Genomic DNA, 72,089 nt, shown 5'->3' with positions numbered 1-72,089 from the left:
GAACTTTATTTAATTCATAAAGTTGCCAACCGTCCCGGAATCGTCTCGTATTCAGAGAAAATATTATGCGTTTCGTATTGAGGTGAAAAGGAACACAGTTTGTCCGGTACTTCAGCTACAATGAAAAATACACAAAGCTGGATTTATTCTGTGTCTTTATGCTGCACAGCTGTTTCTTCTTCTCTCATTCTCTCCCCCCGGTTGTTATTTCAATCATGAAACTGATCAATGATCAGCTGATCGCTTTTCTCTCGTTTGTTTATCGCCAATCCAATCCATCCAATGCACCAAGGATTGGGTACAAGATTTGGCTATTTTTAAGCCTCCACGTCGTGAATTCGCCGTCATTCAAACAAAGGTAAGTCAGCTTGAGTACTGCCAGTAAAATGCGTTTGATTTCTCTCCGAACATTCAGATTAGTGCAAGCATAAATTCATTCATGTGGGGAAATTACAGTGAGAACATGTGGAGGCTCCGTTAGATGGATAACATAGTGAGTTCAGTGCATTGATGTGACATTGTCCTGAAGCATTTAGTTACTCTCTATGGTTAAAGAAATTGCACTAATGAATTCATATTTATTCTAAATAATCCTAATTATACATATTGCTTCCATGTTTATGTCCTGTGTCACTAAAAATACATTCTATTTTGGTTTTATACATTGATTAATGACCTGCAGAATCTCCTTATCATATTAAGTGATTCATAATTGTCACTTAAAGTCAAACTTTATGCTTTCTCCCTCTTGAAAGTGATTACATCCTTGCATTACATACTTTAGGTTAATTTTTTGCTGGTAGATTTTAAAAACAAAATAATAATAATGGATTGGATTTATATAGCACTTTTCAAGGCACCCAAAGCGCTTTACAATGCCACTATTCATTCACTCTCGCATTCATACACTGGTGGAGGCAAGCTACGGTTGTAGCCACAGCTGCCCTGGGGCAGACTGACAGAAGCGAGGCTGCTATATCGCGCCATCGGCCCCTCTGGCCAACACCAGTAGGCGGTAGGGTAAAGTGTCTTGTCCAAGGATACAACGACCAGGACAGAGAGCCCGGGGATCGAACCGGTGACCTTCCGGTTACAGATACCAACCCAAAAAAACAGGCAGATTTAGAATATAACATGCAGCATTCTATAGATGGATACATAAAAAGATTTTTTTTTAAATTACATGTTTGTGCTAACTTTCTAAACACTTTGTTACATTTATGATAAATGGATTTGAAAGTAGATAAAACACATTTGTGTCAGCCTTCCCTCATTAAAATTTTTGTCTTTAAATTAACTGTGTGTGTTTCAGGTACTCAAAGACTGAACGAACCAGCATTGCAGCCATGGGTCATTGTGAGCATCACAAAGAAGGTTGAAGCCGCCCACTGCACCCTCCAAAAAGGCTCTCAATCAAAACATAAACAGACCATCTGTAGTAGTGACAGGTAAAAGAAGGCGTCCTCAGAAAAGAAAAATTCCAACTGCTACTGCAGAGGAGTTGTCCATCCATCCATCCATCTTCATCCGCTTTATCCGAGGCTGGGTCGCGGGGGCAGCAGCCTAAGCAAAGAGGCCCAGACCTCCCTCTCTCCAGCCACCTCCTCCAGCTTATCCGGGGGAACACCAAGGCGTTCCCAGGCCAGCTGAGAGATATAATCTCTCCAGCGTGTCCTGGGTCTGCCCCGGGGCCTCCTCCCGGTGGAGAGGAGTTGTCTGAACTAAAAAAGTTCTGAAAATATTTCTCCAAGCATAGTTCTTTTCTGAATAACCCATAATGTTGTATTTAGGGGGTCTACATTTATGCATGAAGGTGAATTTAATGAATGATACTGATACTGCATTTACTGAATGATAACACAGTTTAACAGGCTTAAAATTGTATTTTTGTACCAACAAGGTGATTTCCAAAGAGCTTTTGGTTGAAAACTTGGCATTTCTCAACATACTGAGCAGTATGGTGGATGATAAAAGTATCATGGATGATAAAAGTAGCATCCACTTTTGGACAAGTGGAGGACAAAAGAAGAAGTGGAAGGCCTAAAAAACTATCTACAGTAAAGAAAAGTCATGTCCTTAAGAAATAGAAAAAAAAAATCTATCAATGACCCGACACAGGACCTGAGGGATACATGTACTGTTCACTGAAGCATCTGGTTGGCAACAGCTTCATTTTTTTCACAGTGACATCATCCCAAACACACTGCCATTGGATTACTCCAATGGCAGTGTGTTTACCTGGATAGAAAGTCACACAATGGAACACTATCAGTCATGGAATGATCGTCCCAACCCCCCTGCACCTAGGGATGGGTATTGATAAGATTTTCACGATTCCGATTCCATTTTCGATTCTGTTTAACGATTCGATTCTTTATCGATTCTCTTATCGATTCTTTTTAAAAAAGGAGAACATTAAGTTCGATTAGCTTAGAACTTTGTTTTATATCTTCTCTTTGAACAAGATAGAAATTTAGGACTAACATGGCCTTACAAACCCAACAGTGACATCTTAAGAGATCCAGCCTATGGCTCTTCAATGTGGTGTCACAGGGTCCCCAGGAAAATAAATTGTAAATGTAAAATAATAAAATAAATATTCTTCTGTAGCAATAACAAAGTATAACATAAATTATTCTGTAGCAATTACACAAGAATATCCAGTAATGTCCCTGCCTACAATTAAACACATTCACTTACCGAAAATCGGGGGCATCTGCTGTGGCAAATGGGTTCAAGCCTTTTACCACAAACTTAGTCACTGCTCGGTGACATTCATCTATCCTGGCCTGAAAGGAGACCTACCGGTAGACTGCAGCGAGAACTGCCAGCATCTGAGCCAGCCAGACTCTGTCTGTCTGTCTCATCATGGTCACCTAAATGCACAGTAATGGCAGGTTTTGTAACAAGTCAGATCGCGCTAACATAATATGCACTGTTAGTTGATTATTTACCTGCCGCATTAACGGGAGAGGACGTACAAACATTACCGCTGCTGCTGGGTTGAGATTCACGAGTCCGGAGCGGAATTAAAAACACGACATTCATTTAAGGTTATCGCGTGTTTTGTGAGCAAATGCTTTTGCATATTCGTAGTGTTTCCTCCCTTAAATGAAGTATCTACTTTGCAAGTATTGCAAGTTGCCCTGTTGTCATCCGTTCTCGTAAAGTATAACCAAACTTTTGAGCATTTGAGCCGCTTAGTCGCCGTGTTTCCTGCCAGGTAAATGACGCTCCGCAACGTGGTGACGTCATTCGGGGCGACTGGAATCGATAAGGGAATCGTTTGCAAAAATGGCAAACAATTCCAAGGAATTGAAACAGTGGGAACCGGTTCTCAACAAGAACCGGTTTTCGATACCCATCCCTACCTGCACCTCAACATTATTGAAGCAGTGTGGGGTCATTTTGACATAGAATTGAACAAAAGGCAGCCAACTTCCAAAGAAGAGCTCTGAATGTCCTTCAAGAAACTTGGACAATGGACTACTTGCACAATCACTTCCGCGTTCTATGTAGTCCTGCCCCAGTGCTTCCGGTGTGGTTAAACCATGGCGACGTTCTACACTCCTGCCTACAAGAGCTCCCAAAATTGAACATCACTGATGATCATCGGATTTGCAGAGTGACGACTACCCCCACCAGCAAATTAGATAAAGGATTTAAGTTATATGCTGCATCATATATACACAACTACGAAGGTAAGAAAACGTAAATTAACCGACAAAGAAACGGTAGCTAACGTCAAATCCAAACACTACGTTACTCCGCTATGTCCTTCATTTGATGTCAATTCTCTATATTACATGTTTTCTTAAACGGTATTTTATGTTGTCCGAAAGTATAGTTGAGGTTTTCTTAACTAATGTCACTTTTGTTGTTGGACACTGTTATAATAGAGATAGGTAGTTGGCTAACTAAGGAGGTAGTTAACTACCTAATGCTACTCTTGCTAAGTGTAAAGTATATATGTTTAAGACGTGCTGACATGAGTAATACAGAAATAATGCTAATGGTACTTGTATCTTTATTCAGTGTCCAATAAAGACAGGTTGTCAGGGGAGGTCTGTGTGAGAGCCCTGTGCTACAGGTCAATGAGGAAGAGTGAGGCACCACACAGACTAAGTGTAGGCAGGAAGCTGTGTAAAGTTGTTAATCCCCGTTCAGTGGGGTTCAGTTCATTTAAGCATTAGTTAAGTTCATTCCTAAAGGCCCATCAACTTGAATGTTTTCCTTGTCTCCCTGCTTTATCACTCCTAATTTGACTAGTCAGATAGTCAAATCATGTGTTTGGGTGATCAGAAACATTTGACACCAAGTTAATACTTCAAATATACACAGTTATTACAGTTATCAAGGATGGTTAAGTTGTTTTAATAGGGAGAGAAGGAAACACTAAGCATTCAGGAGGGTAAGCCTGTAGGGGTCAGTAACCATAACACTGAACTATGTTCCTGTTCAGCTCTTCCATGAAGATGTTACATTTTTAAATTTTTGTTCTTTTCTTCTTAGATTAAGCTTCTGGATTCATCGCTGGTGATACTGACACATAGTCAGTGCTCCTGTGTGGCAGGTGCTGTTATGTGCAATCACACAGTGGCACTGCTCTTCCAAACAGCACACTACTCACAACTCAGAGTGCCGGTTGTCCCCCCTGTGCATAGCTGCACGGAATCTGAACAGCAATGGCACAAGCCACGGACAGTGGTAATTTAAATGAGGTTAAAGTTTTTAAATTAGTCCATGTTTACATATGAACAGCAACACCATCCATAGTAAATGTGTCTTCTGTTAGGGTGTGATGCCAGGACCCATCAACTCCATGATCTTCACTAAGCCGGTACCAAATAGGATGGCCCAGACTGGAGTACGGTAATTAGATTTGTAAAATTTGGTTTCATGTTGCTATTTGTTCATACATACATGTGTCAGAATAGGTATTAATTTACATACAACATTACACTTTCTGAAGACAGCTAACTCAGTCATGTACATATATATCCCAGTCTCTAACTTATGCACCACTGTTTTACACCTTTTAGTTTTTAGTTTAGTTGTTGTTCAACTGCTCATCAGTGGGATGTAGTGGTGTGACTTTGTTGTGTGGGCACAAGAGGACTACCTAGTGCAAAGAATATACATGGATACAGATGTGCACAATGCAACCAGAGGAAAGGCAGACTATTTCTTTTTTTACATATATATGCCAAGATACCTGTGTTTGGAAAAATGAACAGTGAAAACATAGCAAAAAGAAAAACAGATCCTTCAGGCTTGCTGGAACAAAATAACTGATGTTTTATTTGCAATGTATTTCATGAATTATTTTGTTGTTACATGTTACTTTTATGTGAAATCAATAAACTGTTATTTAAGCAATGGCATCAATTGCATTTTTTAAAAACACACAAAACATTGAATTTGTGTAGAACTTATTTACATGGTATTTAAAACTCCATGCCTAGCATACTGATATACATTTAGACAATAACACAACTGAATGAAGAAAGTGACAAATGGTATTTTTGATGTTACAAAAGCACAATGTCACTTATGATTTTAAAACGATTTAGTGATTTACTTTATAATTTTGATAAACAATTTTGTTGAATCTGAATAGTAATATACACTGTAAAACCTAATAAGTTCACAGAACTCAAAAATTGTTGTGTAACAGATTACACAACAATTTTTTAGTGATGTTTTTAAAAGTTTTAAGTTTAACTAAAATAAAAATTATAGTTGCAGTTGCCTTAAATTACCTCAATGTTAACTCATAAATGTTGATATTCCTCAACTTATAATTAGGGAGTAATAAACTCAAAATGTTCAATATTTTTCAACTTAATTAAGGTGGGAAATACACTCAAAATATTTTACATATTGCAACTCATACGATGTGGGAAATAAACTCAAACTTTTTCATATTTTCTAACTTATAATATGGGAAATAACACTTAAAATCTTCAATATTTTTAAAATACTGTGGGAAATACACTTACAAATAATTCTAAACTGTTTGCCCAGTAAATTATAATCAGCTAAAAGTGTTAGAAAACATGAAAGTAACAACACTAACAATTTAACAACTTTTTATTAAACACAATGTGCTTTTAAAAAGGCACAAACAACAGAGCTCACTCATAAAAAAGTGCTTCATAAATAAAACAAGAGAAAAAGACTCCAAGGGTCTCCATCTCAATTCTAAAATTCAATAACATTTTCAGTATTAACAGCAATTGCAGCTATTAGAACATTGAGGCATTTAACACTTACTGTACCTTGACAGCTGCAGCTCACTTTCTTTTTTAAAAATACATAAAAAAAAAACAGTACTGTTTCCACTGCTGTACTTATAGGGAACAAACATCAAGGCAGTGCATTTACGTATTAGGCAACAGAACATTAAACATGAATAGTGAACTGAACAGCCATTCATCTTAAATGTGAGGTAGGAGAGGCAAATGATTAGGAAAAAAACAAACAAAAAAAAGCTTCCTCAATACTCAGCTCAACAAGTAGTCCATTCTGAGTGATTCACTCATTGAACAAATCATTCTTCAGCATCAGTAGACGCCCTTTCAGTGGTTTGTTGTCCTCAAGGCACATCACAACCTTCTGGATAAATGTGAATGTAAGCTCAAGTTTCTTTGGGTATTGTAGGTCTAGTGCATAGATGTACCCAAAGAGCAGGAGAAATGACTCAGCCAGATTTGTGGGACCATTCACAAGTATTTCATCCTCAACGACAATGCAGATGCTTTCGGGACTGAAGAGGGCCGAATCAGTAGTGTCATCCGTGACAACTGTCAGCAGAGCCACAGGAGTGTCAGTAGGGTCTGGACCATCTGCTGACTGCAAAACAAAAATAATACAAGAATGAGTTCAGCCCCACAAGGACACAAATCATGCTACTGATTAGAGGTGTGAATCTTCATAAGTCACACGTTTCTTTTAGGATTATAATGTCAACGATTTAATTTGATATTGCGATACATCATGATGCATTACAATAATCTTAATTTGGGTTTGGTTTCAAAACATATGTTTAAATAAATGTTTTCAATAATAAATATATGCCAAGATATTTGTTTTTGTTATTTACCAAACATTTCTCTGACCACAACATGGCACCTCCAAAAAAATAGAACACTTGAATTTTAAAAGGGAGAGTTTTTATCTGTGGATTTGTTTTTGTTTAATAATCTTTCAACTATTTTCATGTTTTCTGGTTTATGCGTAACAATCTTCTTGCAATCTTATTCAACAATAGTTGATATATGGGAGAAAACAAGTCAGATGAGGACTGTGTTGAACCTCCTTCCTGATATACACCCTGGTTCTCCTTGAGTTCTGAGTGATGTCATATGTTTGACTGAACAGCTAGGCAAAGGGGTTGATGCTGAGGCCAGTACACTTACATCACAAGTCCTGAATAACGTGGAGGCATCTTCACGCAGGTACACAGGAAGTGCACGAAGGACGAGGGTCCGTCTTGTATTTACATCATGCTGTTCCTAGATGAACATACAATATCTATTAGAATAGTATTTACACAAATGCAGAGTAAAAACAAAGTGTTGGATAGCCATGTTCTGATTGTCATTGTTATAGATCAGGGGTGTCCAAACTTTTTGTGTAATGGGCTAAACCTGTCAATCTAGAAGGGTAACCCAAAAAAATCTAAAAATTTTGAATAATTCAGGGCAAAATTCTCTAGTTTCTTTGTATTTATTTTTTTATTTAAATTAGGACAAATTATAAAACTCACCCACTGACAACTGGTGAAATGTTGACTCTCTGTAGTACTCTTTGCAGTCTGATATCTGTAAACAATATGTGCACAAAGATGACTTATTAATATTCAAAAACATTTTTTGCACAGCACACACACACGTAGTCAGCTGATCTCATCTGATGCAGATCTGCTCCTTGATCAAGTGACATTTGTGTGACGTCGAATCAGCACCGCAGCTGGATGGCCCGATTTACATACCCAGCGCAGCTGATACTCACCACAATAATTTACTAAGATTATATGCACTCCTGTTATTAAGTCCAGTTCAGTCTGTTAATGTTAACCGTTTCAAACTAATGTTGATAGGTGTGTTGCTAAGCTTAATAACTTAAATAACAAACTTGAAATAATAATAATGATAACACACTCATGTTGTTTATTATTGTTCGCTTCATGCTAGCGCGCACACACACACACACACACACACACACACACACACACACACACACACACACAGCTCAACAGCGTAAACTACTGACTGTGTAACACGGACAATTATTGAAATAAGTATACTCACAATACGCACGTGCATTACCGGCGAATACGACAACCGGTAGAAACGGACAGTAGAAAGTTTTAGTAGAAAGTTCAAACGCATGGAGCTAGAACTGCCACCGTCAACCTCCCGGGCAAGAATACAATGCATTATGGGAAATGTTGTCCCCCACGGAAAACCGCCAAAACGTTACACCATTCTAATTTGAAATAACATTACGTATTTGTCACATTCGAAAACTTCTAAAATTACAATTACTTGGATTCAAATTCATTTATAATAAACATTCACTGTGCACAAAGTACGAATATATTTCCAGTAAAAAATAAAAAAAGAATGTTTATCGAAATTAAATTTAAACAAAACAAAAACACGTTAGACTTACCAAATTTAGGGCAGTTGATGAAAAAAAATAAGGTGGTGGTCGTGGAGGGTTGAAGTTGGGGACTCTTAATCCACAGCTCTGGCCAAATCTTCCCTGCATCAAGGTAAATTCAAGATGGCTGACTCAGCTTTCCTGAGGGAGCAACAAGACTCCACCCACCAGAACGTCACTAATATATGCTTCTTAAACTTTTTGAGCGTTCCAAAAAAATTAGCTAAAAAATATTGAGCCCTATTCAATTAAAGCTGCATAAAAGCCAACAGAGCTCAATACTTTATAGTTTGCTCAACTACAAAACGACATTTGAGTGTTATGAGCTTATTAGTTATGAGCTAGGACAACTGTTAGGGATTACAGTGTAGAAGTATAATTAAACAGTATTATTAACATTCAACATTTGCAATGAATTTGAATTATCAATAACTTAAACTCAACTATCAGCACTCAAGTACCAGTTCTGTAATCAAGTATTGTCAGCTGAGAAGGAAGAAATGCAACTGTAGTGGCCTCAGCTGCAGGTCATTTTCCATAAGTTACTGGCACTGGTGTCTTGGGAAAAATCCATCTTGTCTCACTTAACCCATTTTTTAACTAATGCTGTGTTCTGGTAATTTGACAGCATACATGCTACTGCAAACAGTTGGTTGATATTGTAAACATGTGACATGGTAATGATGCTATCAAAAAGTTTGTTCTGTTTGATCCTCCAAATGACTCGCTCCACATGCACCCTGAGTCTGGCTATGGCCTGCGTCTCCTTAACCTGGTATGTTGGCATCTGCTTCTGCTTAGATAGAAAAGGTGGGCAGTACACTTTGCAATTTACAAGAATCGGTGATTAGGAAGCCCTTATCTACCATCACTGCCATGTCTTCAGTCAACTTCTCAGCAATGCCTGATTGTTTGAATAGCTCCTTGTCACTAACCGAACCAGCATACAGATTAGAGATGAATGTCACTGGACCATGTGGAGCTATGCCAACCAGGGCTTTCATCGTACAGTGGGATTTGTACGAAGAGTACATTTCACTTTGGAGAAGTGGTGAGGATGGTGTCTGACACCTCAGCTCTGTACAGTCAAGGATCATCTGGGTGTCTGAGAAATCTTTGAATATCTCAGGGAGGTAAGCTTGCACTTCTTCACGTGTAAGCCAAATGCATTGAGACCCCAGTGCAGTGGCAAGAAAATTTGTCCATGTTGCAATAATGCGGCTCACTGTGGACTGGTGTATGTTAAATCGGTGTGCCAGGTCCCTCACCTTCAAACCAACTGACAGGAAAACCAGAAAAAGAAAAAACTCGTCAATTGGCTGTAGCAGCTGCCTCTGGAAGGTGAAAACAAAAGGGAAAATGTTACTCCTTAAGCTATGAACTAGTAAAATTATGCTTTTCTTGGCTAAATGTTTTGTAATGGTTATGCATACCATACTGTACCATGGGGTAAACAATGAGGTGCTGTAGTACACAGGTGTATGTATGTAGGATACTGAGTCTAGCATGCATACACCTGTGTATGTATGCTATTGTACATGTAATGTTATATTAAATGAAAAGTGTATTCATGCTCTTGAATGAAATGGCATTTTATTTGCTAACTATTAAGAATGCTGGATTACTTCATTGTTTTATGTGCTCTTTAATATTAATGATACACTGTTAGACATTTTATTGTATTTTTACATTAACTTACTGGCAATAGTGTTGCCAGTAAGTTACTGTAATTACTGATCTACAGTATCTTTACTGTTGTGATGTTTTACAGTTCAACCACTTTACTGTAAACATATATTACAGTATAATAGCTTTACTGTAAACGTGGTTTACAGTTAGAAAGACTTACCGTGATTAAGTTTTATAGTATCACTGTACTGCAAATGTGGTTTATGGTATAACACTGTAATTGTGTACAGTATAATTTGTTTAGACTGTAATTGTGTTTTACAGCATATAAAATAATATTAACATTCATATTCAATATAAGAACATTTACAAAAAACAATATAATTCAATAAAGTAGTCTCAGAATAGTGAATTAAACCAACATTTATTGTTGATATTTTTTTTAACAAGAAAAACATTTTTCAACTGAATAAAAACAATGCCAATAACCAAAATAAATAGAAGCGTACATGAAAACTACACAGTCCTTCACCTTTCTGTCTGATTTTTTTTAAGGAAAACTGTTTTTCATTCCACTAAAAACAGGACAAACCCACCAGCATGAACATTAAATAAACTATTACAATTGTAAAACAAAAATCATTTACAAAATGTAATAATTATCAGTGGGTCCCAGGAAATAGAATGTGACATGGGATTTAGATTTCCGTTACCAGGATGGTCGGGTTCAGCGTAGTCTTCATCACCACCTGTCAAAGACACATCATCAATATTCATGTTTGCTCAGGTTATTCACTTGTTCACATCTGTCTGAGCTCATTCATACTGTTGTATGGATGTGTGTACAGTATGTATATAATTATCAGCTATGTAAAAGATATTATCATCTCTGTTCTTACCTAGTTGGAAGTCCGCCATTCAAACTCAGAGAGCCGCTGGAGGAAGGTGGTGATCCGAGGGCTGATGCTTGTAACCTTCCTCTTTACGACACGACCTGTCTTGCGGCTTGTACCAAGTTTTGCAGGGCATTTTGTTCCCATGTCTGGATTGATCCTCACAAAGAACCTTTTAACGGAAAAAAGGCTGCTTTAATTTCAAAATTAAAACATACGTTACAGCAATCACCTATATGTTTCTGCAACTGTAGTCAAGCTATCACATATATTTCATTCTTAAATGGTGTAAAGTATTTACCTCTGTATTATCTCCAGTGTGATGGACGCTGACTCCTGATACTCAAGGTTGAAAACGTAGTATGACGCAAAGAAGACAGCAAGGGTGCTGGCAAAGTCATGCATCTGCTCAGGCTCATAAAATACCTTGCCCTCCAAACTGATCATCCAGCGGCTTGCAGACATGAAATTATTCCCTAAAAACAGACAAGAGTCCAATAAGACAATGTGCTCACCCTTACAAATAAGGTTTCCAAAAGAATGCTGGATAGCAGGCCTCACACTGTACAAAAATAGAATCCACACAGTTTGCTGCTATTTCTCTTATTATTTATTATCTAATGAAAATTATGATCAATTACAGGAAAAAACTGCCTTATGTCTTTGCATTTTGGCCTGTGCTGAAATGTTAGGTTGTTTTTTCCTGTTGGTCATTGTGTATAATAAATAATAAGAGAAACAGCAGCAAACTGTGTGTATTCTATTTTTATACAATATAAAACAGACAAACCCCTGTTAAGTAAGTTGTTGTGGGTACAAATACCACAATAATTACATAGATTTTTTACAAAAATATTACAAGAGGATTGAAACTATTTACTTACCAAGCGCTATTACCCTTGGTGTGATGGGTAAGGTCATCTCTCTCTCAACAGACATCTTGGTGGAAAAAGCCTTTAAAACACAAAACGAACTGATTTGAATGATGATACCCAAAATCATTGAAATATTTTTCCTTTGTTTATGTTGACAGTATTGATAGTGCATGTGTAAAATTTTAAATATAATTACGTCAGCCAAGATGAAGATTGAGTCCTCTTTTTCTTGGAAGTACTTCATCAGAAGGAGGATGGCTGCTGTGGCGATCTGGTTGTGGTTCAGCTTTGCACTGTCGCACTCACGTAGCAGATGTTCAATCTCCTTGTTCCACTGAAGTCTCTGGCTTTGAAAGAAGTTCAAAATTCTCCTTCCTTTCGTAAGAAGGGCTTCACTGAGACGTGTCTCTACCTCAATATCTGTGAGTGTGTGGAAGTGAGTGCAGAGGCCTCTTTTAGTAAAAAGAAATGGCCAATGCTCTTGAACCTCACATAAGGTGGGGGCAGGCCAAGAATTAAGCATGTGCCTCTGGTAAATATAAGTCAAAGACATATAAGTATTTACATCTGTTGTTTCAATTGCTTGAGGACCTGCTGATCTGAAGACAGTTGACATAGTCTGTCTTTTTGTCTCCAAAGTTTCAGTCGTTTCTCCTTCTGGTAGGGTTGTGGGTTGCCAGTTGATGCAACCATAGCTATCAAGTTCAGATCTCCCCCTTTTGATGGCAACATCACCCTCATTGTTTTCCCTGGTAGACCTTTTCCTTGGCTGCCGGATTCTGCTGCTGACATTGTCTCTATTTACATGTTCAACTCTTGTTTTAAAGTCAAAGTCAAAGTCAAAGTCAACTTTATTTGTCGATTCTGCCACATGTACAGGACATACAGAGAATAGAAATTGCGTTACTCTCAATCCCTAGATAAATAGCAAATGAACATTTAAATATATTTAAATATAAAAGTGATTAAAAATGCAAGTAAAATAATTAAAAAGTAAAAATTTAAATAAATACAATTTTACATATAACAAGAAAGCTATATAATATACAATATAATGGGTAAGTGACATTGAGTGTAAACCAGGCAGAGTAGTGCAAATAGGCAAATAGTGCAAATGGAGATTTAGTAGTGTACGGTAAGAGAAAGTGTAACAACAAAGTCTTATGAGGTAAGACTTAAGCTGTTTGAGTAGGGAATAATAACCACAGCCTAATTGCTCACCTTCTGCAGTCTTATCTGCAAAGGTAGCGGGATACTTAGATACAATAGCTCTAGCTACCTCCCCACAAGCAGCTCTGTTAGGGTTGGGGCAGTGTACTCGCATTCCTTCTACAACAGTCCTAATCATTATTCTCCTGTCTTCTGGGTGAGCCATTCCACCAGTTGCCAAGGCCTGTGAAAGTCTTGTTGGCATCTTCTCCCAGGGAACTGAAAAATTGCTGATCCAGGAGGTGTTGCTTACATTTGGTTGTGTGGAAGGGAGTTGACCTGATGCTTGTGCAGAACAGAGTGAATTACCCTGTAGTGGCATTTGCACAGTTGTTGAGCAGGTGGTTTCAGGTTCCTTTGGGTTGTTTGAAGAGCCAGACTCCACTTGGTCGTCGATATTCACACACACACACACACACACACACACACATAAACACAGCAGAACAATTCCACATTAACTATGTACAGATGGGTTTTTTGGAGTATTTATTGAGTAATACTCTTATATAAGACACAAAAGCAAGAGTGTTGGAGAAATAATACCAATGGCAATGAAAGCTAGTTTTAGTTTTGAACGCTATAACAATTTCAAAATAACTCTCAAAATAACTAATTTACAACTATTTTCAAGATAGGACTGCAACCATTTATGACATTAATGCATTCTCACCTTTTCTGAATACTTGAACAAGTCTTCGACTTTGAATTGGTGTCAAGAAAGGCTTGATATCATCAGGCTCAACAAACAGGAGATCTTCTCTGTTTCTAACACCAATAATGTCTGTCAGGTGCTCAATAACTGCCCTCTTTGTCTCTTCATGCAGGTCAGGTAATGCCAGGTTAATTTCATGATGTAGGCTGCCGCTGTCCATATCTGCAATGAATTAAGAGGATGATATTGAATGATGCAAAGATACAACGGTTAAACCTGAAGCGATATACACTGGCAGAGGGTAGTAATCAAACAAACTGTCTGCTTGAACACATATGAATCTTTTTTCAGAATTGTGTAGACAGTGAAGTCCAAGGTTGATCAGTATCACAGATTGAAGGATGTCCAAAACAAAGTGTACTTGTTTGTGACTGATGAGGATCACTGAGATTTTTCCAAAGATGTGGCCACATTCATCATGACCCATAGCAACAACAAGCCCTTTGCAATATTTTGTTCCTTTGTAAACTACTGCTGATACCTCTGACGTTGTTTCTTTCATCAAGCCAGCTGTCCTGACAGACTCCTGAATTAGACCATTGTACAACTGCTCATCATATTCACTAGTTTCACCAACTGCTTGAACTGCTGGAGCAAACAATGGTCCACTGCTGAGGTACGCCTGAAGCAGCTGGTGCCTTTCTGCCAGTGTTTTACAAAGGTGAACAAAGTTGTGCAGTTTCCGGGCGCATTCCTTGAAATACGAATGCTTACTCTCGAACCGGAGAGTCCACAAGCGAATAAGAGGCCCAAAGTGCAAAAAGAGGTCACTATAGTGCAGTAAATAGTGATGCTTGGGCTTGAGTGGGTGATTAGGGAAAATTGTGTGTCTTGAATGAACATACTCCTCTGTTATTATCTTAAGGTATGCAATCTGGTCATGATGGATCTTGGGAGCACATATGAGCTCAACCATTTCCTTGAGCTGTAGATAAAGTTGCCAGACCTGACTGTCCTCAGGATTTTTTATCCTGTCACCAACCAACAATGGCAACAGTCGCAACAGACACCAGTTCTGTGCTGCAGAACCAGAAAGTTTTTTGCCACACTCCTTAACCTCACATGGTTTACTGAGACTATCATTCCCTGAGTATTTAAACTGTGTGATCGACCTGTTTAGTTGTGCATAAGTGAAATGCTTTTCCTGTTTCACTAAATGACTGATGTACAATGCCAAGTCATTAGAGACTACACCTTCAAATAAATCATGACCCAAACATGGGGGAAGCCCAGTACAGACATGAAAATATTTCAGAGAATTGAAAGGTGAGTCAAACTTTACCCCCTGTACCATGTCTTGGTCAGTGGTGGATAGCTGTTGTACACTCTCCTTGTGACCAGTGATGGTTCTTTTTGGACCAAGCTTTAGTGGTGTCTTTTCAAAGTCTGTCCTTTCAATCAAGCAGTATCTACAAAAATGCGTACTACAACTGAAGTTTTCAGTGAAACCACCTAAACAGTGTGAACCAAGATTATCTCCACAAATGGAAATCAAGGCCGCTTTGAGGGTATTTCCATCATCTGTCTCAATCCCTGTATCTTCTAGATCTTTAAGGTCTGTGATAATACTTGAGAAAACTTTCTCCTGACCAAATGTCTTGAAGTCCCTTTCTCTGCACAGCATCACCAACTGCATGGGATCAACTGAAGAGCGATTGTGTGGCTGGACCTCACCTAGACTCATGTAAACCCCAAAAACTTTATGTTTTTTCTTCCCTGACCCAAGAGGATTCACAACCTCAAATCCATCCTGGTAAAGGATGATGGACAATGAAGAAGGATTGTCTTTTAACAGAGCATTTTCTTTTACATTTCTTCCATCTGCCACATCCTCTACAACCATGTTGGAAGAGGTATGATTTTTGGATTGGTGATATTGCTCTTTAACACTTGACTGTCTAAGGAGTGATTTTAATGTCTCTTTGATGGAAATGTACTGGCAAAAGCATTCCTTTCCAGCAGCATCACTTCCCAGATAAATCTGGGTGGGTTCAACATAGTCAAAATACTGCTTGTAAAATGTTCTCCTTGTTTTGTCAGATCTGAGTATTCCTTTGTTGTATATTGTGAAGACATCCTCTTTAGAGAGATTTTGAATAATCATTTCTATCTCAGTTTGTGGTATGTCTAGCTCAGAAAGCTTGCCCTTCAACTTGTCAAAAACATCTGCCATAGAAGTGCTATGGACATGCTGAAATCCATCAAGAATACACTGTATTGTGCTCGCTGGCAACAGCATCTTGGCTTGCATTTTCAGGTAGAAAAGAGCCAAATTATGTAAAAATGTCTCTTGTTGATTATCACACTCCTCTAGATGATCACATGGAGTTGGAGTCAGATTCTCCTCAGAAGGCTGAGTACAGTCTATATTTTCGGGGAGAGTTGACACCTGAGTTGTTATCACCGGCTTATGTTTCCTGGATAAATGTGTGGCAAAAGATGAGCGCACTCTGAAATGTTTGTGGCAGTCATCATAAGGGCAGACAACTTTCTTGCCATCTTTAATATGAAATCTCAAGTGAGTGCATAATGCTGAAAAATTCTCTGCCACATAGAAACATGCCTCAACTCCACAAGCAAGATTTCCTTTAAAATGGGTGTGTTTAGTCTGAGCCCCGCGATAGCGGTGGTTCCTGTGCATATGGGATCTGAATGCAGAAAATGTTCGATAGGAAGAAGGACATTGCTCTATTCCACATGTGAATCGATAATTAGCTGTGTGCTGATGTTTCTTCGTATGATAACAAAATTGTCTTAATTCTGAACAAAAAACACCACAAAATTTACACCTGTACATGGCTGCATGTGTCTGAATTTGAATTTCCAAAAAAATGTTGTCTACCTTTATTCTCACTAAATATGTCTTTTTACCTGCTGTTTTGTCTTGTCTGTCAAAGAACTGAGGCTACATAAGATAAGATAAGATAAGATAAGATAAGATAAGATAAGATAAGATAACTCTTTATTGTCATTGCACAGTCATACATAGTACAGTAGTACAATGAAATTGGAAAAACTGTCCTACATCCCACTGTCAGCGCGGCCAGCAAGGGCAGGAGGACAGCAATGCACCACACTGGGCGGGAAAAGACAGAGAGACAACTGTTAATTTAATGTTGCATTTATTTAACCCTTGAAAAATATATTTACATAAGCAAATAAAAGAAAAAAAAACACACAACCCATCTTTTCCAGAATAATTCAACTAATTCCCTTTTGACCAACCTAACACAGACGTTACATGGTTTTCATATGAAAAAGACCCTGGAAGACGTTGTATTAAAGGAAAAAAAAAACATGCTCCCCTTCCCACTTAAAAAAATAATAAATATTAAACTTAGGTTGGAGTTCCTCGCGCCACCAACCTAACGTTACATTAACTTTTTAATGTTGTGTACTGCAGCTCACACAAAATTAAATAAAGCAGGCTAACCTACATGAGCAAGCTCAAAACTGGATAAGATTGTTTTAGCAGTCTCTAAATTTCCAAAAAAAAAAGTTGTCTTACTTTATTCTTATTAAATGTGTATTTTTACCTGCTGCTTTAGCTGAAGCTAAATGTCCCACTGTTAGCGTGGCCAGCTTCTCAATAGTCATAGAACAGAAGCGCAGGAGGACAATGCACCACACTCGGCGGGAAAAAGACAAAGACTGTCGTTGCGCCTGTGTTCCTCGCCCCTCTCCGTGGAAAATATATGTCTAAATATTTATTTGAATAAGAAAAGAAAAAAACACACACAACCTATTTTTTCCAGAATAATTCAGCTAATGTGCTATTTCGACCAAGCTAACACCGAATTTAAGCCCCCCCTCCCCCCCACACACACAAAAAATATATATGCTCTTAAAAATTAATAAACGAGTATGTTAGGTAGGAGAGTCCTTTGCATTACCTTATGACGTCCCGTTTGCAGTTTCCACACAGAGGTCCAACAATAACGAGGTGCAAAATCTTTTGTCCTCTCGAGCATATCGTAACGAAGAGTTAACAAAGTTGGCCTGTCTTTCCTCTCCTGTCAATCACTGGATCACAGGTCATGTCAGTCAGGATATGGAGTGGTGGTTGGTGGTTGGTAGAGGTAGGTGGGTGGGCGGGGCCAGCATGCATTCAGTGTGTGTTTCACTAAGTTGGGTTGACTAGTTCCCAGAAGAGTTCTGTACATGTAAATGAGCAATTCAGTTACTGCTCGACTGAGAAGCCTCCGCCAAATTATTACAATATTCTCCACTGACTGAAGTTCGCCTTTGGCAACGCAGTGGCAAGCACACATTTGCAGCAGCTGTGCATGTGCATACAACTGCATGCAGCTGTGCACAGAATGATCAGAATTCTTGAACCTTACACACAGGCAAGTCCCCTAAAAAGTCAAAACCATAATACTTTCACTGGTATCATACTGACAAATGGCATAGGTTGGAGGAAAATCTGGAAATGGTTGGCAGTGAAAGAGTTAAAATGTAATGCACTATTGCAACCAACCACTGAAAGAGTAAAAATACACAAACAGTATGATGAACCATTCAAATCACATAATACAGTAGCACTACTGCTAATGTGTTAACAGTAGGTATAACTACTACCGCAATTTTAAAAAATACAGTAAGTAAATGTAAAAAACCTTAATATACCCATAATGCAAAGCAAATTACAGTAATTAACTGTAGAAATGTTTTCAGGTAAGTTACTGGGCATTTTGTGGTATTTTACTGTGAAAAATACAGCAAAGGTTAACAGTGTAATGAAAGATAATCTCAACTAAACATTTTTTAAAATTGTTTCCAATGAAGGAAATAGGAAGTATTCATAAACTTACTATAATGGCAGATGAAAGTGCAATTAAAACTTGTTTTTTTCCAGTAGTTTAGGTGGAGACTTGGCCACTATCTATAGACAGTCAGATATAGAAAATGAGGACTTAACTCAATTGCATGGATTGATCTGAGAATCCAGGATCAGAGGCCTTGGCACTGGTATTGGCCCAATGGACAAGAACTCCACTTCTGGGATCTCTGGGACTACAAAGAGCAAGACTACAGTGAAGGCTGTGCTTTCATATACCACAACAGCAAAAAGTAAAGTGTGACTGTAGACTATTTAAAGATATTGAACAGTTCATGTTAAACTAATTAAAATTAATATGACACTAAACTGCTTAACATTTTTGCTAAGCTTGCCTCAGGGTTTTGAGTTTAATATTACAAATTACTCAGAAGTCAAGTACTCTTTTGTACATCATAGATGAATTGAAATCAAATTTTTAGAACTGCAACATGAAGGACCTCAAAGTTGTTTTTTCTATTGTTTGTTTGTTTTTGTTGAACAGCCATAGTTAGAATGACACAGTGATTGATGAGTTTTCTTTTAATTTTTGCTTGTAATAGTCGAGTTGACTTTGTGACACTTGGTGGATTGTTTTCTGATATTCCAAGGCTAATGATGATAATTTCTAATGCAGATAATTTCAATTCAATCAATTTATTCTCAAACATCCCTGATGAAGAGCACACTACCTCAGTTTTTGTCACTAAGTCATTTAGATTTGACATTTTAACCCCTAGTGTATCATATTTGATGCATGAGTTTTTATGAGTCTTTAAGACTCAGTGTGTTTGATAAAAATCTACATTTTTATCAAATAAAATTTTTAAGCAATAAAAAGTGAAATATTTGATACAAATTAAAACAAATGAATATTTAATTAATTTTAAAAATTGACCGAAGATTCAGTAAACAGAATTAGTCTCGATGCATTCTCAATCATCCTGGTAAGTAAATCTCCAAAAGTTGATTCTGTTCATCTGGATGTAACGTTTTCAGTGGGAGAAATGTTTCGTCACTCATCCAAGTGACTTCTTCAGTTTCAGCTGACTGCAGGTTTCTCCAATCTTATAAACAGCACATTTGCATAATGACTGAAACCAGCCCACTGAAGGAACAATGGGCTGGGAGGTCAGTTCCTTAATCTTAATTAGAATAGAATAGAATAGAATAGAATAATCCTTTAATTGTCCCACAAGGGTTGTAACAGCAGCCAAAAAGACACATTAAAAAAACACACAGTACACAGAACAGAAACATACACAAATTTTTCTTACATATTTACATTAAGGACAATGGTTACTTCAATATCCCCGTGCTGTGCAAACAGGTTTTGCAGCTGTGTGAGCTAAGATTTTCAAGTTATTCACATAATGAAAACCTATACTTTGTTTCGGGCGAGTCCCCCATTCAAATGAATTGAAATCGCAAGAAACGCACTGTCTCGGAGAAATAAAGCGTTTTTGTACAACTTCATATAAATAGCTGTAACTTTTGATAGACGACTCAGACTCACATATTTATGGCTTTATCTTATAGAATTCAATATCCCCGTGCTGGGCAAACAGGTTTTGCAGCTGTTTGAGCTAAGATTTTCAAGTTATTCACATAATGAAAACCTATACTTTGTTTCGGGCGAGTTCCCCATTCAAATGAATTGAAATCGCCAGAAACGCACTGTCTCGGCGAAATAAAGTGTTTTTGTACAACTTCATATAAATAGCTGTAACTTTTGATAGACGACGCAGACTCACATATTTATGTCTTTATCTTATAAAATTCTATATCCCTGTGCTGGGCAAAAAGGTTTTGCAGCTGTTTGAGCTAAGATTTTCAAGTTATTCACATAATGAAAACCTATACTTTGTTTCGGGCGAGTTCCCCATTCAAATGCATGTAATAGTCAGAAACGCACTGTCTTGACGAAATAAAGCGTTTTTGTACAACTTCATATAAATAGCTGTAACTTTTGATAGACGCCTCAGACACACATATTTATGGCTTTATCTTATAGAATTCAATATCCCCGTGCTGGGCAAACAGGTTTTGCAGCTGTTTGAGCTAAGATTTTCAAGTTATTCACATAATGAAAACCTATACTTTGTTTCGGTCGAGTTCCCCATTCAAATGCATGTAACAGTGAGAAACGCACATGCATTTGAATGGGGAACTCGACCGAAACAAAGTATAAGTTTTCATTATGTGAATAACTTGAAAATCTTAGCTCAAACAGCTGCAAAACCTGCTTGCCCAGCACGGGGATATTGAATTCTTTTTTCTTTTTTTTTCTTTTCTTTTTTTTTGTGGGTGTGATCACCCGTGTGTACACCTGTGAGCATGGACGCGCTTGTTTTTTTAAAAGGTTCCTTCATGTAATGATCTGCTAGAGGGTGTGGGGGCCCCCAGCCCCGTCCTCCAGGGTATGAAGCAGGTATGGAGGAGATCAAAACTCCAGACATCCAGAGGCCCCCAGAACACAAGAGACCAAGGAAGACCAACAGAGGGGCAGCCGCGCCACTGTCCCAGAAAGAGCTGAGGAGAGTCCCAGATGAGGGTTCACTCAGCAGCCGCGGAGCAGAAGCCAGGGGGAGTTGCAGTGACTCGCCCGTGAGCTCTGCCGGCAGCCAGCTGTGCCTGAGTGACCGAGCCCCAGGCCGAGAGGCCGGGGGCACCCCACCTCCGAAGTGGCCCGAGCGAGCCCCAGGCTCCAGGCCCTGATAAGCGGCCGCCAAGGAGTGAGCCGGTGTGTACCTGGATGCCCATCCCCAGACACAAAGAACCACCAACGCACCGATGTCTGAGGGAGTCCGCCACTGGCAGGGGAAGTGGTGGTGGGGGGAGATAGGCCTCCAAACCTTGGAGGGCCTGAGATGTCCCCAGAGAGGTGGCGTCTGATACCCAACCTGACATATAGACACAGACATACAGGCACACACAGACACAAACATCCATTCCCACCCTCATGCTCTCATATGCACTTACTCCACACTCAACCAACGTGGAGACAGACATAAAGAGACGCTGTACACACGATCACACTCCCCAAGCGTACTCTACAAACCGGGTCTAGGTACCCTTGCCCCTGGAAGGGGGAACTGCACCCAGAACCAGGTGGTGTTTCCCTTTTCCCTGCGGTGGGGGGAGGCAGACCGCCCCGACTCCGCAGCAGCAGGGAGGCCCCACACTCCAGACCGCAGTCGGACGGCCAACTCCTCCTCCTAGCCCCCAGCAGATCGCAGAGAATGGGGGTGAGAGAAGACTCCAAACCTCCCTCCACCCACTCATTGTAGTGTTGATGCATGTGTGTTCTAAGGTGCATTTAAAACCCAGGAGGGCATGGAGCTACCTGCCAGAGAGCAGCAGGTAAGCGCATAGTCCTTCCTGCTAGCCCTCAATGTCTACGTGTATTTAAAATTGAGAGGCGGGCAACGACGCCAGGGGTGAGGTGTACACCCTGATGGTACTTTGGATTCCGTGTATCGTGCCCACCCCCAAGATCCTATATGTATGTGTAATGAGAGTGTGAGTAATGTGAATGTCTAAGTTGTAGGATAAAATTGAGGCAGAGGCAGCCAGAAGGGGACAGAGGGGGAGGGGGGGGTAGCCTCCTCTGCACCCTGGTGACATACCCCTACTCCAAGGTCCTGCATGTGTGGGTGGTTGTGGTGGAGCGGGAAGAGGGAGGCAGCTGGAGATGGGGAGGGAAGGAAGGGAGGGGCAAGTGACCCCTCCCTGGGGCCAGCTCCCCCGCTGACCCCAGTAGGCACCCCCATACTCCGCGACCCGCCAGGGAAAGGGGGCCCAGGCCCATCCAGACCGGGGCCCAGTGCAGCAGCGCCTCCCGGCCCCACAGAGCCCGGGACAGTCCACCTAACCCCACCACAGAGAAAACTGCACCCACCCCACCATCCACTCATCTTCCAGACTACATAAGACAATAGACGCCCAGGCTGAGATCTTCCTCCACCTCTCCTATATCTTATATTGAATTCTATAAGATAAAGCCATAAATATGTGAGTCTGAGTCGTCTATCAAAAGTTACAGCTATTTACGCACTGTGGCTAAGCCACCTGAGACACTGCATTGAATGATTGTTCCTGTCTTAATGATTTCAGCTGACTGGTTTCAGCTCAGATGTTCTGCTTTTTCCTTTCAGTAGATCAAAGCAGCTCTTTCTGCTTCCATTTTAATGGCAAGAAGAAGAAGAAGAATGCTTCAGCGAAGTGGCGTTCATGGTCTCAGTGAACAGTCATGGTCACACACTGCATGTGGTTTTAAAAGCAACATGTCTGTTCAGTACAACGATCGAGATGTGTAATGTTAGTGCAGCTACGGTTTGTTCTTGAACATCAGTTCTGTTTTCTACTTTGATCACTTAGACCAAAAAAGTGTTGTTTTCAGATTCTTTCTTTTAAATCTATAAAGCACCTGCTCATTTTTTATTACAATTAGTTTCACATAAATGTTAGTTTTTCCTTTATGATCTTACACTACACTGAGACATTTCTGTTACCTGTTTCTGTCGACTCAGAGTTGTGAAATGATCTTTTATTTGATACACAATATGAAGTTCATAATTTTCTTACAAATAAAACTATAATGACAAACATGAACAGCTGTGCTTATTTCTGAGACATGAGTTTTTGAATGTGTTTAGACAGTGTGCATTTGTATGCTGAAACTGTAATGGTGAACCTGAGGTGATGGTCAACAGAAGGCAAATATATATCAATATAAAACAATATTGAAGTAATGTCTTTACCCCCTGCAGAGTGTGGACGCTGTGCACCTTATTTACTGTAGTAAACATGCACCGCTAGCTCACGTGACTGACTGTCTCCATGGTTACATCGTATATTATTAGCTATGTAAACAGCTTCCATAGATACCGCCATAGCTCTCTGCAGCTGTAACACTTTCACACTTTGCAAATCATTTCACGATTTTGATAGTTATGAAGACAGAATATGTTTTTAAGGTCATGCTAGGCGGTTGCTATGGTGGTTGCTGTGGACTTGGGTGGACCGCGTCCGATTCCTGTTATTAGCTGTCCGCCGCAGGAAGGCTGCATTCCATTTACAAGTAGTGACAGTCTGTCGTAACTCGAACTCAAACCCCGCTTTGTTCTGTAATTAAAGGCATTTTATAGCCGTTCATGACACGCACACACACACACACACATAAATCACTTTGCCTCACAATGACAGTGGAACTTTACCTAAGCTAACCTTTAAAATATCTGATATAGGATAGAAAAAATGAAGCAACCAGAGATTTAATGATGAAGACTCTGGGTTCTGTAGTGACCTGAATGACTCTTTGCATACAATTTATTGAAGAGGACTTTAGAATGCACTTTACATTTAGACTGTTGCTGTTTAATTTTTTACATTGTTGCGGTGTTATGTCATGAATAAGGTTCACTTGCTGGGGGTTTGATGGATCAGCTGGACAATACAGTCAAAGACAGACTTCATTCATCATATGCAAGAATCCTAGTTGGATTTTTGTTTTCACTCATTTTTTTGAACCAAATATTGAAAACAATTCTGACAGACTGGATACCTGGCCCGGGTGTACATTACCTTTCACTCAAGCATCCCAGGACAGAGCCCTGCCCCACCATGAGCCTGGGTGGATACATGGTTATAATATAAAAGGACCGATACTGAATATGAATATTTCATGAAAATTGAATTATAATACGAATTAGTAATAAGGGTTTCTCTGCGCCCTTCTCCACCCCATACTCAAAGAGCTGCGGACAGAGAGGGTGACAGGAGAGGATGGCACTGAAGAGAAGATGCTCGGTTTCTGAAGTCTCCTGGTCCTGTCAGTATTAGTAGGATGCATCTGCTGTCTTCTCGTGGATGCTCACCTACCTTGACTCGTTCCAGCCTGGTATGGATTTCCCAACACTGCGGACAGTGGCCCACGTCAGAGACGTTTAATATTGATTACATATGTCTGAATTGCCAACCCTGCTAACATTGCTAACAATGCCCTGGACTGTCAGTATTATTACATGCTGTGAACATAAGTAGCTTTGATACCTCTTCTTTCTCCTCCTCTTGTCACCTAAAAGGAATAAACCCTGATCGGGACACAGAATCCTAACCTCAACCAGAGGTAAATTAGGGATAAAAATCCTCTTTCCCCTCTTGATTTTTAATTCCCTTCTCCATGATGCACAGTTACAAGGTCTAGATAGACCGACTTAAAAAGCATCTTACCTAACCTCAACCAGGGGTCCATTATAATAGGAACAGGGGTATTTGTCTCTCCTCCTCCCTCTCTCCCCTCCCCTTTTCTTCCCCTCCCTTTGTTTTTTTCAGAATGATTCATGAACGGAACCCACTCCACCAGAAACACCTAAATCCAGTCTGGATTCAATAGACTATTGCCCTTCATCTTATACATGGTTTTTATTTTTGCTGTTTTTTGAAAAAAACATATATATCTTTTTTCTCCCCAATCACGTTCCTGCTCCGGATATTACCCGGTGTCGGGTTCTCCCCATTGGCCCGCGACAGCCCTAAGACTCCCTCACGGGCCCCACTCCCCTACCCAGTAATTAATTAATCTTCATTATAGTTGGTGTGCTTTTTTTATTCCTCTTTTATACAATTATTTTCATTCAGGCAGATGGGTTACCTAAGTAACACCCAGAGTGGTAAGAACCAATGAGCTCCTGGGGGTGGGACTTAACTCCCACCTCCAGGATCTTCATTAACACACCTGTCCATTCTCCGCTGTGACTCCCTCTGATGAAGCAGCAACAGGCTGCGAAACGTAAGGGATAGAAGTTGTATTGGGCCCAAACGGAGCCTTTTTTGACAAAACTTTTTGGTCTCAGAGGGTGGAATATAATTCCAACCCTGTGGACTTCTAGGAATTTGTTTTATTGGACTTAATTTCATCCGCAATTGGCTTTTGTAGCCTCTTTTAAATTTTATTAATAAATATTTGGTTTTTAGTATGTCAGTGAGGTCTTACCTTGTGGAGAAGCCTGCTTAGATCACACTTCCATTGATCGGAGGCCAGAATCCGTGGACTGGAGGGCTCCCCTCTTTTCTTCTCCCTTCTTTTGTCATCTTTTTGATAAGGGACAGGACTTAACCTGCAAACAGAGTGCTTTGGACTCCTTCTACCTGGATAAATTCACGGACACAACACCGGGAGAAAAAGAAAAAGAACTGTTGGAGACCCAGGGTGGAGTGGAGCCGAGGCCCAAACACAGGTGAGCCTCATTAACTGACTATGGATTTTTCCAACAGGTTCCAGCGGGCCCAATCCAACCTTCCAGCGGAGGTTAGGAGGAACCCATCTGCCAGAAAACATCACAATAACTTTCAGAGGGGGAGGGAGAGGGGGGACAAACAGGCTCACAGCGTAACGGTTATTCTGTATATCAACCTCTAAATGCAAATATTAGACAGACTGCAAAAAGTTATTTCAAATTAATGCAGGCCATACACCATAAAAACATCATTGATAAAGCTATCTTGACTCAAATTCCCCCTAAGGGAATGGCCAGACAGATAACAAAACTCACAGCATTCATTAGACCTTCCTCCCCCACGGAGGAACTTAGGGAGGCAATAAGCCTGAACACGCAGACATGGCTACAGAATAGCCTCTCCATATTGCAGCAACACTACACTAAAATTGTGGTAGAATACCAATATACAACATGGGACGACACAGCTTTTCAGGTGGCAGCAAATTGGATGGCAAAACACTATAAAGCTAGATTAGCTGCAGACACTTTGGTGGCAGCTAGATCTTTATTGACTGAACAATTGGAGGGCTCAGACATCTCTGTTCCCTCGCCGCTTGTAGAATCTTTGGAAGAAGAAACATCGGAGGAATTAGACCTAGAGAATGAGCAGGAATTCCCAACTTTGAGCCAGGTTAATATAGACTAAATGAAACATCCCTGTATCCTGAAGTTCAGGTCATGAGGAACCCTACTGCTCGGGATTCACAATCGACCCCTCTATTAGATGACCCTGTGCCACTACCACAGTTTAATATCACCGGTAACACTTTGCCAAATCGGGTCATCTCTCCTGTTGTCCCTGATAACGACCAACAGTCCACTGGATCCACTCTTGATCCAAAACCGACGGATGAAAGGCCTCCTACGCCATCGCGTCCTCCTCATGAGGCTCTTTGTCCCCTCTCGACTTCACATCCAGAGTTGTTTTTAGGGGAGGGGGAGAGACCTGGGGGACTTGAGGTTAGGCCTGTGATCCCTCAAATTGACGAGGATTTTGTTCAACCCACAACAAATTGGAAAAAGCCTATAAATAAAGCAAATAGGAGTGAGGTACAAATTAGATCCGATCTACAGAAAAATGTGGCTACAACTAAGTCCCATTCGTTCCATCTGTCTAAAACCTATTCTTCTGCTGCCAGGGCCTCAGCTAATGATGCAGGGACGCCCCCTGGGGGAGCACAAAGCATGGACTTGAACTCCATTGGTGAAAGGAGTGTAAGCGGCCGAACAAACTTGGTGGGAAACAACTTTAACATGATGATGGGGGGGGGGGGGGGGGGGGGGGGGTCTGTAAACCACAGTGTGACTAAACACAAAGGCATGAAGACCCCATCTGACCACAAAAATGACCACCTGGCCGCTCCTCCAACCAAACCTGGCTCCTCCCAGGGCCCCGCCCCTGTAACAACAGAAAACAGACAAGAGAGACAGACAGTCACGGAGGATCAACAGGTTGAAAGCATTAACCAGTGTCACCCAACGTATCATAAAGCCCGCAAGGGCAGAAAAATCATAGATTGGGCGTTCCGTGGGACTCGACCTATTTGGCTGTTAGGGGACTCCAACCTAAACCGTATACCAACTTACAACAATGACAATATACAAATTGACAGCTATCCAGGGGCCTCATTCTATCATTTTCTCCAGATTCTGGAAAAGACACCGGTCCATCCAGATGTCAAATTAGTAATTTTATCAATAGGAATCAATAACAGGGACCAGGATGCAGATAAAACCTCCAACAAACAATTAAGAATGCTCTACAAAAGGGCACAATCTGTCTTCCCTAATGCCGACATATTCTTTCCTCTAATTAATTTCTCACCTTTGCTCCCAAAAGAACAGCAACAGAATCTGACTAGCATCAATAACTTTGCGATCAAACGATTCCAGATACTGAACCCGCTTCCCGGTGATCAATTTAATACTGTGGGGGACAACATCCACTGGACACCAGAAACAGCCCAGAACATATTGGTGAACTGGTGTAAACAGGTGCAATTGGATTTTTAGTAGATTCTTCCTTCAAAGTGAATTTCAATAGATTTCTAACTGATATATCCCCCTTTCAAAACTGTAGAATAATAGTAGCCAACAGGAAAAACAAAAACCTTAAAGATATGTTGGTCAGAACCAGGCTTAGAGGCCACCGACAGGGAAGGACGCGAAGTTTAGATCAGCATTTCTTGAATGCAGTACAATACCTGTTTTATCCACATGGTGGTGCTAGAGCTCCAAATTTGGATCATTTTACACTCAATAGTGGAAATATCGTTTATTGCATTGTTTGTGAACAGTGTTCATTAATGTATGTCAGTAAAACGGGCAGACTTTTGTGGGGAGATGGAAACAGCATTTATATAGCATTGAGGCAGACAGATTGAATACTCTTCTGGTTAAACATCTTCAAGTCCACTCACCAAACTCCCTGGGTATCCTGAGATTGCAGTCCTGTGCGGCGTGGATGGAGGGACAGAGGAGGAGACATGAGGACCTGTGGATCAGAAAACTGAACACCAAAACTTCTTTTGGGCTAAACTTCAGAGGATATTAGTGAATGTTGACTTGCTATCCCTTGTTTTTGATGTGACAATAAAGTTAGTTTTACTGCAGAAGTGTTGTTAGGAGTGTTTTAAGCACTTACTTTATTTAAGTTACATTCTTATGACAGCCTGTGTGGGTCTTACCATGTTAATGGTCTTGTAGTCATTTATCACAGTTGGTCTCATTTCCCACAAAAGAAAAAAAAATTAAACTTACCTGGAATACTTACCTTGACCGCTATATTTCCTCCAATGAGAGGCATTTAGGTCTAGAAGGTGTGAACTCCAATTGGAGCCTGACTTTTTCCTGTTTTTCTTTATCTGTGGGAAAGCAATGTTTAAATACAAAAAATGAGTCCATTGTGAATACTGTCAGGATCACTAATTAATATATTTGAAATAGTAATATTATATCAGTATATGCATCTATATTCAAATGTGTTTATTTATTTTTTTACAAATATAATGCAATAAGGCATATAAAAAGACCTGCCAGGGGATTAGTGGAGAATAGAGTTTTCAAGTACAGGGGATGCAGGAGTAAATGGGTGGAATACCATGGACCTCTGTTGCCAGTGCACCTAAACCATATTGACGGACTAACAAAAGCTCATGTTCCTAATACCTAACCCCTAACCCCTAACCCTGACCACCGTAAGGGACGGGCGTCGGGCCGTGGAAGGCCGAATAGACGGGCACCGTCCCTCCTGTGCAGCGATCACACAGCCTACGCCCCGGTCTCCAGGAGGGCCAGAAACGTGGATGAGAGAGGCTTTTTCCGCCCGCGGCAGCGAAAATGGAGCGGAGAGCCACGGATCGTGGACCGCTACGCTGCCCACCAGAGAAAACGACCTGAACGTGAACCAACTCGGCATAAACGGTATGTCAATTCCTCCCGAACGGACCGGGCCGAACCTCCACAGAAGAAAATACAATCAGATGATCCTGACTTCTCAGCAAAGGTTCGCATTATCCATAAACTCATTAAGGCAGTGCACCATTTAAAGAATGTTTCGGGGGACATTCCTCCTCCCTCTCTGAACAAGATAGCTCATAATCTAATGACTGTGATTAAGCCAGATATCCCCAATAGTGAAGTGCAGACTCTAATTGAGGACAATGCTAAGAACTGGGCTCATACAACCATCATAATCCTCCGTAAACATTATAATGATTGCATGGAGGAGGCAGTTAAGACTCTTTTTGAGTTTCCTGAACAGGACTGGAGAGGCCCGTTTGAGATAGCGGCATCCTGGGCCAAAAGGAATCTGGGCCGCCGTTTGCAGCCTGAATCTTTGGAGCAAACTGAGGCTCTCATTGTGGCTAAGCTGACAGACTTGCGGGCGACTATTGGATCGACGGAACCACATCATCAGCCGCAAGTACATACTCCACCCACAACTAACACTGCACCCAAAGTTATGGCTTCTACGACGTCTGACCCGATTGGAGGTGACCAGCCACTCTCCAGTGGGACGGAGGAGGTAAGAGACGGCGATCTGAGACCTGCCACTCCCCCTGTACATCTACAGGAACCAGAGCCCAATCACGTGGCGCCGAGAGACCAGAGGGTGAGGAAAATCCCTACAGCACGTCGTGGGGCTTCTTCTGGGGGGACATCTTCTCCCGCCATTCAGCTTCAACATAGCATGGAGGCCATGGGCCTCATACAGGGGGAATCCACCCCCAGTAAGACCAACACAGCTTCAGTTGGACAAAAGGTATGCACCCCGACGACACATTTAAGTACAAAGACAAAGCCCAGAGAGTGGAGACTGCACACAAGGGAAGCATCGGTGATTATTGGAGACACCAATGTGGGCTTGATTCCTCCTTATGTTGCGGAGGGAGTCCAAATTGACAGCTTTCCAGGAGCCAAATGGGCCCATGCAGAGATCCTTCTGGATAAAGCGGACATTGACACATCGGTGGAGAAACTGGTTCTATCCTTCGGCCTGAATAACAGACGTCAGAGGGATAAAAATGCACCAATAACGGAGCTTAAAAGGGCACTGAGGGTAGCACGAGTAAAATTCCGTCAGATCCTGACAGGACCATGCTGAGGACAGACCGGAGGCACCACCCCATGACATGAGTGAGATTATGAGAGCTATTGCTAGCTCTGAAAAGAGGATATTGGACCGGATCGATTCAAGCACGAAAGATTTATTATTCCAGAGGTTGGGACATATTTTTTCTGCACCTGCATTTTGGTACCTGAATGGCAAGCTCGCAAAGTCATCTGCTCTTCGTTTTATAGTTTTAAAGTTCTGATGCTGGTCTATAAAGCTCTGAATGGTTTAGGACCAAAATACATCAATGACCTCCTGACCCAGTATGAACCTTCCAGATCCCTCAGGTCATTTGGATCCGGTCTTTTATCAGTTCCCAGAGTCAGAACCAGACACGGAGAAGCTGCATTCAGCTTTTATACTCCTTATATCTGGAACAAACTCCCAGAAAGCCTCAGATCAGCTGAAACACTCAGTTTATTTAAATCCAGGTTGAAGACTCACCTGTTCTCAGCTGCATTTGAATAAAGCACCAAATCCACACTTTTAAGCTTAAATTTCAAAACTTACATTTAACTACTGATTTTATCTACTTTTCTGATTTTATCTGTTTTGATTTTATATACTGTTTTGTTTGTTTGTTTGTTAATTAGTTAGTTAGTTTATTTGCTTGTTTTAATCAATTTTAAATCATGCTTTTTATTTGTTCTTGTTTCTAATGTCTCTGTAAAGCACTTTGAATCACCTTGTTGTTGAATTGTGCTATACAAATAAACTTGCCTTGCCTTGCCTTGCCTTATAAGCTGGAATGTTAAAGGAGTCCTATCAGGCTTGGTTAGCCTGTGGGACTCCGGAGGCAGCCGACAGGTATCGACAGGCCAAGCGGAATGCGGCTCGGGCAGTGGCTGAAGCAAAAACCCGGGTGTGGGAGGAGTTCGGAGAGGCCATGGAAAAAGACTTTCGGACTGCCTCGAAGAGATTCTGGCAAACCGTCAGGCGTCTCAGGAGGGGAAAGCGGTGCTCTACCTGCACTGTGTATAGTGCTGGCGGAGCGCTGTTGACGTCGACTGAGAAAATTGTCAGGCGGTGGAAGGAATACTTCGAGGACCTCCTTAATCCCACTGACACGTCTTCCGAGGAGGAAGCAGAGTCTGGGGATGAGGGGAATGACCCGCCAATTTCCGGGGGCGAGGTCACTGAGGCAGTTAAACAACTCCTTGGTGGCAGAGCCCCTGGTGTTGATGAGGTCCGCCCCGAGTTCCTGAAGGCTCTGGACGTTGTAGGGCTGTCCTGGTTGACACGCCTTTGCAATGTTGCGTGGAGATCAGGGGCAGTACCTGTGGACTGGCAGACTGGGGTGGTGGTCCCCATCTTTAAGAAGGGGGACCGGAGGGTGTGTTCCAACTACAGGGGGATCACACTCCTCAGCCTCCCTGGGAAAGTCTATGCCAGGGTGCTGGAAAGGAGAGTTCGTCCGCTAGTCGAACCTCGGATACAGGAGGAACAATGCGGTTTTCGTCCTGGTCGCGGAACACTGGACCAGCTCTTTATCCTCTCGAGGATACTTGAGGGTGCATGGGAGTTTGCCCAACCAGTCTACATGTGTTTTGTGGACTTGGAGAAGGCATTCGACCGTGTCCCTCGGGGTGTCCTGTGGGAGGTGCTGCGGGAGTATGGGGTGTCTGGCCCATTGCTACAGGCCATTCGATCCCTATACAACCGTTGCAAGAGCTTGGTTCGCATTGCCGGCAATAAGTCGGACTCGTTCCCGGTGGGTGATGGGCTCCGCCAGGGCTGCCCTTTGTCTCCGGTTCTGTTCATAATTTTTATGGACAGGATTTCTAGGCGCAGCCAAGGGGCGGAGGGCTTTTGCTTTGGTGGCCTCAGAATCTCATCTCTGATTTCTGCGGATGATGTGGTTCTGTTGGCTTCATCGGGTGAGGGCCTCCAGCTCGCACTGGAGCGGTTCGCAGCCGAGTGTGAAGCAGCAGGAATGAGGATCAGCACCTCCAAATCTGAGGCCATGGTTCTCAGCCGGAAAAGGGTGGAGTGCCCACTCCGGGTCGGGGATGAGTTCCTGCCCCAAGTGGAGGAGTTCAAGTATCTCGGGGTCTTGTTCGCGAGTGATGGGAGAAGGGAGCCGGAGATCGACAGACGGATTGGGGCTGCAGCTGCAGTAATGCGGACGCTGCACCGGTCCGTCGTGGTGAAGAGGGAGCTGAGTGTAAAAGCGAAGCTCTCAATTTACCGGTTGATCTACGAACCTACCCTCACCTATGGCCACGAGCTGTGGGTAGTGACCGAAAGAACGAGATCGCGGATACAAGCGGCAGAAATGAGCTTCCTCCGAAGGGTGGCTGGCCTCTCCCTTAGAGATAGGGTGAGAAGTTCGGCCATCCGGGAGGGGCTCAGAGTAGAGCAGCTGCTGCTCCACATCGAAAGGAGCCAGCTGAGGTGGTTCGGGCATCTGACAAGGATGCCCCCTGGGCGCCTCCTGGGTGAGGTGTTCCAGGCATGTCCCACCGGGAGGAGGCCCCGGGGCAGACCCAGGACACGCTGGAGAGATTATATCTCTCGGCTGGCCTGGGAACGCCTTGGTGTTCCCCCGGATAAGCTGGAGGAGGTGGCTGGGGAGAGGGAGGTCTGGGCCTCTTTGCTTATGCTGCTGCCCCCGCGACCCGGCCTCGGATAAAGCGGATGAAAATGGATGGATGGATGGGTTAAAGGTATAAATAATCCGGTTAAACGCACAAGGGTTTTTACTCATTTAAAATCATTGAGATCCGATGTTGTATATCTGCAGGAAACACACCTCCGATCAAGTGAGCAAATTAAACTAATTAAACTGTTTCTCTGCTTGTCTGCATTGCCACAAATTGTTCTATTTGGTGATGTATCATAGAACTGTACTATATAGTTTATGTAAGTTTCTGTGTTTGCTAGTAACTACCATCAACCTAAGGTCTCAGCTAATTTATCTTTGCAGAGATGTTCATTTGATTGTAACAGCAGTAGGAAAGAGCAGTAACAAGAGTAGGACAGCTAAGCTAATTATGGCTAAACATTTGGAATTTAGTGAAAGCAAAAATTGACCTCGCAAAGATGGATAGGTTTATTTAGAAAGTCAGCTATTTACATTTAGTGTTCATCCCAAGTAGGAGATTTTGAATTGAGTCTAAATTGACCGCAAATTTACTTAACTTGTTAAAATCAACCAGGCTGTTACTGAAGCGGTCGAGGAATTACCTTTGAGGTCTCAGTCATAGGTAGTAATGCAAAATCTAACATTACACTAACCTTATATTTTTGTAAAAGGCAAAATTGACTTTTTATTTATATTGAACACATATTTCTGTGTTCAACACATCACATTTTTTTGAATGCAGTGATAAGAAAATCTTTAGCTGGTAAGCCTTTGTTCTACTTCATGCTGTTCTGCACTCTTTAATAAATTCTAATTTATTTTCCAAAGCAGACACACCGTCACCCGTGCTGTTGGTCTTAAATATTTGTTTCTTTGTGTTACACAGTGGGAGCCATATTTACAGGCCTGAACTTGATTGACAGCAGTGATGGATAGTTAATGAAAGTCATGGGTGGCTTTCTTGCCTGGGAAGCTCTCTTTTACATCATGTTGGAGGTTCATAATGGGAAATCTAAGGAGAAAGGTAAATCTTTGTTTTTCCTCATTATAAGTAATCATCACTTAGAAAAGTGCATGTAAAGGTTAAAGGTTTTTTCTCCTCCTCATCTCATCATTCTAGTACAAAAAATCTTTTTTCTCTTTTTTTTCCAGAACTTTTCCTGAAAAGTTTTCTGACAAAGTCTAATCAACCTTACTGTTCTATAGTGTAACCCCTCTCAAAACATGCTCCTCTCAGGGACATTCATTCTTTCTAGGAGTATTCCAGATTTGGCTCCTCTCAAGTCTTTTCTATTTTAGTTTTCAGTCCAATATTGGCCTCCCTCCCTTACTCTCTCTCTTTTTCAGTCATATTTAAAACTACACTTAAAAAGCTTAATTATTTCATGACATGAAAAGGGAACAGGCCTTTACTTGGCCATTGAACTGTTTGTTAGTCTAGTATAGGCCAAAAGAAACTGGGAGTGTGTATATGGCTAAATGGTTAATGTAATTGTTAATGCATTATTATTATTATTATTGTTAAAAGAAATCACATATTTTATGATTTTAAACTGTTTAAATCATATGTAAATGAATATGTAAACAAATTTAAAATTAAATGAAAGCTGAAATCAAATAACTTAATCTACCGGTATAAATCAAATAATTAAAAACAAGCCAGAACTAATCTGAAGTAAACTGAAAAATAAGATTCAGATGAGGAAACACTCGGGTGGTTGGTTGTGCCCTTTTTAACTGTTGTTTCTGCTCTGGATTTCAGGCAGTGCTAGTGTAGAAATGGAATCAGAATCGGTAAGTTGAAAGAAATATAAAAGCAAATAACAATTAATCACCATAACACTGCAATGATCTTTTAATTGAATTACATTGTTTTGTTAGGTAAAAATTGATGGTCTGCTGATCGGTCTGTTCTTTCTGGGAAACATTTGCTTTTTGGTGACACTTTTGGTTGGAATTGGGGTGAAATAAGAGCCCCAAAAGAATTGTCTGAAGAATTGTTTTTTTCTTTTGGTATTTTATCCAAATACACCTGATAGGATATTGTGCACTGAAAGTTTGGACCCATTGAGATTGTTTTCTCTTTCAGTACGCTCTTACTTGTTTTTTTTTTTTTTATTCTTTTAGTGGATGTTTTTGTTCGATATTTTCATTAAGCTTTCAGTTTCGTGGCTAAACTTAAGTTCAATTACTGAAGTAAATTGGCAATCAGTATCTAACCAAACTCCATTTGGTCAGAACTGATTGTCCATTATAGAGTGCAATGATGTTTTTCCACGAGCATTATAAAATTTTTAGTTGTTGATTTTTAGGAATCCTAGTTCCTGTTAGAGGTAAAGACCTTGTATTTGATTCCATGTGAGCTGATTTCTGTCATCCAATGTTTTCTTGTATTGTGTTGTTAAGTCTTTGTCTTTGTTTCCTGTTATGTTGCTTCCTGTTTTATTTTGTGAGTCTCTTGTCTCTTATGTTTTGTCCTTGGTAAGTTTAAGGTGTGCTTCATACACCCATGTGTTTCTAATGCATGTATAGTCTCAGATTCTCTTTGTCATTGTGTTGGCTTACTTACATGTGTTTCTGTGGTTTTCGTGTTTGGACTTTGACATGCTAATAAAAGGTCATTTTATGAGTTTTACCTTAAGCCTGTCTCTGACTGTTGTATTTAAGTCGTGTGTCTTCCTCAGGCTTTGATAAATATAAAGTAAAGTAATGAATTTTTCTGTAGGCAAGCCAATTTAGCTACCTAACCCCCCCCCCCCAAAAGGCATTTGATTAAAAAAAAAAACAAAGTTATTTTACACAATGTGAAAGCTCAGAACAACAAAGGTTTGTTTTAAAAAAGGTTGGACATCAAAATGTTGTGAAAAAAGACCAACGTACTGCTAGAAAAACAATAAAATGGGTGGGAGACAAAGAGCATGTCATCTGTCAAGATACCTAAAAAAAGATTATTTACCATTCGTGGTGCCAAGAATTTAAATTATAGGTGATGACAGTCAGCAATTTCATTTTTAATAAAAGATGAGATGAAACCTGAAATATTTTTAAATGAAAAGATTAAAGCCTTCCTTTTAATTTTCAATTTTGTTTTCATTTTTTCAATTAACGGTAAGTAATTTGTGGTTTTCCTTTTCTTTATGAAAATGGAATTGACCTTTTAAAAAGATGATGATGATGATGATAATAATTGTTATTATTACTACAACAGTGTGGGATAATAATTATTTTATCCCCAAGCAAAGCATCACTTATTGTTTGGTGGAGAAACCTTTGTTGGGTATGTACATGGTAAGCTTCTTAGTTTTATCTTTATAATATAATTGTTGTTGTTGTCGTTTTCATAATTGTAACGGGTTTGAAAAACGAATGGAAATTGTTATGAAATCCTCGAAATATTGGTTTCACTTTCATATGTTGAATAACATTCACCATAAAGTCATATTTACTATTGTTCATAATGAATCTGTAAATAATGTCCTTTTTAATGATGGCTTCAATAGGAGAAGCCAGTCATGTACCTTATAGGTTCTACATACATACATTTGAAAAATAAGTGAGCAGAAGTTTCAGTCTGTTCAAAAAAGTCACTGCGAGGATACGTGCCAATTAAAAATTTCAAGTGCATTTCTTTGGCTTTAGAAGTCATGAGGAAATGTAGTTATTTTGTACATATACCTGTTCAGAGATCTTTGGATCTAATTAAATTACTCTCAGTCTCCCATGATGTTTAATGTGCATTTATAAAAATGCCTTTGATTAAGCATAAAAGAGATTCAGTTTGATGCAAAGTGATTGCTTAATTTGGCCTACATTATCTACACTGTAGCAGTCCTTGTCACAGTCTTTACTAGTGTGCTAATTTCCACACAATGCATTTTGAGCAAACAAAAGACAATGCTGTTTCTGAAACAAGTGAAAAACGTAGCTTTTATTCAAATACATTCTCTAACTTTTATCAAAGTAGGATTCTTTAGTTACATTCATGCCGCTGTATAATAATAGTCTTGAAATTTAATATTGTTAACAAGAATAGAATTTTACCCTTTCCACATGATCACGTAGCAGCCAAACATGTAAAAAGAAATATATTTCTTGGCCCTTAGAGGGCACCCACATGTCAGCTAGTCTGCTCAAATGAAACTTCAGTGTATAACTATGACTGGGCAATAGATATCCTTTTTACTGAAGAACTCTATATGCTGAGGTAACCCTTTTGTGTGTGTGTTACGCCTGTCGATGCGTTGTGTTCTGGCATATAAATAAGAGGCAGGAGACAGCACTGGATCTCTGGGCTCTTTACTGTAAGTCGCTGCAACATCTGCAATAAATTGAAACACAGAGGTCTGAGCTGTGTGTGTTGCGCGCCTGCTAGATCACCTGTCCTCTGACCATGCTGAAAGAGCTGTGACCAGGCCACACATGCATGCGCCTACGTCATCACGGCGTAGAGGATCGCACTGGCCACAACAGACTCATAGAAAATCCTTAGCATTGTCCAGCAGATGTTGAAGAACCTCAGTCGCCTCAAAAATAGAGACAACTCTGGCCCTTCCTGTAAAATGCTGTGGTGTTTTTAGCCCAGTCCAGTTTATTGTCAATGTGTACTCCAAGGTATTTATAGTCCTCCACAATGTCAACACTGACCCCCTGGATTGAAACAGGGTGAAGAGGAAGGGGGAGAGGACAGTCCCCTGTGGTGCCCCTGTGTTGCTGATCACCTTGTCAGACACACAATGTGGAAGACGTACATATTGTGGTCTTCCTGTCAGGTAATCAACAATCCAGGACACCAGAGAAGCATCCACCTGCATCGCTGTTAGCTTATCACCAAGCACTGGAAAAGTAAAAAAAACATGAACCTCACAGTGCTCGCCGGCTGGTCCGGGTGGATGTAGACACGATTGAGCAGATAGATGATGGCGTCCTGTGAGACGGGGCTGGTAAGCAAATTGAATGGGATCCTGATGTGGTCTGACAATGGGTGAGAGCTGGTCCAGGATGAGCCTTTCCAGGGTCTTCATGATGTGGGAGGTCAGTGTCACAGGCCTGTTATCCTGGGGGCCACTGGGACGTGGCATCTTTGGTACAGGGACGAGGCTTGATGTCTTCCACAGCACTGGGACCCTCTTCAGACTCAGCATGAACAGTTTATGGAAGACTCCACACAGCTGGGGGGCACAGGCCTTGAGGAGACTCACTCCATCTGGTCCAGCAGACTTGCCTGAGTGGAGTTTCCTCATTTGCATCTGAACCTGGTAAGCATTTAACACTACTACACTGACATACATAATTTTCAATTTAATGAAGTTAAAAATTTGTTGTCTTATTGTCAGTTGTTATTGACAGCAAGATTATTAGAAATATATGAAAAAAATGTAACATCTTTACTGCCAGTGAACAATACATATATGTGAATTTGAACATTTTGTCTGTAATTGAATACACCTGGCACACATTCTACAAGAACTGCACTCCTTTCCACTCTTTACTTGAAAGAGCTAAAGTTTTTTTCTTCTTTACGTCTTCTGAGTTAGCCCAGTGAACATCTTTATCTTTAATTAATGCTTTGAATTAGAACCTTTGAATGAGAGAGGAGAGTTGGCAGGCAGATGAGGTTCCTGAGGTCATCAATACCACTTGTCGCCCCGGAAGTGGTATTGATGTTGGCGGAACAGAAGCTAAGCTAACAGGCTAACGGAGCAAACATCGGAAGATGAGAGCGTAAAAGATGGCTGTCGGTTTCAGCCTGACGGTGAGTCCTTTCCTTCCGTCCGTGTGATCGGTTCTGTCTCCTGGGCAATGGGTCCCGTTTTATTTATTGATCTTGGAGCAATACGCGCTAAACAAACCATACTGCGCCTGCTCAGTGTGTGAGCTAAGCTAACATTAGCTTTCTCTCTCACACACACACAAACACCAACATGTTTATGTTTGCTGAGCAGTTTGAGCTTGAGCTTTAATCGGCTCTGTGTGGATCCACCATAACACCGTGAAGCTCCCGGTAGGTCCCGTGCTGATGCTGGAACTCTGCGGTCCCTGAGTTAGCACAGCGCTGGAGCCCCGGCTCGCCGTAACGTCGACGACCTCATCGGTCACAGTGGTCACACCGTTCCCGGAGAAGCACCGAACTGTAACCTGAATGCTGAGCTTGAGCTTGGTTATTCAGTCTTTTCACTTACTTACTTTAACACACTGTTTTATTTCCAAATCTAGCTGTAAATGGTTTAGTTTGGATACTTTATTAGGTAAATCTTGCTAGAGGGACCCTAACCTAACCCTCTGTTTATCAGCAACTTATTCGTCTGCCAGCTGACTCCAGCTGTTCAGTGATCACCTGTTTCATCATAAGCTGGCTGTCAAGTTTAAGCCTTTATGCTCAGATTTTATAAAATGATAAACATCTCTGATTGATCAATAGGACATAAGCTGGGTGTGAAGAACATCAGAGTTCAAACCTTCATTCAGATTAAAGAATGTATCAGCAGCTGAAGGTGGAGTTCCCATATTGATGATTTTGTTGATCTCAATCAGTAACGGTCTCATTGCTCTCTGTGTTTCAGACGATGGCGATGCGGCGTATCGCTGAGGAAGATGTCTGTCTTCTGGAGGTCAAATGTTTGAGGACAAACAGAGGGATGGACAGGCAGCTGCAGACAGGACATCCCACTGACACACAAGAAGAGGATGCCACACCTGTCTCAGGTGATGTCATTATATCTAATGGTGTTTAAAAGGAAGGATGAATTCACCAGGGTTGATCATTTTACCACTTTTGAATTCCATGCTATTGTTTTCAGCAGCCCTCCAGTTTTATCTGTCACAATTTATAGACCACCTGAAGACAGCGCTGCTTTTATCAAGGAATTCTCAGAATTTTTAACAAACATACACTCAAAATATAATATGATAATTTTAACCGGTGATTTTAACCTGCACATAGATAATCCTTCTGACCCTGCATCAAAAGAATTCTTAAACATTCTTCACTGTTTGGATTTTACCAGCACGTCACGCAGCCGACTCACAACAGAGGACACACTCTGGACCTGGTCATCACCCATGGGCTGTCCACCAGCGTGTCCTCTGTTGTTGACTTGGCTGTCTCTGACCACTACTGTGTGTTTTTTAACATCACCGGTTTTATTCAGCGGGAGACCTCGGTGCGAACTGTGAGGAGGCGCTATCTAACCTCTGAAGTGGCTGCAAATCTTACCAGGGTTTTAGACGAATGCCCCCCTGTGATTTTACCTGTACCCTGCGATTTGATTTTTAATCATTTCAACAGCAAACTGAAGAAAAGCCTTGACTCCGTTGCTCCACTCACCACCAAAAAGATTAACGTAAAACATGCATCACCCTGGAGAAACGAAGAAGTCAAAAAACTCAAAAGAAATTGCAGCGCAGCAGAAAGGAGATGGAGGAAAAATAAAAACACTATCAACCGTCAAATATTTTGGGAGCAACTTAAAATGTACAATAATACACTAAGGAACTCAAGAAATTCATACTTCGCCAAAATAATCAGTAATAACAAAAATAATCCCAAGGTCCTCTTTTCCACCATAGATCATTTATTTAACCCTGATTTTAACAGCTCCCAAAGAACCCCCACAGACTCGCTCTGTGAGCAGTTTGCAGACCACTTCAGGGGAAACGTCAGCGCCATCAGATCTGATATTTTATCTAATCGCGATATGATTTTAAATACATCTGAGGGCCCGATTGTACCTGAGGAGACACTGGACAGCTTTGTCCTGGTTAATGCTGAGAACTTTCAGAAGGTTTTCTCCACAGTGAGACCCACCACATGTCCTTTAGATCCAATCCCTTCTTCACTCTTTAAAACACTTTATGGATTTTTTGAGGCTGAGCTTTTATACATGATGAATTGCTCTCTTCAGTTGGGTGTCTTCCCTGCTGCCTTTAAAACGGCGGTGGTGAGGCCCCTTCTGAAGAAGAGCAATTTGGATTGTAATGATTTTAATAACTACAGACCTGTATCCAACTTACCATTTTTAAGTAAAGTCTTAGAAAAACTTGTTTTTACTCAGATTACTGATTTTCTCAATGATAGACAGATCCTGGAGATATTCCAGTCTGGATTTAGGGTGAACCACAGCACAGAGACGGCTCTCCTAAAGGTTTTAAATGATCTTAGATGTAACTGGGACTCCCAAAAGCTCTCAGTCCTGGTGCTGCTGGATCTAAGCGCAGCCTTTGATACAGTAGACCACGCTATTCTTTTAAACAGATTGAAACACATGGTGGGCCTCTCTGGTGCTGTACACAACTGGTTCACTTCCTGTCTCTCTGACAGAACTTTTATGGTGAGCATGGATACATGCTCCTCTAAGATCCATAGAATGACATGTGGTGTGCCTCAAGGGTCGGTTCTAGGCCCTGTACTTTTTAATTTGTATATGTTGCCTCTCGGCAGTGTCATCAGGAGGCATGGAGTGAACTTCCACAGTTACGCTGATGACACTCAGCTGTACATCTCCTTGTCTCCTGATGACACCAGACCAATGGATGCCCTTTTTAACTGTATCTTAGATATACGATCTTGGATGGCAGAAAACTTTTTACAGCTTAACCAGGACAAAACTGAAGTTTTAATCGTTGGTCCTGAGGCTCAGAGAGAGAAACTCTTGTCTAAATTAGAGGCATTTTCACTATGTCCTTCGCTACAAGTGAAAAACCTGGGTGTTATTTTTGACTCTGAGCTTGGTTTTATCCCACATATTAAACATGTAACCAAAATTGGATTTTATCATCTAAAAAATATAGCCAGAGTCGCCCTATTCTCTCTCGGGCCAACACGGAGATGCTGATGCATGCTTTTATTACCAGTCGCATTGATTACTGTAATGCCCTGCTCTCTGGTCTTCCTAAGAAGAATATTTCAACTTTACAACTTTTGCAAAACTCGGCAGCTCGTGTGCTGACGAAGACCAGAGGGCGGGCCCACATTACACCGGTTTTAGAATCGCTGCACTGGCTCCCTGTGTGTTTCAGGATCGATTTTAAAGTTCTTTTATTGGTTTTTAAATGTCTTAATGGTCTTGGGCCTTCTTATCTCTCAGATCTGCTTTTACCATATGAACCCTCGCGGACCCTGAGGTCCTCTGGTACTGGCCTTTTGATTGTCCCTAAAGTCAGGACACATGCTCACGGAGAGGCAGCTTTTCAGTGGTATGGTCCTCGTCTGTGGAACAGCCTGCCGGAGGAGCTCAGGGCCGCAGAGAACGTACATGTTTTTAAGAACAGGCTCAAGACCCACCTTTTTAATTTAGCTTTTACTTAGCGTTTATTTATTTTATGCTTATTTATTCTATCCTGTTATTCTATTATTAATTTAGGCTTTACCTAATATTTATTGATTTTATTCTTATTCATTTTTTAATCTTCTTACTCTATTTATATTTATATTTATATTGTATCCCGTTCTTATTTATTTTATCGTTTTACCCTGTACATGTCCTATTGTGTCATATCTCCAGTGTTTCCTCGGAGGGCGCTCTCTGCACCGGGCGATCGACCGTGGCTGCTGGGTCTCTGGGGGGCTCCTTTGCCTCCTTCCTGCTGTGTGCCCAGCCCGGAGGCTGCGGTCTGTGACCGGCTCCCGGTGCAGATGGCTCCCTGTTATTATATATCGGGTGGCTGTAGCTCAGGTGGCAGAGCAGGTCAGCCACTAATCAGAAGGTCGGTGGTTCGATCCCAGGCTGCCTCCTGACTGCATGCCAAATATCCTTGGGCAAGATACTAACCCCATGTTTGCCTACTGGTGGTGGTCAGAGGGCCCGGTGGCGCCAGTGTCCGGCAGCCTTGCCTCTGTCAGTGCGCCCCAGGGCAGCTGTGGCTACAATGTAGCTGCCATCACCAGTGTGTGAATGGGTGGATGACTGAATGTAGTGTGAAGCGCTATATAAATGCAGGCCATTTACCATAGTGGTAAATGGTAAATGGCTCATGCATACCCAGCCCAATTTTACTCTTTAAGTGTGTGTGTGTGGGGGGGGGGGGGGTATGTGTGTATTCACATCGTTTATGTTACTGAGAGTGTGGGGAGTGAGTTGGAGGGTGGGGTGGGCTGCTTTTAACCATGTAATGCACTTTGTGCTACATTTCTTTTTGTATGAAAAGTGCTTTATAAATAAAGATTGATTGATCTGATTGGCTGGTTCAGTCTGTGTGCAGGCCGCATTTGATCTGCACAGGGGAGGGTTACAGGGAGTTACCCTCCCTCTGTGCTGTGTAAAGATCAGCTAAAGGAGGCAGAGCTAGCGTTTGTTCACACCCGGACTTTCCTGTTCAGGTGGGCGGATGATGGGAGAGAGAGCGGTCACCGTCGAGACTAGCGATGATGAACTGGGACGACTGGATATTGACCTGGACAGGAAGTCCAAACAGCTGAACCTGACATCCAGCAACGTGCGCGCCATCCTGCACGTGAGCAGCACGCCACCACACACACACACTTTAACGCACACTAACACGTACACTCAGACATGTGTGTGTTTCAGGAGGTGATCACTGATGAGCGTGTGGTTGCCATGATGAAAGCGGCAATCAGAGACACTCAGGACCTCCCCATGTTTGTGAGTTTGTTCACCTGTTGGTGTCTACCTGTATCTGTCAGGCATTTGTTGCTTTTTTCTGTATGTATGTAAAATACATATCTTTCTGCCTGTCTCTCATCAGGAGCCAAAGATCTGGACTCGGTCCAGACTCAAACAGAGCCTTCAGGTGAGTTCAGCATCCCACAATCTTCTCTGACAGTTTACCTGTGAGCCTGACCTGTGTGTCTGCTTTCAGCCTGTGAACCGGGGTCTGTCTGCAGTGAACAAGGTAAACTCATCAGCCTGTGTTGAAATGTTTTAAGTTGGATTTGAAATGTTGTCAGTTTCAGTGACGCTTTACCCTCGTACCTGTCTGTCCCGCAGGCCCCTCAGTTTATTGACATTGAACTTGAGGATAATGAAGACTCATCTGATGAAGAGTATTGTCCTGATGAAGAAGAGGAGGAAGATACAACTGAGGAGGTGAGTCTTTAACCTTTCGCCTTGCTGCTGTCCTCAGGAAACTGACCTCACTGTGCAGTCATGATGTCACACATGTGAGATCCAGGTTATCAGTATGTTGGTAGAAAACCCTGCAAAAAACCCAGGAGGAATAAAGACACAATGAGACAAAGTTACTTTTTGTGCTAAGAGTAAGAGACACTAATCCAAACTCTGAGAACCAGAAACAGGATGAAGAGCACCTGTGCAGTCTCACCTGCAGCAGGTGACTCTGACACTCTGTGAGGCCTCATTTCTCGCTCAAACATGATGCCACATACAAACACACACACACTCACTCGGAGTGTCAGAACTTGCATAAATGAAAATTTCAGGACTTCCGTCTGTACAAACCTTTTCATCTTGACAGACATTCCTCAGTGATGCTGACAGCTTGGCTTCACCTCCCAGAATGCACCTGGGCTCCCAGAACAAGTCTCCAACACACCTGAGGATGGACAGCTCCCTGCAGGTTTGCTGATGTCTGACCACCACAAAGTGGTACAGTGACCTCTGACCCTGCAAGCTGCTCTGACCTCTGGCTTATTGCTTAGAGATATGAAGGAAACCCGCACGACCAGATGAGTTCCACCTGCGCGCCTCAGCTCCTCCCTCCTCCTGAATCGTCCTTCCTGGAGAGACTCAAGGCTGTTGATGAGGAGTTGGACTGCAGCCCCTCCTACACCTACAGTCAGGTAACATATCTAACCAGGCAACACCAGGGAACAGCATATCAAACTCTTTTTAAACACTTCCTGTTACTGAAGGACCTGTGTGATATCAGACTTTGTGTTCTCACCTTATTAAAAGGATGGGGGGTAAATACCTGTGATGTGTCCCGTCTGGTTTGATCTTGCACCTGTGTGTGTGTTTCAGTCTCTGGACAGGAAATCTGATGTTGATGGTGGCGTTGATAATGGCTCCAGCAGTTTGGCGTACCGCACACGCTCCAAGCATCCTCTGGTAGACGTACCTCTGGGTCAGCTGGAGGCGGAGCTTCTGCCTCCTGACATAACGGCCGACATGTACGATGAAAGCACTGCCCAGCGGGAGGAGGACCGCCATTGGGCAAAGTGGCTGCAGGGCCTAATGGCCCCCGACTTTGAAGGTTAGAGGTCATGATGGCGCTGGCTGCTCGAGGCTTCAAATTTTAAATGTGGTGGGGTGGCTGTAGCTCAGGAGGTAGAACAGGTCACCTACTGATTGGTTGGTGGTTTTATCCTTGCCTCCTCCAGTCTGCATGTCAAGTATCCTAACCCCAAGTTGCTCTCCGATGCATCCATTGTAGTGTGTGAATGTCGTTAGAAAGCACTCAGTTTAGACAAAGTCCTTGCGAGAATGGGTGTGATTGGGTGAATGTGGCATGTTGCATAAAGAGCTTCAAGTACTCCGGGAGAGTAGAAAAGCACTATATAAGAATCAGTCCATTTACCAATTGTGAACCTGTTTTTTTTTTTTTTTTTTTTTTAACCTTTAAAAGTCAAGCTGCTGAAGCATGCTGATGGTGAACATCCAGGATTGGACAAACTTTATTGATATGTCGTAAATGGAAAACAAGCTCAGAAAAATGTTTTTGAGTTGAAAAGGAAGGTTATGGTTTTGTCTAACGGCAAACAGCTGATGTTTGTTTTCAGAAGAGGCCGAAGATGACGACGACCCCGAGTACAACTTCCCAGAGGACCTGGATGAACCCGACCTGGAGGACTACAGGACGGACCGGGCTGTGCAGATCACCAGTAAGTGATGTGCAGTTAGGAGGAGGCGGAGCTTTGAGAGTGTCAGAATCCTCACTGTGAATTCTGCGTCTTGTTTTTCAGAGAAGGAAGTAAATGAGCTGCTAGAAGAACTCTTTGAAACTGTGAGTTCTTATTTTGTTTCCGCAAATTTGACTCGATGCCACTTTACACTCACAGGATTAGTCTTTAACGTCAGTATGTGGGCGAAGCTTCAAACTTTTTCTTGTTTTCCTCTCCTCTGCAGCTCCAGGAAGAAGAAGAGGTGGTGGCTGAGGAGGAGGAGCATGAGGAAGAGGAGCCCCCGTCACAGACTGGCCCTAAGTTCAACGTGCCACAGGCTTTACGGTACTGATAGTTGCATCCCAGTGCATGATGCTCAGCTTAGAAACATACAAACACATGTTAAAAAACAGTTTTTAAAAAAAATTTAAAATATCACCACAATCGCATCACCCATGGAAACATCTGGAGCTTCATGAAACCACAGAGAGAAGCAGCTGGAGTCTGATGTTTAGAACATCTGGCAGCAGCTGCTCTCTCCGGGGCGATCGTGGCTCAAGAGTTTGGAGTTCGCCTTGTAAGTGGAAGGTTGCCAGTTCGAGCCCTGGCTTGGACAGTCTCGGGCATTGTGTCCTTGGGCAAGACACTTCACCCGTTGCCTACTGGTGGTGGTCAGAGGGTCCGGTGGCGCCAGTGTCCGGCAGCCTCGCCTCTGTCAGTGCGCCCCAGGGTGGCTGTGGCTACAATGTAGCTGCCATCACCAGTGTGTGAATGTGTGTGTGAATGTGTGGATGACTGAATGTGTAAAGCGCTTTGGGGTCCTTAGAGACTAGTAAAGCGCTATACAAATACAGGCCATTTACCATTTATTTGTTCGTGAGTAAATCGGTTTGGCTGAGATTAAAGTTATTAGATTAGATAAAATAAAACTTTACTAATCCCCCGGGTTTTTTTCACACAGCTGAATAAACGTCAGACAGAAAACAGGAAAAATTAAACAGAAGTGTGAGATGGTCGAGAGTTTACACCAGTGTCCTGTTATATTTTAGATAGAGTTGAGTTTATTAAACTCCACCGAGACAGCAGTGACGCTAATCTGAAGGCTAGACCATCCCATACCCAGGAGTATTGGAGCAGTTGAGTTGCATTTTTTCTAAACACCGGGTCTCTGTGGCTTTTAAACCCCAAAACATGCTGCGCCAAAAATTGGTCCACCCCAAGGATCGGGTCCCCCGACACAAACAGTAACATAGTGTACACTGTTAAGTGCAGGAGGATTGCCAGGATTTATACATCGGGGAAACCAAACAACCTCTGGCTAAGAGGATGGCACAACACAGAAGAGCTACCTCATCAGGCCAGGACTCTGCAGTCTATTTACACCTACAGGCCAGTGGACACTCTTTCCTTTTTTTTTTCTTTTTTTTTTCTTTTTTTTTTGGCCTGTCCCGTTTGGCTCTTTTGCATCAGAATTGTTGTCTAAAGGCAAAGAAAGATGCCCAACGGATTTACTTTACCAAACTGACCATCCCAGCCTTGCCGTAATGGTCCATTTGATTCACCTTTTATTGTTTATTTTATTTTCACTTACTGAATACGGGACAGACTTGACTGGGGGAAAGAAGGGGAGAAAGAAAGAGGGAAAGAGAAACAGCTGAGAAGAGGGACGGGGGAGAAGGGCAAAAGACAAAAACCAACAGAACGGGCAGAGAAAAAAAAATGCATATATCAATCACCTGGATCACCTGCTGAGAAAGAAAAAAGAAAGCAAGCAGAAGAGAACAAGAGTAATAGAATAAACAACATCACAATGATATATGTGAATATGACAGTAAATACTAAATATTAAACATTATTGTGCAGCACATAAGATCAACAGAACACAGTGTGCTTTGAGGTAGGAGCCAAAAAGGGTGTAGTTTGTGGGTGTGATCACCCGTGTGTACACCTATGAGCATGGACGTGCTTGTTTTTAAAAGGTTCCTTCATGTAATGATCTGCTAGAGGGTGTGGGGGGGCCACAGCCCCGTCCTCCAGGGCATGAAGCAGGTATGGAGGAGATCAAAACTCCAGACATCCAGAGGCCCCCAGAACACAAGAGACCAAGGAAGACCAACAGAGGGGCAGCCGTGCCACTGTCCCAGAAAGAGCTGAGGAGAGTCCCAGATGAGGGCTCACTCAGCAGCCGCGGAGCAGAAGCCAGGGGGGGTTGCAGTGACGCGCCCGTGAGCTCCGCCGGCAGCCAGCCGCGCCTGAGTGACCGAGCCCCAGGCCGAGATGCCGGGGGCACCCCACCTCCGAAGTGGCCCGAGCGAGCCCCAGGCTCCAGGCCCCGATAAGCGGCCGCCAAGGAGTGAGCCGGTGTGTACCTGGACGCCCATCCCCGGACACAAAGAACCACCAACGCACCGATGTCTGAGGGGGTCCGCCACTGGCAGGGGAAGTGGTGGTAGTTGACACTCTTTCAATGATGATGTACATATCCTGGACGGGGAGGAACGCTGGTTTGAGCGTGGAGTCAAGGAGGCCATTTACATGAAAAGGGAAAGACCATCTCTGAATCAAGGAGGGGGCCTAAGGTTACATCTGTCACAGTCTTACAATGCTGTGATTGCAGCCATTCCCCAACTCTCTGTGAATGGTACTCATGGCCATTGATCAGAGGTCTTTGATCAGTGGGTTTTGGTCAGTGGTTGTTGATCAATGGTCATGAGAATTTGCATAATTAATATTAAGGAACTGACCTCCCAGACCATTGTTCCCTCAGTGGGCTGTTTCAGTCATTTTGCAAATGTACTGTTTATAAGATTGGGGAAACCTGCAGTCAGCTGAGACTGAAGAAGTCACTTGGATGAGTGACGAAACGTTTCTCCCAGAAAACGCTACGTCCAGATGAACAGAATCAATTTTTTGGAGATTTACTTCCCTGGATGATTGAGAATGCATCAAGAAGTCTACTGAAACAAGTTACTAGCAGGTTTAGGCTCACGGTGCAATAGTACAGGGTGGGCCATTCATGTGGATACACGGTAATAACATGGGAATGGTTGGTGATATTAAAGTCCTGTTTGTGGCACATTAGTGTATGTTAGGGGGCAAACTAACATACACTAGCATGTTTGATCCACCACTTGAATCTGCATCATAATCTTCTCCCTGGTCACATGGTGAGATATCCATGAGACGCCTTTTCTTTAGTTTCATCCTAAAAAAGAAAACGAAAATAGTTATATTACAGGAGTTCTAAACAAAATGTGTTGTGCTAGGTGTTTTTAAATCAAAAGCGGAAAAACTTGCCTCTTTGTGAACATGAGCCCACAACTGTTTCCTCCTCATAAAATTTTCAGGCCCTGGAAGCAGGTCCCTTAAATCATCCCTACTGAGGGTGTGGAGCAACACCTCATCTATGTTGGCAGCTGTAAATAAAAGTCAGTAACTGTCAGAAATATAAAAGTTGTACATCTCTTTAAATGTATACATTTCACTGTTAAAAAAAGGAAACTATTCCAAATGGTCATTTTGTCAAATACATTTAAATGTAATTAAATATATTATTGATCTGACAACATAAAACTGATTCTATGTAGGATCACTGTCAGTGTGTGCAGCACAAAATTCATTTAGACATTAATTTGCATAAATATGCATATGCTTGGCCTACCTTTCAGAACCGACAGGCTGCAATTATCCAAACCCTCCATGTTTTTCTGGTGTAGCTTTTGTCAGAACTTTCCCCTGAGGAGAACTAAAACTAATAGTGCCCAACTGCTTGTCAAATCATTCAACAAATGATCAAAACTCAGATTAGGCCACTTCATCCAAAAAAAACATGCTACCTCAGTTCAGCAAGGTTAAAGTGACCTGATTTATATTAATAGTTTACAACATAAATAATTCGAAGTAAGTTCACATCTCCAACTTAAAATAGTTTTTATGATTAATCATAATCTGTCGGAAATGAAGCTTAAAGTAAATCTATAGGTAAAGATGTCGTTCATGAATGTGCATTATTTTATTCCCTTGTGTTATCTTTAATTTCATCACCCAAACTGGACTTGCAAATAAAATTTGAATAAACTCATGTTGGTTAAATGTAATTTTGGTCATAAAACCGTTAACTCTTGATGACTTAAGTAAATCCTCATTTAAATTAAATATAGATCTGTCCAACACCCCTGTCTTTTTTCCATAACAAAAAAAATTTAAGCAGCAGAGAACTCTGGATGTAAGCCGACAGTCAAAGGAGCTTGCAAAGAAAAGCGTCTGGACTTCTTTAAGTTGCTTGAAGACGTTTCACCTCTCATCCGAGAAGCTTCTTCAGTTCTAAGGTCAAATGGTGGAGAGTCCCAGATATAAACCTAGTGGGAGTGACCCCCCCACAGAGGGACAAAAGGACCCCCTGATGATCCTCTAATCACCTGAGCCAAGGTGTGAAACTGGGTGTGGGTCCCAATCAGCCAGAGTTTCGGGTGAGTTCATTGTGAAACCTGGCCCCACCTTATCATGCGAATTCCTGAGGTCAGATGGCCCAGGATGTGAGTGGGCGTTAAGGCGTCTGGGGAGGATCTCAAAACTGGATTATAGATGGCAGAGAGTTGGTGTCGTAAACCCCGCCTCTGTTCAAAGATGGTCGCTCACAGTGGACATAGATGGCTTCTTTCACTCCTCTTTCAAACCATCTGTCCTCTCTGTCCAAAATGTGAACATTGGCATCCTCGAAAGAGTATCCTTTATCCTTAAGATGCAGATGGACAGCTGAGTCTTGTCCTGTGGAGGTGGCTCTTCTATGTTGTGCCATGCGCTGGTGAAGTGGCTGTTTGGTCTCTCCGATGTAGGTAGAGGATCATCAGGGGGTCCTTTTGTCCCTCTTTGGGGGGAAACTCCCACTGGGTTTAAATCTGGGACTCCCCACTATTTGACCTTAGAACTGAAGAAGCTTGTTGGATGAGAGGTGAAACGTCTTCAAGCAACTTAAAGAAGTCCAGACGCTTTTCTTTGCAAGCTTCTTAGACTACAATGACCTGGATTACTGAGAACCTTCACAGGCTTTATGCCCTGTGCTTATCTTCAAAGTCATGCTGCTCTGTTGTATGTTAATTGCCCCTTGGGGATAAATAAAGTTTTTCTGATTCTGACTCTGTATCATTGATGTCAAGATTATATGATGTAAAGGTGGTTTCATCATAGTTGCTGTGATCTGAACATGTATGAAGAGACTTCAAGGCGTGAGGTGAACACCTGTGCACACACACACACACACACAGGAGTGGCGCACGGTGCTGCCTCCCGTTGGGACGGCACAGCAGAGAAGTGCTGTGGCTGTTTGGGTCGGGAGGAAGACTAGTGTCCTCTGCTGCTGCTTCTTCACACAGATCTTGTGAAGAAGAGTCACGCTGAGAGGAAACAATTTGTCTATGATGCTCCACCTACTTACACGTGAAATACTCGGTGGCTAAGTATCAGACTTCAGAATATGTGATACACGCTCGCTTACAGTGTCTCCATTTGCTGCCCGTAGCTTTGAGGCACCGTTAGCCAACATGCTAACAGAGCGGCGGCAGACGGTCAGAAAGCAGTACGAAGCTCAGCAGCAGCGGAGAGCCTTGCAGGACACGACCAATCACCTCTCCTCAACTCTGAAGGACACACCCACCCAACCTCACAATACCATTGCTTCTGTCTTAGTGCTGCCGCGTCGCATTGGCCCCTCCCTCCAACTGGACCACACCCAGAAACTGCAGCTACAGCACCAGCTGCAGCAGGTATGGAAGGTTACCTGTCTCACCCACTTATTCTCCAGGTGTGTTTGCCTGATATCATGTGACCCTTTCTCTCCTAGCATGTGCAACTGCTGACGCAGGTTCACCTGCTGAGTCGCCACATTGCTGCCCTGAATCATGAAGCCTCCATCACCAAACGCTACCTGGTCAGTAAACACTTCTCAATTATACCTACAATAGCTGAACAGGGCAAGTGGGCACTTACCTGGTGGGCGTTTCCTCAGCTCTTGAACTTATTACTTGTTATTAATCTCTGTCTCTATTCCACGGCATGTCTTTATCCTGTCTTCCTTCTCTCACCCCCAATCGGTCACAGTAAATGGCCCCGCCCCTTTCTGAGCCTGGTTCTGCCGGAGGCTTCTTTCTGTCAAAGGGGAGTTTTTCCTTCCCACTGTCACCAAAGTTCTTGCTCATAGGGGGTCATATGTTGGGGTTTTTTCTCTATTATTGTATGGTCTACCTTACAGTTGCGGCTGGGTGTCGTTACTGATTTCTACTGATTTTCTATTCGATTCAGACTCAGTCTGAAATATTATAACTCTGATCATCTATCAGCACATATCCATATTTTGTATCTATAAAACAAAGCTGACACTGTGAGACTTCATCAGAGGTGTGACCATCACAGCAGACGTCTTTGTGTCTGAAGCAGGTGTTCCTGTCCTGGCTTTTTATAGCAGAGAACCTTAAAAATATTCTGCAGTCCATCAAAAACTGAAGAAAACCATGAATCAACATGTGAACATGACCTGATGCTGCTGGAGTGAAGCAGAGTCACAGAGGTTTGATTACAGACACAGCTGAGCAATCATTGAAGTCTAAATGTCTTCAGTTTAAACAGCAGAAATGAGGCTTTGCTGTCAGAGGACGACAGCACCGAGCACAGTAGCAGAGCGTGATAAGCAGAGAATAATGCAGAAAACAGATTTGATGGTAAACTGGTCTCTGAGTGGACTGAGGGAGAGAGAGCTGTGTGGGGAGTGAAACAGCCAAAGTCAGAGAGAATCCATGACGATGTTTGTCAAACGTGAAGTTTGAGCTTCTTTGGCTGCTGGTTCAGTCAGTTTTGGTCAGAGAGACGAAACTTGCAGAATCTGTGTGTTTCAGCCCCAACGGCGCGTCTGTGGACGATCCACGCTCTGTGTTTCTGCTCTCATGTCCTGTTTGAGCTGATTCTGGAATTTGTGATAAAATACATTTATATTTAACAATCGATTCAGGATTTTAAAGAATCGAGATCGCTTTATTCAGACTAAAATAGATTTGAATCAGGAAATTCATTATTTTTTTTAAACCCAGCCCTTACAGTTTAAAGCGCCTTGAGGCGACTTGTTGCTGTGTGAATAAGATGAAACTGAACCAGCACTAATGAGCACCTCCACTATCAGGAGGAGCTGCAGCACTTCGCCCACCATCAGGAGCAAGGCTGCGCCTTCAGCTGTTTCAGGGCATGTAACCTGCAGGGTGCACTGGACCTCCTGCACGAGGTGGAGCAGAGGGACGAGCCTCCACCTGCTCCTCCCACTCGAGCCTCCAGACGCTGGCTCCCCCAGATGACCCCTGCAACCAACAGTAAGGGCAAGCTACCTGTCAGCCATGTTTGATGCACCAAACAGATCCAGGTTCAGATTCTTGTTCTGGTTCTGTTTAGGTCTTGCCTTCCCTCTGCTGCCTGCCGACACCGCCTGGCTGTTCGCCACACGACCCGTGTTCCTATACCCAGAACTACTTCCTGTCTGTAGCCTAGACCCCGCCCTCCACAGCAGGAACCTGAGAACATTATACACGCCAGGAGAGGATTGGTAAAAAACACACACTTCCTACATTTTATTTTTTCACATGCACTTTGTGTAAATTTATGGCTTCTGTTCTTCATTGAACTCAGTAAAAACATATTTCCCATCCTGCCTCTGTGCAGTCTCATCGTTCTCGGCCTGAAACACTTCGAGGGAGCATTTCAGTCCGACGAGCTTATCAGTTCATACCTGCTCTGTAAGAGTCGATGGAACTTCAGGAAGCACGTCAGAGAGATGAGCAGCCCAAGAGCACCTGACAATGTCATCAAGGTGACATCAGAGTGACCTCACTATGCACCGTGTGACATCATTAGCGAACGTTACATTTCAAATGAATGACTCGGGGCCCAACTTTGTGGTTCTTTTCAGACATTTGTGACGAAGGGCGTCGTCCCGCCGCTGCCACTCGCCTGCAGCAGAGTCCAGCAGGAGGACCAGCGCCCCCCGGTGGACAGAGATGGTGAAAACATGCCAAACTGGCTCAAGGTTTGAACAGCTAATCCCGATCGTGATCCAGATCCACACCTATAATAGAATTCCCCTTTATTGTGTGGCTCTGTCTACATCCATTCAGACCCAGGTACAAATCTGCTGGGAGCAAAATTTGCCGGTTTAGTTTTTGAAAGGACCAGTTTGAACCTGCCAGCCAATTCCAATCTAAAGTTTTTCTTTAAGCGTGACCTGTTGATTCAGATTTTGTGTCTCAGAACTATAACAAAAAGAAACTTTGTGTAGTTTCATGCGCTGCTATACGAGTATTGCTCAAACATCATAATCTGAGGCACAGATTGTTATCCCATTATTCTCGTCTGCAGAACAGTCGCCCAAGCATCCAGAAGACCCGCTCAGATGCCCGTTACCCCTCCTGGCTTCCTCCAAGCTGCACTCTCAGGCTCCACCCCAATTATATCAACAGTTACCGCCCCCGCCCCCGCACCCACAGGCGCGTCTTCGCACTGGCTCATAATGAATCTCTGCTGCCACTCGCCAAAGCACAGGAGGATCTGCCGGTGGAGCCACACGGAGAGAAACAGGTGGACATGCGCTTTTTACCTGTTTCAGGTGTCACGTTATTTTCTGCCCCCACTGCTGTGTCAGGAGCCCTACCATTGGCACCAGCTTCTATCTCTGGAGCGGTCCCACTGACTGCTGCTCATCCAGGCCCCGCCCACCCCGTGTGTGCCAAGGTGATGCAGTCCTGCCTTCCTATTGGCCAAAATACACCACATACCGTGTCTGCACAGGAGAGCCCCACCCCCTCGACACTTCTACTGCCCATTCCCTCTCTCACAAGTCCTAGCACTACAAACACACTGAAGCCGGGCTGCCTCCTCCTCCAGATGGTGTGGACTCCCCCAGCTCCTCCCACCTCCCCCCAAAATGTTTTGGAGCATCACATCCACGGGCCAATCAATGGGCAGCAGGAAGAGGTCTTTTCTAAGCAGGAAAAGCTAAAGCAGGAAGAGGAGAGCATGGTCTTGGTATCAACACTCAGCCTGACGTCATGTACAGGAGATGTGGAAGAAGAGGAGAGGCGGGAGGAGCAGAGACAGGAACAGGAGGAAAAGGCAATTGTTATTGGTGTCAGTTTGAATGGAGGAGAAAACAATGGTCAGGAGCAGGAGCAGTGGGGACGGGGAGGAGAGGGGGGAGAAGGAGGCGAAGCAGGTGAGAATGAGCAGGGTGGAGAGGAAGAGGAAGGGAGACAGAGGGAGGAGAGGAGTGGAGCGAGAGACGACAGTGGAGGGAAGGATAAGGACGAAGATCAGGACCGACATGGAGATGATGATGATGATGAGGACTTTGATGACCTCACACAGGATGAAGATGAGGAAGAAGTGATGTCATCAGCATCAGAGGAGTCTGTTCTGTCGGTTCCAGAGTTACAGGTAGATAGAAAGTCTACCTTAAAAGTTTCCACCTTTTGCGATTTAGTGTTGTTTATGCTCATTAATGGCTACGTACCGCAGGCCTTCATGTTGGCAGTAATTAAACCGCTACTCACGCTAAATCACAGCAACAGTCACCTTAAGGCGCTTATTATCGTAAGGTAGACCCTACAATCGTACTTGTTATTAATCTCTGTCTCTCTTCCACAGCATGTCTTTATCCTGTCTTCCTTCTCTCACCCCAACCAATCACAGCAGATGGCCCCGCCCCTCCCTGAGCCTGGTTCTGCTGGAGGTTTCTTCCTGTTAAAAGGGAGTTTTTCCTTCCCACTGTCGCCAAAGGGATGATCTGATATCCTCGTGCTGGTGTTGTTCCCAGACCATCATGAAAATGTTGTTCCAGGTTCAACATTGCAAGTGACCAATCACATTATTGTGACATTATTCCTTTGCGCGCCAAGCCATTCGTGCATTTATGAAATTCCAATGTTGCAAGGACAATATCAATTCTGCTTACTGTTTATTAAAGGGTCAGGGTCCGTTGATCGGCGGACAGAGGCGGTTTCACGCAGCTTAAGTACAGTTTTTTGTTTTACGCCGGTTTTTCGTGTGGTGGGGCGACCGTGGCTCAGGGGGTTGGGAATCGCATCTGTAACCGGAAGGTCGCCGGTTCGATCCCTGGGCTCTCTGTCCTGGTCGTTGTGTCCTTGGGCAAGACACTTTACCCTACTTGCCTACTGGTGCTGGCCAGAGGGGCCGATGGCGCGATATGGCAGCCTCGCTTCTGTCAGTCTGCCCCAGGGCAGCTGTGGCTACACCTGTAGCTGCCTCCACCAGTGTGTGAATGTGAGAGTGACTGAATAGTGGTATTGTAAAGCGCTTTGGGTGCCTAGAAAAGCGCTATATAAATCCAATCCATTATTATTATTATTATTATTATTATTATTTTCCCGAAGTCGCAAAGGTATGACGTCACAACATTCTGATTGGTCACTTGCAATGTTGATCCTGGAACAATATTTAGTATGATGATCTGGGAACAACACCAACACGAGGATATCAGATCAGCCGTCGCCAAAGTGCTTGCTCACAGGGGGTCATATGATTGTTGGGTTTTCTCTGTATGTATTATTGTAGGGTGTACCTTACAATATAAAGCGCCTTGAGGCAGCTGTTGTTGTGATTTGGTGATGTTTAAATAAAAGTGAAACGGGTTTTATTGCCGGCCTCCTCATTGGTCAGAAGTTGTCTCTGATCATGTATTTTTACTCCGACACAGAGAGAAAAGTTCAGGTTTGAGGAAACAAAGACTAAAGATTTTCTCATGTTTTTGTGTCTGAGGCAGAAACTGAAGCTGAATAGAAAACATTTTTTAAATTTCTTTCCTTTCAGTAGAAGCTCATCAGCACAAACAGCTGCTGAAATGATAGACAGAGACTTTATTGATCCTAAAATGGACATTTGTGTTACAGCCAGTGTTGGGCAAGTTACTTTGAAAAAGTAATTAGTTATAGTTACTAGTTAATTCTTCAAAAAAGTAACTGAGTTACAATATTCTAAAAGTAATTAATTACTTGAAAAGTAACTATTGCGTTACTTTAAAAAACGTTTAACCCTCTGGGGTCCAGGGTGTAATTGACCATTTTTAACTACTTTTGATTTTCCCTCCACATTTCACCTTTAAAAACTATTTACTTTGTTTGGTATCGTCCTTTTCAGCACAACCTCACGTCTCTGAATTTACAGTTGTGTTTTCATTTTGACTACTGTATTAACACAATTGATCTAAAATCAAACAAAAAATATAAAATCAGAGTAGAAAAAGTGATATTTTCACTGTAACAACCACAAACATGTTTAATGAATCATATTTCATAACTTGAAATGCAAATATAAATTGCCAATTTTAAAATCCTATGCACAAGTTTTGCAAACAAAGTTATTTGCAGCCATTTACCTTTTACCTTGATTTTTTAAATAACCATTTCAAACTATTTAGAGAACAATCAGCTGTTCTTCAGTAAAATGCCACACAAATTATTTGTGCCTCTCCAAAACAATAATTTCTGTCCACTATAAAGGAGAACATCACAGCCTGATACCTGCAGGTCTGACAGCAGCAGGTGTGTCACTCCTGTTTCTACCTGGAGACAGCAGTCGCCTCATTGTTCTGACACACAACACAAAACTATCCACAACGATACACACTAACTACACAAGACAACACATTAACTACACTCTCCAAACACGCTAATCTCTCACATCTCACAGCTTCAACCATCTGTTTGTTGACAAATAGTAACGGACTGCGCCGCATTTTCTTGTTAGTAACTGTAACAGCGTTGTAACGATAGGAATAGTAATTAGTTAGATTACTCATCACTGAAAAAAGTAATGCCGTTAGTAACGCCGTTACTTGTAACGCCATTATAACCATCACTGGTTACAACAGCATGATCAAGTTTAAGTAAGAGTAGGATGATGCTCAGTGTGTTTGAGAACGGTGTTTCTGAGAAAAACCTCACCAAACCCTTGGCTGGGTTTGAATCCAGAGGACACAGTCTGAAGAAACATGAACGTTAATGAAGACCAGTTTGGTCTTTAAAGTAAACCAAAACAAACTGAAGGACCGACGTCTTCAGGGAGACGTTTGTGAATGATTGGTATTCACTGATTTAGATATCGGTAACTCTCGGCAGTGAAATCTGTTTTCACGAGGAGGCGTTTGGATTTGTTTAAAAATATTAAAAGCACGGCTGAAAAGAAAAGTTATGCTGATGAGGTGCCAAGGGTTTGGATAATCTCTGACCTTTGACCTTTAGGAGACAATGAAGCAGCTGACGTGGCTTGCGGCGGAGCAGCGGCTCTGTACAGATGGCGACTCAGAGGAGGAGCACTCTCCCACCTCTCCTGGGTCGCAGGAGGAGGAAGAGGAAGAGGAGGAGGGGCCAAAAGGAGAGGACTCAGGGGAGGGGCGGAGCAAAAAAGCGGGTTTAGACGAGGAGACGCCGTCCAGAGAGCGGACGCCTGGAGGAGTAGGGGGGCGATGTCCCGGACGAGGACGAGGTGGGTCTGCGTCTGAACACCGTTTAAAACACTCGCCATCTGTGACCGAATACTTCGTGTTTCTTATTTTCTGTCATCTCTGCAGGCCGAAGCCAACCTCATCGTGGCCTCAGGAGGAGCCGTCAGGAGCGCCACAGCAAAGATGGCGCCAAACTGCTGCTGCTGTATGACGAAAACATCCTGGACAACGACCCGCACAGAGAGAGCAAAGACATGGCGTTCGCACAGAGTTACCTCAGCAGGGTGAGCAATGGACGTTAAATCGTCCCGCTGTTTGCTGAGCTCCCATCTTTGCACACGTGGTCTCTCCAGACGCTGACATCATCGCCTCCGAACCTCCTTTCAGTTTCCTGCGTTTCTTGTGATAAATGAGAAAACGTTCGTGGCTGCTCCTCCAGCAGGATTGGTCAGATTTTAGTGAATGATCACTTGATAGGTCTCCACCCACCCCTCCACCATGTGGGAGGTAGAGCAGGTCAACTACTGATTGGAACGTTGGTGGATCGCTGGCTCCTCCAGTCTGCATGCCAAATATCCTTGTGGAAGATATTGATGTTCTCCGATGCATCTGTCGGAGTGTGAATGTCGTTAGAAAAGCACTCAGTTTAGAGTCAGTGCCTATCAGAATGTGAATGTGTTGTATAGAGCGCTTTTGAGTACTCCAGGAGAGTAGAAAAGCGCTATATAAGAATCAGTCAATTTACCACACACTGTGCTCGTGGTCATGTTTGTGGTTTCACCTGTGAATCATCACCTGGATGAGAACGTCATTGATGTTCAGCTGCTTTTGCTTCGGCACATAAACGGTGCAACGTGTCCGGTCTTCCCTTCGGGCTCTTTGGTTCGTGTTTGCATGGATTATTGTTAGCATTGTAATCTCTGAGGATCATAAATAACAGCATCGTTAATGACTCCCGCATCGCGTCTCCCGGGATTTGTGTCTAGCTTTCGTTGTTCTGCGTGTTAGAAGGAGCTAGGAGGAGTGACCACAGCAGCACGACGTCTGTGGGTGAATGAGAGGGAAAGATTGATGGGGCAATGTAAGTGGAATCTGTAGTGCCGCCACACGGACACTGGAGGGCAGTAAAAGTAAGATAAGATAACCTTTATTAGTCCCACACGTAGGAAATTTTTTTGTTACAGCAGAAAGTGGACAGTGCAAAGTTACATAGAAAAATTAGAAAAACTGTGGAATAAGATACCTAAAATATAGGTGGTGGAGTTGGTGTTTCCTTTAATAGTGACATTTGATTTTACTGGCGTGGCGTGGCGCTCGTTCAAGTTCGTACAGTCTGTACGAGGGGGCCGGTCTTCACTTTGTTTGTTTTTATGGCAACAGTAATCACCATCTCTCCTTAGAACATGTGGGCTCATGATGTTCCTCCTGTGTGTCGACAGGTGCGTGAGGCACTGCATGATGTACCTGAGCAGGTGGAGGAGTTTGTGTCTCTGCTGAGTGAGTTTGAGCAGGTGGGAGATGGACAGGAAGTGATGCAGCTGTTCAGGAAACTGCGCTGCATCCTGGGAAACCGGACAGACCTCCTCCAAGACTTCGCCGCTTTTCTGCATCCTGACCAGGCGCTACTGTGTGGACTGGTGAGCAGCTCGTGTGGTTTTTATCATTGGAGTTAAACTCGCTGGTTTTCCTGTTGATGACAGCCCAAGGTGTTCTGTATCAACTCTGGTAAAAAAAAAAAAAAAAATCCACGCTTCTTACTGATGTCCACAATTCCTTTTTTATTTCCTCTCACAATCATGGAGCACCATGAAAACTAGAAGCAAGTAAAATAATACCATTGGCACATACAACATCTGTTTCAGACACTTATGTCTTTTAACAAAGTGCACAAGTGCTTAACAATTTAACAAGCATAATTTTACCGTGTACGCTTTGTAAACCAGCAGTAGAAAAGTTGAAGAGCCCTAAAAGTCAGTCTTGTCTCTGCCGCTCACAACTTGTTGTTCCTGTGACTCCGGAGGAGGTGACTACTCCACAATCATGTTCACAGAAACTTTCTTTTGTAAGAAAAAATGTATCACTGGACTCAAAGATGATCCTTTTCCACTGTAAGTGTACACAAACATGAATACTAAATAAAGCAAAACAATATAACGATCTCAGGCGCTGGCTTCTGGTGTTGTCATGGCAACCCACACAATTGCATTTCAGCATCAGCTACATGTTCATTAAGTTTCCTCATAAAGGCTCCAAGTGATGAATTCAAAATGTGTTTTTCAGTGTTGGGACTAACGCGTTATTAAGTAACGCGTTACAGTAACTACGTTATTATTGTGGTAACGAGCACGGTAACTAGTTATTAAGCCAAAATCAGGAACGCGTTAGTCGTTACTGGGATTCAGATAGGCTCGTTACTCGTTACTTCGTGTGGTGGCTGTCGCGGAGCTTCCACGGATTCAGTAACATTAGCAAGTGGTGGAGGCCAGCAGGTGGATGAAGGAAAAGGGACGCAGAAGGAAAAGAGACCCGAGGCGGCCGCCGGTCCAAGTGTGAACTGAACTTCAGGTAAGAAGTTATGACCTGCAGTCTCTCTGGGTCAGATATGAACCAAGTTTAGGTGGAGTTTATTTTCGTTATGCTGACTTTTTCCGTACTGCGTGCCAGCTAGCATGACGGAGTTTCTATACAGCTGGGTGGTGCTATGAAGTTACTGATGTTGAACTTTATTTTGTTCATAAGTTATTAGAGTTGCCAACCTTCCCGTCTGGTATTCAGAGAAAATATTACGCGTTTCTTATTGAGGTGAAAGGGAACAGTTTGTCCCGTAATTCAGCTACAATGAAAAAAGCACAAAGCTGCAGTTATTCTGTGTCTTTGCTGCACAGCTGCCTCTTCTTCTCTCATCCTCTCATCCTCCCTCTCCTGTTTCTACTTCAATCATGAAAACTGATCAGTGATCAGCTGATCGGCTCTCTTGTTTGTTTATCGCTCACTTTGCGCCGAAAGAGGAAACCAGCGGATGTCGCGTTAAACAACAGCAGCACGTTTAAGCTGTTGTTAGAATTTATTTAATATTAATTTCTAGTATCAGCTGATGTTTGCTGGAGCCACAGCTGCAAAAAAGCTGCTGGTCATGATATGGTTTGGTTATCTGGTGAGAGGGAAACATGAAGATGAAACCAGGAGACGTCCTTACTGGATCATCAGAGCTGTGATGGAGAAACAGGTTTACCTTTTAGGTGACATGAATGAGTTGAAGTTATGAACTGTTTCTGAGAGACAAATAACACCAGGATCCTTTTCTAAGTAGCTGACAGCTGGTAACTGTGCAGGTGCGGATCTAGCAAAGTGTTGCCAGGGGGGCATGTAGGGCATTAACAGGGAAAGGGGGGCACAAAGAAATACTTTTCTTTCTTATTCTCATTTAAAATGTCTAGCTTTTAAAAAATAATTATCTGAATCTTACAACAAACGATTGATAGATCGATGCATATATACCATCAAAACAGTGTACATCACTGTCACAACAGTGTTTATTTTCATTCAAAGGCTTTATGATTTTTCCTATAATGGTGGGCCGGTCTCTAGTCAAAATGCCCGGGACGATTTATTTGTCCCAGTCCAGCCCTGTATGCAGCTAATCTGCAGTCTGGTGTTACCTACATTAGGGCTGCTCGATTATGGCAAAAATGATAATCACGATTATTTTCACTGAAATTGAGATCACGATTATTTGACGATATTTATTTAACCCTTTAAGACCTACCATAGAACCAAGTCCGCCAGAGCTTATATTATTTTTTTTACATGCTGTAGTGCCATTTGTGGGAGCATTTCAAGTTGCTATACATCAATACAACTGTTATAGCCCATATTTTAATAATATGTATGCATTAAGTCCATAGTAACAACATTAATTGCAAACAAGTGCAATAAACTACAAAAAAAATTGAAAATAGTTTTTGTTTTTTTACATATATTTCTACTTGGAGAAATTTAAGAGGTTTATCCCTCAAAACTTTAAATACAAAAAAAGTTGCAAAAAATAGTTTACAACAACAGGAAATTTATTTTGAGTGTCTTCATAGTTTTATTTTGGAGATACAGCAATTTTTATATACTGCAGGAAAAACAAAAAAACAATCCTATGCTGCAAATTTGCAAAGAAAACAGCAGGTGCATCAAAATAAACTATTTCCAGCAGTGCAATATGAGTCCTAAGCATCCCAGCAACTATTCAGAAAAGTCAAACATGACTTATAAAAACACTAGTATAGGCTTTTAAGGCCTACAAGTAAAAAACTAGATTTTCTGCGAAAATGACATCACTTCTGGTTTCAGGCAGGAAATGCGATAGTTCCTGTTGACGTCTTTTTCAAAGTGGGAAGTGTTAAGAACAGCTGATGGATCGGCAAAGCGTGTTTCTGGAATATTATGTTTTTGTTGCTGCAAGTGCTTTTTATGCAATTTTTGCAAAGCTTTATGTGGAAGGAAACCATGACCGAGGACAAGCTGATGGCATAAGATGCAAGTACAACTCCTCCGGTTTCATATGCAAAACAAATTATTGCGCTAGCTTACATGGTTCAGGTTCTACAGGGATTTAAAAATGGTTAGGCAAAACGGAGCGTGCTGCTCTGACTGGCTTTAAAGGGTTAACAATAACAATGTGTTGAATAATGACTTTAAAAAATAATATAAAATAGTGTGCAAATACTGATAACAGTGCAAATGTTTGCAATATAAGAAATAAATGAAAAATGTAAACATCTATGTTTAGTGAACTTTGCAGTGTTGCTCTGTGGTGCAGCTACTACATCCTAGCAAAGTTTACACACTGTCTACTTGATCCACGTCTGACTCCGCGAACCCATAATGTTTCCACACCACTGAAGTTTTGTTTTTTTTACCTCTCTTTTCAACCAACAGCAGTCACTCTCCTCTCCAAATAACTTCTGCTTAGCTTTCCGAGCTTCCCTCGGGTCCTCTTAATTGTTGTGACGCGTGTTCGAAATGGAGAGCGGTGCACTCGATTTACCACACGGAGCAGCGCGAGAGTAAAGTACGAGGGAGGTGCTAATAATCGGCTCAGTCGTTTTTAATGATTGTTGAAAGCCCAGATCGTAATCGTGATTAAAATTCGATTAATTGAGCAGCCCTAACCTACATCTTCCAATTCAGAAGGCAGAATTTCTGAGTACAATCGAAAGCACCACGACTGCAGTTTTTGTGTTGGATGTAAAAGGCGCACATGACGCTGTGACGTAGGCTAGAATCATGGCAGTAGTCAATGACGGTCCAGGCGTGGGATTTCTCTCGTGGAAATATGCACATTATCTTTTTCTTTCTATTGTTAGGTGGCACAGTGCACTTGTGGCAAGTACGCAAGCTAGAAGACTGGCAAAGTTATGGAAGCAACACATTAACAAGAAAATTCTGAGTAAAATCAAAGTTACTTTCCCTAGTAACTAGTTACTTTGAAAGTAACGAGTAACTTGAAGTAACTGAGTTACTTTTGAGAGAAGTAACTAGTAATGTAACTAAGTTACTATTTTAAAGTAACTTACCCAACACTGGTGTTTTTACAAATCTCTAATCCCTAAAGCTCCGACTAAAGTTAAAGTCAGCCTCAGCCAATCACAGAGCCCCTCATGTGAGAACCTGTTAGGAGGCTGAAGAGTTTCCTAATGAGAGGAGAGAACAGCTGAAGGATGACGCTCCTTTTATCTCCATGTTCACAAAGGGCAGAGTTTCTTTAGAGTATCATTGATCACAGGGCTTAAATCTGGGACTCTCCACATTTGACTCTTAGAACTGAAGAAGCTTCTCGGATGAGAGGTGAAATGTCTTCAAGCAACTTAAAGAAGTCCAGACGCTTTTCTTTCCAAGCTCCTTAGACAAGAATCATCAATCGTTTTCTTTTTTTAAGGTGCGCCGATTGATTTAGCTCATACAGCGAAGCATTCCACCTTAAGAGTTGCCGTAGCTGCCAGCAGGACAGTGAATGTCTGTAGAGGCTGACGCAACTGCTTCCTCTGTACAGGCCGCCATGCTCGAGCATGTTTGGACTGTGCCCATCTGTTCGGGCGAGCTGGGGCATGAGTGCACGCACTCAGTCTGCCATCGTGCAGTTACAGATGGCGTTCCAGCATCAGAACAAAGCACTATGGATTCTTAAACAGGAAGTAAAAAAACTGCATGTCAGCGGTGTGCTGCAGAACTCGAGCGGCGCAGTTTGAATAAACAAACGTCCCCGTGCCTCATTTCATGTGCTCCGTGCAAGTATCCGTATCACTGCAGCTTTTTAGCTCAGTAACAACGAGTTCACGTCATGCCTCCGTCCATTCGCAGGTCACAAGAATTTAACGGTGTTTTCACTCTTCATGCTTCTGCAGTTCGACGAGCAGCAGGCGTTTGAGCGCAGCCGCCGTTTCCTTCGACAGCTGGAGATCAGCTTTGGAGACAATCCGTCGCATTACCAGAAGATTATCAAAGCTCTGCAGATAGGCCAGGACCTCAGTCCCACCAGCGTCCACGAGGTACGAGGTCTTTGAACCAGATTAACCAGACAGGTGGAACTAACCTGTGCTAATCTCAGCTGTTTCATGTTTTCAGCTCAAAGCTCAGATGTCTATGCTGCTCAAAGGCCACACCCATTTACAAGCTGAATTCTGGGTGTTTTTTGACGAGCTCCGCCCACCTCCAGCGCATCCTGGACAGTTTGAAGAAACCCATTGGCCAGAAGATGGAGGCGGCGGGTTGGAAGGTGGAGAGGGCGTCAGCCAAAATTCAGGAGGCGGGGCCAGTGGCGGGTTTGAGGAGGTGACGTTGCCAGAACTAGAAGAGGAAGAGGAGGGACATAAGATCCAACCAATGACAAACCGGCGTCAGAGAAGGAAGATGGACTCTCACAGAAACTACAAGGTCTGAAGGGGGTCAGATTATTTCCTGTCTCTGCTCCTTTTTATCAATCTTTTAGGGGAGAGCTGTACTCCAGGTCGTTTGTAGAAAAACACAATCCACAGCGTTCCAAAGTCAGATTCCACGTCTGTTTTTTTGGAAATCTGGATCCGTTATGACTCCAGATCTTTTGGAAGTCGGGATCCAGGATTGTTTGCTTATTTCTGCTGACGTCCTGTCACAATGAGCAGCTGTGTTTTCAGCCCTGTGATTGGTCAGATTTACATTGTTACTGTTTTCAACCCTGTGATTGGACAGATTTACACTATTCTTTGCAGGGCTGTGATTGGTCCGATAAAGACTGGGTCTGCCCTTGTCGTGATTCAAAGATCCAGAAACACAAGAGGAAAGGATGCACCCGCTGCCATGGCAATAAGGTATGTCTGTATGTTTCACCAGAGGTGAAACGCGTAGAAAGAATTACACCTGAATTACCTGTTCATCTCTCCTTTAGACCTCAGGGGGCGTGTCCAGGGCCATGAAGAGTCTGGACCCACTCTACTCTCAGATAAGTGCTACCCATGATGAACCAGCTAACAAAGACCTGGACCTGAAGGGGGGCGACGACAGTCCCCTGCCAGGTATGTCACACGATCCTCTGTTGGTCCTTTAGCAGACAGGTGCGTGTTTGCTTTAAATAACTTTATTGTTTGTGTTGACAGATCGGTGTGATGCATCATGGGAAGGCTCGTTTCCACTGGCTGATACAAAAGAGGAGGAAGAGGAGGGCGAGGAAGAAGAGGAGGAGAGGAAAAAGGAACAGAGCCCAGCAGCAAAGAGGAGCAGGAGAGAGGAGACACTGCAACCGCCACCTGTGACCCTCTCCATCACCTCTACCTGCACCTCCACGATCTCTACTTCCTCCTCTGTAGCTTCGCCCTCCACTACAGCTTCCTCCACGTCTGCAGCCTTCTGCACTCCTCCTCGGTTAGCTCCTCTTCCTCCTGACCTCCCTGTCTGTGCCAAAAACATTTCTCTGACTGCAAGCGGGGAGAAAGTGATCCTGTGGACAAGGTACTTTCTTTCACCTCGACGAAGGAAAGGTGATTAGGAAAAGGAGTTAGGAGGCACCTATGGAAGGCCTGACTGTTTGTTTATTTTTCAGAGAAGCAGACCGGGTCATCTTGAAGACATGTCAGCAAGAAGGAGCCAATCAGAACACATTTCAGGCCATTTCCAGCCTGCTCGGCAACAAGACTCCCAGCGAGGTGATTGGCTGTTCAGTGTTCTTCCAGCATGATTGGTCGGTTTGTCAACTGCTCACTTTATTAACTTCTTGTCGTGTCTTCAGGTGTCCCGCAGGTTTCGGGATTTGATGCATTTGTTTCGGACAGCAGCACGTCAGACCAGCTCAGAGGATGAAGCCCCACCCATTGAGACAGAAGCAGCCAATGAAACGGAAGACTGATATTAACCAGTCAGAAGATCTTATCCAATGAAAAAGCAACGCGTCTTTTATTAAAAATAAAAGAAAGCAAACACTGATGTGTTTACTGTCCATAAAAAATCTGTAAATATTAACGTTCAGAAGATTTAATATTATGTTGTCTTTTTGTTTTTTAAGTCAATAAAGAAGTTTTCCATGATTTCATGTTCTCTGGTGTTGCTGACACATCAAACGGATTATTGTAGAAAATATTTTACTGCAAAAGTGCCAAACTAAGTGGAAGATGTTACACCGGAGTTAGTGTGATTGATCCCAAACTCCTCTGAATAAAGCCGCTGAGCCTTTCATCAGGAAGTACAGGTGTGAGCTGCACTCTGCTGTTCAACTTAGAACAGCAGAGTCCACGTTCATTCTCTTATCCTGATTATCCTAATAAGGATAAGTGAACATGTAAACATTAACACCTGTAGGTGTGATCTAAGAAAACACCAGCAGATATAAACATGCTACAAAACAACAGAAACAGAAAAAAAATGTTTGTGGGGACACAATAACTTGAAGGACCAGATGGCTTTTAAAGCTGTACTTTGTGATGCACACTGATCAAAGATTGACGTTAACGTTACAGAGAGATTAAGACTTAATCAATAATTAATGATACCAACTTATCCACAAACAGAACAATCTGAAATATGGACACAGGCTGGGAATGCTGCGTGGAGGATACGAAACTCCGGTGCATATCACTTTTACACTCAAACATCTGGACCAGTTACACTAATGTTAATATTAGTCTGGTTACTTTGCTGCCTAATCTGGCTTTGTTGGTGATGTCGAGCAAAAAGGAGCTTAACCCTAACCCTTGATTTATCTCCTTAGGCTGTTTGCCCGACCAACGACCTGCGACCTGGAAAAGTGGAAGAAAATGGATGGATGGGATACAACACAAAATACCCGGTATTGAATAGCTTTATTGTTCACACAAAAGCAGAGGAAAAACGCCAAACATTCAGTTTTATAGAGCCATCACATTGTCATCAATAGTTCAGTAATCAATAAGATGACCGTACATTAGAATCAGACCTAAGGACAAAAGTTTAAACGAGTTGGGATTCATCAAGCAGAATCAGCATACTAAAAAAGTATGATTTCCTTAGGGATCAGCATACTTTTTTAGTATGCTGATCCCTAAGGAAATTATTAAATCTGCACCACAGAAATCACCTTTTTATTTTATCACCTCACAAAATGTTAAAATCAGATAAATCGATCATTTTATTGACCAGAAATCAGCCACCGGGAACTTCATGTTTTCAAACTGGAAGTTAAATAATCTTAGAAAAATCAAAAGCTCGGTCACATTCTGAGGAAAGATGTTATGGGATGGGAAAGTCAGAACTTCTTACGGGAAATTTTTTATGGGAAAGTCAGAACTTTGTGGGAAAAAATTTATTGTCAGCAGGTCAAAGGTCACATCGTCCTCTGACATGTTGCAAGTTTCTTGCCTGGACTGCATTCATGTGCTTCTTACACAAAAGCTTTCCTTTTGAATACCATGCCCTGGTGCCAATACTCTGTCACAGGGACAGCAGAACCTTTTATACTGATGTCTGAGTGCGGCTTTACCTGCAGCAGATGAGTGACACTTCTTGTACACAAAACAAAACCTGATTCAGGTTTCAGGTTCTTTGTAAAACAGACAAACGATTAATGGAGGTGTTTCTGTTGCAGTAAAAAGATTAAAGCCTTTAACATTTTCCTCTCTTTCTGTAGTACGACCTAAACCTTCCTAAACCTAAACAAGCCCTAAAAGCATTTAAAGAGAATCCAGTCAGACCTGCTACTTTATTTACTGATGATACTAATCATAACTGATTCAATCAGGCCCCATCTTATCTTTTTTTTTTGTATACTTTCCCCTGTATGTCTGTGAAGGTTCTCAGTCATCCAGGTTATCGTAGTCTAAGGAGCTTGGAAAGAAAAGCGTCTGGACTTCTTTAAGTTGCTTTAAGACATTTCACCTCTCATCCAACAAGCTTTTTCAGTTCTAAGGGTCAAGTAGTGGAGAGTCCCAGATTTAAGCCCTGTGGGAGTAATCTGCCAAGAGGGACAATGGACCCCCTAATAAACCTCAACCTAATCACACAACCCAAGGTGTGAAAACGGGTGTGGGTCACAATCAGCCAGGGTTTCGGGTGACCTCATTGTGAAACCTAGATGTGAGTGGGCGTTAAGGTGTCTGGGAAGGATCTCAAAACTGGATTTTCCCTGTAGGGAAATTACTCTCTGCATTTAACCGATTCACTCAGTGAAGCAGTGTGCAGCCAATCCAGCACCCAGGAAGCAATGTGTAGGAACGGTACCTTGCTCAGGGATACCGCAGGTAGCCTTCGGTGGATTTGAACCCTCAACCTTCTGATCATGGGGTGAACGCTCCCTAATGACCGTAAAGTACCATATCACCCCATTAGAGCACTTCGCTCTCGCTCTGCAGGCCTACTTGTTGTTCCTAGAGTATTTAAAAGTAGAATGGGAGGCAGAGCCTTCAGTTTTCAGGCCCCTCTTCTGTGGAACCAGCTTCCAGTTTGGATTCAGGAGACAGACACTATCTCTACTTTCAAGATTAGGCTTCAAACTTTCCTTTTTGCTAAAGCATATAGTTAGGGCTGGACCAGGTGACCCTGAATCCTCCCTTAGTTATGCTGCAATAGACGTAGGCTGCCGGGGGATTCCCATGATGCATTGAGTTTTTCCTTTCCAGTCACCTTTCTCACTCACTATGTGTTAACAGACCTCTCTACATTGAATCATATCTGTTATTAATCTCTGTCTCTCTTCCACAGCATGTCTTTATCCTGTCTTCCTTCTCGCACCCCAACCAATCAATGGCCCCGCCCCTCCCTGATCCTGCCGGAGGTTTCTTCCTGTTAAAAGGGAGTTTTTCTTTCCCACTGTCGTCAAAGTGTTTGCTCATAGGGGGTCATATGCTTGTTGGGGTTATCAATGTTAAATTATTGTATGGTCTAACTTACAATACAAAGCATCTTGAGGCGACTGGTCCAGTATCATATCAAGTATTTGAACCTTTGCTTCCAGGTTCTGCTGTGGCCAATAGCCTCAAGGACTCTGAGCTTCACATCTCCTCACGTGAACATTTCTTCAATGTTCTCCTTGTGAGCTGAGGGTTGTTGTCTCTGCTGCACGATTCAATCCACAGGCAGATGTCCTGCTTCTCAGTCAAAATCCATCATTCCATCAGTGATGGTGAGCTGTTCTGGTCTGTATGCACTGAAGCAGTCCCAAACCATGACCCCACCATAGATGCTTTTGGACTGTGGGAACATTTTCGTAGCTGTGGTCACTCCATGCTGCAGGAAGTACAAACTGCCAAAGTTCTTGGAACCTGTTTTTGGTTCTTAGCTGCTAATTCAGGACTTTTACTCTCTGAGTGACAAAGTGCATGCTGATTGATGCAACAAATGAAAAATATAAAAGTAGGGAAGCTTCTGGGAACCCTTACAGCCCAATGACCACCAACAAGTCTCTTTCTGAAATCCTCACTTCTCATCTGGTCATGAGTCACAACATGTTGTGGAAATCAGACTCAGATAGATAGTTCTTTAAATACTGTACAATATAAAGCACCTTAAAGCGCCTTGAGGCTATTGCTGTTGTGATTTGGCGCTATATAAATAAAACTGAATTGAATTGAATATAAACAGCTCAACTGAAAACACCTGACTCTGATTTTACCTTTATTAATCATCATAAGAGGTTCACATATTTCTTCATAGAAATGTTACTTTACCTGTTATTGTCATCTAATATATCTGTTACTGGTCTAAATCCATTTTTAAACTAGATTCTCTTTAAACATTTTTAGAATTCTGACAGTGTTTTAGGTCATGATCGTGCAACAGGCTTCTTTCTTCCCCCAGGTGTAGGTGATGTGGGCGGTGCAGCAGTTCCTGACAGAAAGGGGGTGGGGTCAACCCTGTGCTCTCTCTCCGGTTTCTGGGTCTACGTCATCATCGAGCTCTGAAACAGGAAGAAGCAACAAAACAAAAATCAGAGAGATTTCAACTAGTGGCAAGCCTTTGAGCTCCTGGGTGAAGCAGTTACCTCTGCGGTCACGGCTTCCCACTCAGTCAGTGTACGTTATGGTCCATTTGTGATGTTAACATCAGTGAGGTCTGGGTAAAATTCATGCGTCACTGGAAAAAAATTAATCCACTAAATGAGCTAACTGGGCTCCTTTAGCTTAGCATGTGTCTCCAAGGAAATCATAAATATAAATAATAAAGAGAAAAAGACAGAAACTAACCGATTCCTTTCAAAGGTCTAAAAATCTGGTTTTGAACTCCTCAGTTCAGCTTCTGCAGGCTCAAACTAAAAGCACAGGCAGTCCTCACCCATATGGTTGTCTGCTTTGCCCTCTGCGTCCTGCTGCTGGTTCTGGTGACTCTGGTGGTTCTGATGGTTCTCTGCGGCACACAAATCTTCCTCCATGTGAGTGTCTGCGTCTGATTGGTCAGGAGGAGAGAAACTCTGACACCTGGCCAAATGTGGGAACATCTGAAGCATTGGCTGCTTGGTGGAGGAAAATCTGACATCATTCCAAGGTAGATCAATAGGAGACGAATCTGCTGCTGATATGTCTGTTCCACAGGAAACAGGAGGCGATAAAGAGTCAGCAACCTCTGGGACAGACTGATTTCTTTCTCTGTTCTGACCAAAATCACGACTGGAAATAGAAATGGAATCAGTTCAATTCAGCCAAATCGCAACAAGAGTCACCTCGAGGTGCTTTATGCCCTTTGTAACAACTCTTTTTAGACTGCTCAAAGAAGTCCTGTCATTAATTAATGCTTCAATCTTAAATATGATCAACCTGTCTCTAATAATCGGCTATGTACCACAGGCCTTCAAGCTGGCTGTAGTTAAACCTTTACTTAAAAAGCATCTCTAGACCCAGCAGTCTTAGCTAATTATAGGCCAATCTCCAACCTTCCTTTATATCAAACTTTCTTGAAAGAGTAAAAAGGTAAATGGCCTGCATTTGTATAGCACTTTACTCAGTCCCTAAGGACCCCAAAGCGCTTTACACTACATTCAGTCATTCACCCATTCACACACTGGCAATGGCAAGCTACATTGCCATTGCCAG

At 42.5% G+C, this 72,089-nt stretch overlaps 2 protein-coding genes across 4 annotated transcripts; one reads left to right on the top strand and one right to left on the bottom strand.

Moving 5' to 3' along the window:
- Positions 1-11,471: 11,471 nt before the first annotated feature.
- Positions 11,472-16,440, bottom strand: LOC113031336 (uncharacterized). Of its 3 annotated transcripts, none has more exons than XM_026183316.1 (5): positions 13,947-15,432; positions 13,243-13,660; positions 12,264-12,888; positions 12,077-12,146; positions 11,472-11,668 (listed from the first exon to the last, which is right to left on the bottom strand). In XM_026183316.1, the coding sequence occupies exons 1-5, from the start codon at positions 14,146-14,148 to the stop codon at positions 11,490-11,492; spliced, it is 1,494 nt and encodes a 497-aa protein (XP_026039101.1). In that variant the 5' UTR covers positions 14,149-15,432; the 3' UTR covers positions 11,472-11,489. The 3 variants fall into 3 exon arrangements, 2 of the variants coding, with proteins under 2 accessions (XP_026039101.1, XP_026039102.1); XM_026183317.1 differs by having other exon boundaries at positions 11,606-11,668; positions 12,090-12,146; positions 13,947-14,158; XR_003273717.1 differs by lacking the exons at positions 11,472-11,668; positions 12,077-12,146; positions 12,264-12,888 and having other exon boundaries at positions 13,317-13,660; positions 13,947-16,440.
- Positions 16,441-38,849: 22,409 nt separating this feature from the next.
- gon4lb (gon-4 like b) lies at positions 38,850-67,121 on the top strand. The gene is made up of 30 exons (XM_026184197.1): positions 38,850-39,041; positions 39,850-39,991; positions 43,605-43,738; positions 43,813-43,887; positions 43,991-44,035; positions 44,105-44,137; positions 44,233-44,331; positions 44,720-44,821; positions 44,904-45,044; positions 45,226-45,457; positions 45,984-46,085; positions 46,167-46,207; positions 46,330-46,430; positions 51,604-51,847; positions 51,925-52,011; positions 53,254-53,437; positions 53,517-53,667; positions 53,784-53,931; positions 54,031-54,147; positions 54,477-55,550; positions 58,373-58,616; positions 58,702-58,859; positions 60,015-60,212; positions 64,971-65,114; positions 65,191-65,499; positions 65,814-65,912; positions 65,990-66,116; positions 66,198-66,549; positions 66,641-66,743; positions 66,827-67,121. The coding sequence occupies exons 1-30, from the start codon at positions 39,018-39,020 to the stop codon at positions 66,941-66,943; spliced, it is 5,127 nt and encodes a 1,708-aa protein (XP_026039982.1). The 5' UTR covers positions 38,850-39,017; the 3' UTR covers positions 66,944-67,121.
- The last annotated feature ends 4,968 nt before the right edge of the window (positions 67,122-72,089 follow it).

Source organism: Astatotilapia calliptera, chromosome 11, assembly GCF_900246225.1.
Source record: "Astatotilapia calliptera chromosome 11, fAstCal1.2, whole genome shotgun sequence".
NCBI classification, from domain to species: domain Eukaryota; kingdom Metazoa; phylum Chordata; class Actinopteri; order Cichliformes; family Cichlidae; genus Astatotilapia; species Astatotilapia calliptera.
This window is presented reverse-complemented; position numbering and strand designations above follow the sequence as displayed.

Excerpts from the sequence above, each read along its gene's own strand:
- LOC113031336 (XM_026183316.1), bottom strand. The coding sequence starts at position 14,148 with ATGGACAGCGGCAGCCTACATCATGAAATTAACCTGGCATTACCTGAC. Across the intron at positions 12,889-13,242 it reads TCCCTACTCAAACAGCTTAA|AACAAGAGTTGAACATGTAA; the intron begins GTCTTACCTCAT and ends CTTTGACTTTAA. Across the intron at positions 12,147-12,263 it reads CAATCTTCATCTTGGCTGAC|GCTTTTTCCACCAAGATGTC; the intron begins GTAATTATATTT and ends TGTGTTTTAAAG.
- gon4lb (XM_026184197.1), top strand. The coding sequence starts at position 39,018 with ATGGCTGTCGGTTTCAGCCTGACG. Across the intron at positions 51,848-51,924 it reads TACAGCACCAGCTGCAGCAG|CATGTGCAACTGCTGACGCA; the intron begins GTATGGAAGGTT and ends TTTCTCTCCTAG. Across the intron at positions 66,117-66,197 it reads CGACGACAGTCCCCTGCCAG|ATCGGTGTGATGCATCATGG; the intron begins GTATGTCACACG and ends TTGTGTTGACAG.